General features: G+C 34.0%; 1 protein-coding gene and 2 pseudogenes across 1 annotated transcript; all 3 read right to left on the bottom strand.

Annotated features, from left to right (window-relative positions):
- Positions 1-21,756: 21,756 nt before the first annotated feature.
- Positions 21,757-23,087, bottom strand: LOC145976359 (uncharacterized; annotated as a pseudogene).
- Positions 23,088-39,764: 16,677 nt separating this feature from the next.
- LOC145976358 (uncharacterized) lies at positions 39,765-44,192 on the bottom strand. The gene is made up of 3 exons (XM_083107421.1): positions 44,072-44,192; positions 40,926-41,125; positions 39,765-40,613 (listed from the first exon to the last, which is right to left on the bottom strand). The coding sequence occupies exons 1-3, from the start codon at positions 44,190-44,192 to the stop codon at positions 39,765-39,767; spliced, it is 1,170 nt and encodes a 389-aa protein (XP_082963547.1).
- Positions 44,193-57,846: 13,654 nt separating this feature from the next.
- LOC145976357 (uncharacterized) lies at positions 57,847-59,966 on the bottom strand (annotated as a pseudogene).
- Positions 59,967-60,240: the final 274 nt, after the last annotated feature.

Here is a 60,240-nt window from a genome sequence, read left to right as displayed (position 1 = left end):
GGTTGTCGTCCAGGAGCCGTGGAAACGGCTATCGTCCAGGAGCCGTGAAAACGGCTATTCGGTCGGGAGCCGTAAAAACGGCTATTCGGTCGGGAGCCGTGAGAACGGCTATTCGTTCTTCGAGGATGAGCCGCGGATAGTTTCGGACGTCGGTTACAACCGACCGAGCACGGTAACGACCGTGCTCTGGACCAGAGGCAAGGATAGGAACTTGGTAGGCTTCGAGTGCCCAGAGTACGCCCTGTGGCTTCGAGCGTCCCGAGAGTCGGGACAAGAATAAGTGCCGGTCTGCCAGAGCGGCCGCCTTATATACCCGGCTGGATACCCCCACGCGCTACACCCACACGGTCATGCGTGTTGAAGTGGGGTAGGTCGCGATTCTCAATTGGCGGCTCTTAATCCGCGGCTCGGCCGAGGTGCTCAATCGGCGGCGCTCAGCGCCAACTTGGCGCGAGCGTATGTTCGTAAACTTGGCTCTAGTAATGGTAGAGCCGTTACAAATTATATTGACAATAATACGCAACACGATAGGATTGAGATTTATATGTTGATCGATGGGATTACAGTTTAAAGATTATAGAGGCAAGTTTTGCGTATTTGAATAAGAAATAAAATATTTTGTTGCGGGACGTAACAGCGGATCTCGTGTGTGAGTTGTTCGGTACATCCCCGGACATCCTTAAATTTCCGGGCGTATCCCGATTGGACACGTAACGATTCGACACCGCTCGATTGGACACGCATTATTGGACACGTTTTATTGGACACCGCTCGATTGGACACCGCACGATTGGACACCGCACGATTCAACACCGCACGATTCGAAACCGCACGATTGTACACCGCACAATTGGACACCGCACGGTTGGACACCGCACGATTCGACACGCAAGATTCAACACTGCACGATTCGAAACCGCACGATTCGACACGCACGATTCGACACCGCACGATTCGACACCGCACATTTGGACATGTATGCACCCCGCCGGTAGGGGTGCCTACGATAGGGTGCAACTTTCTACGCGAAGCGAGGTTCCACTTTGCAACTTTTCACGCGAAGCGAGGGGGACGGGGTGGGTGCGGGCCGAAGGCCCCCCTTGCACCCCCCCGTGTGTGTGTGTGTGTGTGTGTCTGCTCCATGCTCTTTGTGCGGTGTCGAATCGTGCGGTGTCGAATCGTGCGTGTCGAATCGTGCGGTGTCGAATCGTGCGGTGTCGAATCGTGCGGTGTCGAATCGTGCGGTGTCGAATCGTGCGTGTCGAATCGTGCGGTGTCCAATCGTGCGGTGTCCAACCGTGCGGTGTCCAATTGTTCGGTGTCCAATCATGCGGTGTCCAACCGTGCGGTGTCCAACCGTGCGGTGTCGAATCGTGCGGTGTCGAATCGTGCTGTGTCCAATCGTGCGGTGTCCAATGCTGCCGTGTCCAATCGTGCAATGTACGTGTCCAATCGTGCAGTGTCCAATGCTGCCGTGTCCAATCGTGCAATGTGCGTGTCCAATCGTGCAGTGTCGAATCGTGCGGTGTCGAATCGTGCGGTGTCCAATCGAGCGGTGTCCAATAAAACGTGTCCAATAATGCGTGTCCAATCGAGCGGTGTCGAATAGTTACGTGTCGAAAAGGAGGTCACCCAAATTTCCCCATCTCGCGACTGAGAAATTGTTCCAGTTCCTCGCGCTCCTCGGTCGTCTAACTGGCCAACCCTTCGGCCGTGCAGCACCTCTTTGGGCCAGCGGCTGCATTCAACGGGTGTGGTGGTAGCCCTAGTCGCAATTTGGCCTATGCGTCAATCCCAAGAAGAACGTCGCTTTCCATATTTGGCAGTTTCGCGAAGGTGTGCGTGACGGTTCTCGAAGCCACGCGTATGCGCACCGTAACGGTGTCCGGCGCTTTCGCCGGAGTCGCGTCCACTAGCAAAATCTGTCCTTTTCCTCCCGATTGCTCGGTAACTCCCCGGATCCGAAGCCTTCGTAAGGTGCGAGCGTTGATCAAGGAAATTTCGGACCCGCCGTTCACGAGGGCGTTCACCTTCAGCCATTCTAGGTACGCGGTGACGTGTGGTCGCGGTGAGAACTTTATTCGGAGCCCGTGGTGGAGCCCGCCACCGCGGAGGCCCCGGCCTCGGAGGCGTTTTCCGGACGCGGGTGGCACTCGGAGGTGAGCACCCCGTCCTTGCCGCATTGCGAGCAAAATTTTCTCGCTGGCCGGCGACACTGCATTCGGGTATGTCCTCGCTGTTTGCAGCGCCAGCAGCATTCAGTTTTATTATACGCGGCGGCGACGGTAGGTGCAGCGGCAGTCTTCTCTCGTTTCCGCGCGTCCTGTTTCTCTCTTTCGATATCCTCGTATTCCCTGACCCGGGCTTGCAACTCGGCTATGCTTTGCACGTCGTCTATTCGGACGTACATCTTGTAATCCGGATGCATATTATCATATAGCGTCTCCAGTTGCTCTGTGCGCGAGAATCCCCCCGCCCGGCGCATCAATGTCATCATTACCGTCGAGTAATGCGTGAATTGTTCCTCTCGTGCCTGCCGTCGGCTTAAGATCTCGCGTCGGAGCGCGGCCGTGTATCGCCGCGGGAAAAATTGCAGTCGGAACGCGTTTTCAAACTCCTCCCACGTCTGCTAGTCCGCGCAGTGGTTCCGATACCACAGTAAATTATCCCCTTTACCTCGGACAAACCCTTGAGCATCTGGGGCCCCGTAAACCCGTATTCATCCCTGAGCTCTTGTAGGCGCTCTAAAAACGCAGCGGGGTCCCGACCGTCAAAATGGCATCCCCACTTCCGGATTTGGTTTATCACTTTTACGTTCGTGGGAGGTGCTTCCGTGGTTACTTGCGCGAGAGGGGGCGTACGCCCCAGGGAAGGTCACCGGGATTTGTGGAGCGAAACCGGTGCTCGTTTCCTCCCCAAAGGCCTCGAAATCCTCGGGGTGTTCGTTCATAGATTTGCTCATACGTCGGCGGAGGTCGTCCAGCAGTCCGGAATCGTCAATGTCATACGACCGCGCCACGGCTGCTTATTGCGCCTTTGGTAGGGCATAAATCCACCCTTTCATCATTCCGTCTTAACTCTATGCACTCGAAAGAAAAAAACGAAACCGATACTTTCGATATTTCGCGATCCCTGTTCGGGCGCCAATGTAACGTGCGGTTTTCCGTGTCCGCGAAATGTACGGATAGCCGTCGGAATTGGGCGTCGGGTTCTAACAATTGACGCGTGATTTAAGATAACAAAAAAAAAACCTTTATTGTAAGTCAAGTACTTTACATAGAGTATATATATTCGCGCGGCGCGGATGGAATCGCCGCGTTGGAATTCGCCGCGATGTATTTTAGTCGCTTGGTGTTCGCGCGGTGGAGTGCGTTTTTTACGATTTAACGTGATGCGATGTAGTGCGCTACAATTATTAATCCCGCTAATTTATTTCTTCGGATGATCGCTCGACTGAATATCGATTATAATAGCCTGGCGCGCGGCGTATTTCACCGAAGCCGCGCGTCGCAGTTTTTGCCGCGGTTTTTGTGCGCGTCTATGTCACGCCTTGGTTTCCAGCGATTTAAATCGCTTGGTTCGAATTGCGATATAACTGTGCGATATAAATGTGCAGTATAATTGCTAGCCCCCCCCCCTCAAATAGGGAAGGACGGGTTGCGGAGGCGTCGTGACACTAGCGAGCGTCGGAGGCGGCTCGTGTTCCACCTCGAGACAATCGACGCCGATGCGATAGGTGTTTTAATGTCGGCACTTGGAGGCGTCGATATCAATCGACAGAGGCAGCGTTCTCACTACCCTCGGCCTTCGTGTGCTCAATATCCCACTGTATCTTCCGTTCGCCTTCTGACGAGCAGCTGGATCAAGAGGATCTGCCTCGAAATGTGCCGAGACCGTCTTTTTATACCGCGCTAATTAGCCCGCGTCGGCGTATTTTGGAATTACCCCTACCGAGCGGGGGTAACGGAGTCGGTCGGTTCGGGTCCGCTCGGAGGGGTTCGGGGCCGCCGAACGCAGGCCGGCGCGCTCTGTCTGTTCGGGCCCGGTCGACGGTCTTCGGCGGCAGTCGAATCTTTAAAGCTGGGCCGTTACGCGGCCCAGACTTTTCGCACGAATTTATCAGCTTTAAAATGTGGACGCACCGCGCCCCTGCCTCTGCCCGGCGGGTGTTCTGCTGGGCGCCAGCTTCCGGCTGTTATTTGGCCGGGAAAACGATGCATTCGGGGTTCATCGTTACACATTTATTGTAAGAACTAATAGTTCCTATTAGTTGTAAGAACTGTAATGGCTGAGATTCTGTCTATAACAAGAGTACTTATATTTCAATAAAAATTATAATAAAAATATAATAAAATAAAGACAATACAAGAAAAATAAATATAATATATCCATATAATAAAATATACATATAAATGTAAGTAAAAAAGAATTTCATTATATTAATTATTGTTGAATATAAGAATAAATATCATCATGACACATTTTGATATGATTATAACTTAAACTTAATGAACTTTAAAACAAAATCTAAATATATATCATTAAAAATAATAGATTAGTATAAAGAGATTCTTATGATAAAAATCGCAAATCAAAAGTAAAGGCAACAGAACCAGAAACGCTGAACGTATTGCGTAGAAAGAATTCTTAAATTATATTACATAATTATTGGAGCACATTACTCATACAAAATAAAAATCGCAAACAATATGAAAGAAATTCTGTCGACAGACGTTTCGACCTTATTCCAAGTCCTTTTCAATGTCAAAACCATACACACACATGACTGATTTATATTAAAAAATACTTAAAATTATAGTCATCACACAAAAGTCAAAGTAATAAGAAAAGAGAAAGAAATTCCTTATATTTCACTCGAATTTATAACAGTTTTGAAATTGAAAGAGATGCATAAAAAACATACAAGAGTAAAATGAAATTACAGAATCAGTAATGTAATAACAAAAAGCGAGCAACGGCTCGACGCAAAAATAGGAAGCTCACCTTGCCAATGTCCTTTGCTGTAAAACGGTTATGAACCACACAATCACATACTCTCAAGAATTTATTGCGTATAGCACAAAGCAGAAATGATATGCCTCGAAGCCAAAGTAAATCGTACGTGGTATGCAAACACTCGCTAATACAGGAGAGAAAGGGCACTTACAGGAGATCAAATATCTGAAATTATAAAGAACAAGCAGAGCGACCACATCTTACGCCGAAAGCACATGCTCACGAAAATAATATAATTACAATGAAAATTATATAGGAAGAACCATAGTAGAAATATGATTTTCATACTCTCACTCAATAAAAGTAGTAGCACATAAAGTTAAAGGTGCACAATGCAAAGAAAAAACACAGTTAAATTACGCAGCAAAGATACCGGCAATGTGCGTGGTAACGCAATGAGAGCCGACGGCATGGCGGGTAGGGAAGGAGGGGGGAGAGGGGAAAGAGGGAGGACGGGTGGGAAGCATGAGAACGGCGTTCGGGAATGTGGTGAGCTCGGGAATCACCGGAAGAAGCACCGGCGAGCAGATGGCGTGTGGGACGCGAGGGCGGGAAGCTTTGAATGATATATAACTCCAATCACTGGCATTTATTGAGTACCGAAAGATATGCTTTATCTAATTTCTCCGTGTCACTTTGAATGTTGAGACCAAATTTTTGTTGTGTGATATGTAACATTTCAGAAATGATTCTCTTCACAAATAGTAATATTCCAGAAACCTCTTCTCAAGCTACCACCTTTCCGTTTCTTTCGTTTTTCACTATACCATACATAAAAAACTTCGGAAAAATTTTTCACTTTAGCAAAAGGCTTAGATAAAACTTTGGCATTCACAGTAAAGAATAAATTGAATACAGTGGTTAAATTACACAAGGATTCTCTTACTAAGATGCAACAATCCAATATTGTCTACAAGTTAAGCTGCAGTAAATGTGAAGCCTCATATGTAGGCCAAACGAAACGACAGCTAAAAACTCGTATTAATGAACACGAAAAAAATATTAATCAAAGAAATGAAGAGCTTAATGTCATCTCCATTCATAGATTACAGGGTCACGACATTAATTGGAGTGATGCTATAATTTTAGACAAGGAACCCTCCTACAAAAAGAGAATTATTTCTGAAATGTTACATATCACACAACAAAAATTTGGTCTTAACATTCAAAGTGACACGGAGAAATTAGATAAAGCATATCTTTCGGTACTCAATAAATGCCAGTGATTTGAGTTATATATCATTCAAAGCTTCCCGCCCTCGCGTCCCACACGCCATCTGCTCGCCGGTGCTTCTTCCGGTGATTCCCGAGCTCACCACATTCCCGAACGCCGTTCTCATGCTTCTCACCCTTCCTCCCTCTTTCCCCTCTCCCCCCTCCTTCCCTACCCGCCATACCGTCGGCTCTCATTGCGTTACCACGCACATTGCCGGTATCTTTGCTGCGTAATTTAACTGTGCTTTTTCTTTGTATTGTGCACCTTTAACTTTATGTGCTACTACTTTTATTGAGTGAGAGTATGAAAATCATATTTCTACTATGGTTCTTCCTATATAATTTTCATTGTAATTATATTATTTGCGTGAGCATGTGCTTTCGGCGTAAGATGTGGTCGCTCTGCTTGTTCTTTATAATTTCAGATATTTGATCTCCTGCAAGTGCCCTTTCTCTCCTGTATTAGCGAGTGCATGCATACCACGTACGATTTACTTTGGCTTCGAGGCATATCATTTCTGCTTTGTGCTATACGCAATAAATTCTTGAGAGTATGTGATTGTGTGGTTCATAACCGTTTTACAGCAAAGGATTGGCAAGGTGAGCTTCCTATTTTTGCGTCGAGCCGTTGCTCGCTTTTTGTTATTACATTACTGATTCTGTAATTTCATTTGACTCTTGTATGTTTTTTATGCATCTCTTTCAATTTCAAAACTGTGTTATAAATTCGAGTGAAATATAAGGAATTTCTTTCTCTTTTCTTATTACTTTGACTTTTGTGTGATGACTATAATTTTAAGTATTTTTTAATATAAATCAGTCATGTGTGTGTATGGTTTTGACATTGAAAAGGACCTGGAGTAAGGTCGAAACGTCTGTCGACAGAATTTCTTTCATATTGTTTGCGATATTTATTTTGTATGAGTAATATGCTCCAATAATTATGCAATATAATTTAAGAATTCTTTCTACGCAATACGTTCAGCGTTTCTGGTTCTGTTGCCTTTACTTTTGATTTGCGATATATCATTAACTTACATCTCAAATATTATAAGTAATTCCGTAACTTGTTTTTAAGTTGTAAATTTTTATCTTACATTTATATGAATTTTTCTATCATGTTAAAACATTTGCAAAAATATAAATTTAATGGTTAAAAAAAAAATATTTTATATTTTTCTCCAACATATTTATACTTTAAATTAAATATAAAAAATTTTAATATACCTGCATTATTTGAAGTTTGTTATGCCTAGAAATATTTGGAGCATGTAATGTAACATTAGTTTAATGTAATCCATTTATGCTATTAATATGGAATGTATGAATTTGCACTGGTAGTCAATGTTCATTTGTTTACTGTCAATCGATCATTTGTATCATCATTTGTAATGGAACCATAGTATGGTACATAGTCTATATAGATGAGATACAATATACGTGCAATTTTTTTGTTTAATTACTAATATAACAGTTTATTGCACTTTTAATGATCCTCATAAATATTTATGGTAATGAATATGTATAAAGCATAATATTGTTACAGATTCTTGCAAAATTTTCATTTAATTTATATATAAATTAAAATAATATTATATAAAAAATATTTTTAATAAATCATAAAAACAAGAAAATAGCACAAGAAAGACAAAAAGAGAATGAGATTTTCTAAATATATACATATATATATATATATATATATATAAAATCTCATTCTCTTTTTGTCTTTCTTGTACTATTTTCTTGTTTTTGTTTTTTTTTAAATATTTTTTATATAATTTTGCAAAATTTATATTTTGTATATTGTGAAATCTATTATAATGTGTTAATCTAGAATATAACAATATACACAACAATTTTATAATAACGCAAAAAAAGTGATAATGAAATTCAGAAGAAGAGATACTATATTTATTGTGTCTATCTTTGCCATAAAGTTTTATAGATACATATAGATATATACATAAATGCATATGTTGAATACAGAACTGTGAAACTAAATTTTGTAATACAAATTAATGATTTAATGAAAAATATTTTTTCTTTCACAGCACTTTGATAAAGGAAAATTTATACAAGGTAAAGTCTAAAATATATATGTTCAAAGTCAAAGTATGTTCTTGATCAACTATTATTAAACTTTTTATAATCTTCTATAATCCAGTTATATTTGTAATTAATTTCACACATATGACAATTCACACACTTAACTTTGATTATAAGTTGTTATATTGGTTATAAGTTTTTAAAGTTTAGTTTTCAGATATTTTTTTTAATTGAAATTGATATGAGATATAAAATGTGTTATTGTTTTTATTTTCTCTTTTATTATACATTCTTTATTTTCTCTTTCATTATATGTAAATACTTGCGTGTTCTATCATAACCTCTTGAAAAAAACAAGAAAATAATTTTGCAAATAATAACATTATTGTTAAAATATTATGTAAATAGATTACATATTATAATATACTAACATATGCAACATATTATGTAAATCATATTAGTAAATTATTTAGTACAGTACATATTATAACAATCTTATATAAAATACATACTACATAAAATACATGTCTTTGAATAAAACATTACCACAATAGTACAGACCATTGTTGTTATACTGCAGCAATAATGCTGTAATGTAATAACAATGGTCTGTGGTGTACAGATAATTTATTTTGTATATATACAGGGTGTCGCAGACCACCCGTGTCAGCCGAATATCTCAAAAACTGAGCGCGGCAGACAAAAATATTTCAGACAATATTTGTAAGGTTTTCAAGTAACGCATTACATGGCGATATCAGTATGACCTTGAAGAGTGTTGTCAAGGTCACGTAAAGGTCATCTTGAATTCTGTAAATGGAAAATTCCAATTTTTTATTGTATATTCTTGTAGCTTGTCTCGAGAACTTTCCAAAACACTAGAATAAAATATTTTTCCTTTAAGTACTTATTGAGTTATAAGGCTTGGTCATTTCTTAATTTTACATAAACCGTAAAATATCTTGTAAAATATTCACTTTTCGATTATCTTACCTTAATACTTTTATGCACAAAATAATGAGAGGAATCAATTGATGTAAAGAAAACACATAGTTGTTTCGAAGAAAAAATATGTAATTTGCAATTAACAATTACATATTTTTTCTTAAAAATAACTGTTTTTTTTACACCAGTTGATTCCTCTCATTATTTTGTACATAAAAATATTAAGTTAAGATAATCGAAAAATGAATATTTTACAAGATATTTTACGGTTTATGTAAAATTAAGAAATGATTTCAAGGCTTATAACTCAATAAATACTTAAGGGAAAAATATTTTGTTATAGTGTTTTGGAAAGCTCTCAAGATAAGCTACAAGAATATGCAATAAAAAATTGGGGTTTCCATTTACAGAATTCAAGGTGACCTTTACGTGACCTTGACAACACTCTTCAAGGTCATACTAATATCGCCATGTAATGCGTTACTTGAAACTTAACAACTTTTGTCTGAAATATTTTTGTCTGCCGCGCTCAGTTTTTGAGATATTCGGCTGATACTGGTGGTCTGCGACACCCTGTATACTACTGTTACTATACTATTACTATTATACTATACTATTTTTATATTATTTTGTGTTACTTTTAAAATAGAATATTATAAACGAAATTAAAACACTCAGGTTGCAATATTATCTGGATCACATAATTTTTTATCTTCATAATTTTTTATTACTTGCTCGACAAATGTGTTAATAACGTGTATATACCCATATATATAAAAGATATAAAATGTTTTCTTGTTCACCGTGTGTACATGTACAACGATATGAGAGCGAGACTAAAGATCAAACAGAAATGGAAATTCGCATCGTGTGTAAACGAGAAATGAATAGAAATATCGATTTTACCTGTTCTCAATCACCATGTTGTAGTCGAATTTGTCCTTTTAGAAAATTTATAAGAAAACTTCTCTTTATTCTCGAATTTTCCAATTATTAATGTGCACAATCGGAAATACGAGGCGGCGTTTAATTCTCGCCGGATTTCTTAACAACGACTTTATGTAGCGTACGCACAATATGTCGATGACAAGTGTCTTTGTGTCAAATGATTCGTTACACGCTCGTTATTATTAACGGAAATCGCGACATCAATAAAAAGTGAAGAATGTTCAAATTTTCAAATGTTTAAAACCGTAATCACACTACAGGTTGCGGACTCGGTTGTGATTGGAATTGACCAATCGGGGCAAAGCAATTTGCCGGCCGGCTACTCTGATTAGTCAATTCCAACCGCAACCTAGCCCGCAACACGTAATGTGATTACGGCTTAACGCGGGATAATAGACGATTTTAGACCGGTATTCATAGGCCGATATTCACAGTCCGTTCTTATATTTAAGATCATTTTAAGTAAGGTTTTAAAATGTTATACAGCTATTTCATTGGCTGAACAGAATCTTAAGATGACCTAAGACCAGACACAATTAAATTTACAATTACATATTTTTTTCTTAAAAATAACTATGTGTTTTCTTTACACCAATTGATTCCTCTCATTATTTTGTACGTAAAAGTATTAAGGTAAGATAATCGAAAAATGAATATTTTACTAGATATTTTATGGTTTATGTAAAATTAAGAAATGATTTCAAGCCTCATAACTCGGAAAGTACTTAATGAAAACTAACTTAATTATAGTGTTTTGGAAAGCTCTCGAGATAAGCTACAAGAATATGCAAAAGCATATAGGGTGTCCCATTTAAAAAGTTGGAGGTGACCTTCACATAACCTTGACAACGCTATTCGAGGTCATAATAATGTTGCTGTGTAATGCGCCACATAAAACCATATAACTTTTGTATGAAACATTTTTTTTTTAAATGCGTATTTTTCGAAATATTAAGGGGTTTCCACACTTTTGCTAAACCCTGTATATACACTCACCCGCAAAAAAAGCGGTACACCTAAAATTTGAGAAAATTTCATCAAATTTTAAATGATCATAACTTGGTAAATAATGATGATAAAAATATGTTTAAAAAAACAAAATGAAGGCTGTAATGTCCACTTTAAGAATATTTAAGTGGCAATTATGCTCAGCCATTGTTTTCAAAATGGCGGATAAGGAAGTGAAAGGATGTAAAATTGATTATTAAAGGATCGAGTTTGGGACGGTGCACGGCGTAAATCAGGTAACGCAGCCCAATGAGACCAAATGCTCGTGAAAGTGTGGAGTGTTATCTTTAAAATGTTTTTTTACCGAGCTCGATACGATGATTTTTCGCTGAGTTATTCCGAATTTAATTAAAAACGCTCTTTTTTCTTCTTCAATTTGCAGCTCAGCGAATAATTATCGTATCGAGCTCGGTAAAAAAGCATTGTAAAGGTGATACTCCACACTTTCACATGCATTTCGTCCCATTGGGCTGCGATACCTGATTCACGCCACGCACTGGAGCAAAGCGGGAACCTTTATTTATCGGTTTTGTATGCTTTCATTTATCCGCTATTTTGAAAAAAAATGGTTGCACATAATTTCAATTTAATTTAGGTGTGTGTGTGTGTGTGTGTGTGTGTGTGTGTGTGTGCTCGTTTGTATACCACAAGGATAAGGACCCCGTGGTTCGTCAGCTCCACAGTATTTAAAGACTCCAAACCCTCCTTGTGGCGTGTGTGTGTGTGTGTGTGTGTGTGTGCTCGTTTGTATACCATAAGGATAAGGACCCCGTGGTTCGTCAGCTCCACAGTATTTAAAGACTCCAAACCCTCCTTGTGGCGTGTGTGTGTGTGTGTGTGTGTGTGTGTGTGTGTGTGTGTGTGCTCGTTTGTATACCACAAGGATAAGGACCCCGTGGTTCGTCAGCTCCACAGTATTTAAAGACTCCAAACCCTCCTTGTGGCGTGTGTGTGTGTGTGTGTGTGTGTGTGTGTGCTCGTTTGTATACCACAAGGATAAGGACCCCGTGGTTCGTCAGCTCCACAGTATTTAAAGACTCCAAACCCTCCTTGTGGCGTGTGTGTGTGTGTGTGTGTGTGCTCGTTTGTATACCACAAGGATAAGGACCCCCGTGGTTCGTCAGCTCCACAGTATTTAAAGACTCCAAACCCTCCTTGTGGCGTGTGTGTGTGTGTGTGTGTGTGTGTGTGTGTGTGTGTGTGTGTGTGTGTGTACGGGCGCACGCATGTGTGTATTAATAGTGGGTATGACCTCCTCGTGCGCGTATTACCTCATTCATACGATCAGGCATACTCTGTATTAGTCTTTTTATTTCATCCTGCGTAATTGCATCCCATGCATTTTGAAGAACTCTTTGAAGTTCTTGCAGTGACTGAGGTGCAGGTACGTGATTTCGTACTTTCTTGCCGAGATTGTCCCACAAATGCTCAATGGGATTTAAATCCGGACTACTTGCTGGCCAAACAAGTCGATTTATGCCAACTTCATCGAGGAAATCAAACACTCTTCTCGCAGTGTGTGGTCGAGCATTGTCTTGCATAAACAAGAAGTTCTCTCCGATAAAGGGTGCATACGGAACAACATACGGAAGGAGTATGTCTTCCACGTATACATCTGCGTTCATGTTCCTGTCAAAAAAGTGCAAATCTGTATGAGCGTCCGCTGAAATACCTGCCCAAACCATCACAGAGCCTCCATTGTAGCTGTACCTTTCACTTACAGTACAATCTGCAAATCGTTCTCCACGACGACGATAAACTCGTTCTCGTCCATCTAGAGAATAGAGACAAAAACGAGATTCATCGCTAAAGAGTACTTTGCCCCAGTCTGCGTAATTCCAGTCTCTATGCGCAACTGCAAAATTGAGTCGAACTACGCGATGACGACCTGTAAGAAAAGGTACAGCCGCTGGCCTGCGCGAAAACAGATTTTGTTCCGCTAATCTTCTCCGAACGGTGTCAACGGATACATTGCAATTGTAGACATCCCTTAAATTGTTTCGAATTTGAACAGCTGTTCGATGTCTGTCTCTTAATGAATTTAAAACAATAAATCGGTCATCGTTTTCATTGGTACGTCGAGGGCGCCCAGAACCAGGCCTCCTCTTGAAAAAATTGGTGTCTAAGTACCTGGCATAAGCACGTTGCACAGTTGACACTGACAGATCAAGTGCCTCAGCAACGTATCTTCGACTTCTGCCATCTTCAATTAAAGCAACAACTTGAGCAGCTTTTTCTGGAGTTATCGTTGCCATAATCGAGAAGTAATTTCGAGAAGAAGTAATTAATTATGGTTTCAATAGATGAAGTCGCAAGGAGCAACGCGTCTAGAGAGCTAGCAAATCAATCGCATAACTTGTACTATAGTCTTTCAATGTTTTTTCCGTTTGAGACGTGCTTATGCCAGGTACTTAGACACCAATTTTTTCAAGAGGAGGCCTGGTTCTGGGCGCCCTCGACGTACCAATGAAAACGATGACCGATTTATTGTTTTAAATTCATTAAGAGACAGACATCGAACAGCTGTTCAAATTCGAAACAATTTAAGGGATGTCTACAATTGCAATGTATCCGTTGACACCGTTCGGAGAAGATTAGCGGAACAAAATCTGTTTTCGCGCAGGCCAGCGGCTGTACCTTTTCTTACAGATCGTCATCGCGTAGCTCGACTCAATTTTGCAGTTGCGCATAGAGACTGGAATTACGCAGACTGGGGCAAAGTACTCTTTAGCGATGAATCTCGTTTTTGTCTCTATTCTCCAGATGGACGAGAACGAGTTTATCGTCGTCGTGGAGAACGATTTGCAGATTGTACTGTAAGTGAAAGGTACAGCTACAATGGAGGCTCTGTGATGGTTTGGGCAGGTATTTCAGCGGACGCTCATACAGATTTGCACTTTTTTGACAGGAACATGAACGCAGATGTATACGTGGAAGACATACTCCTTCCGTATGTTGTTCCGTATGCACCCTTTATCGGAGAGAACTTCTTGTTTATGCAAGACAATGCTCGACCACACACTGCGAGAAGAGTGTTTAATTTCCTCGATGAAGTTGGCATAAATCGACTTGTTTGGCCAGCAAGTAGTCCGGATTTAAATCCCATTGAGCATTTGTGGGACAATCTCGGCAAGAAAGTACGAAATCACGTACCTGCACCTCAGTCACTGCAAGAACTTCAAAGAGTTCTTCAAAATGCATGGGATGCAATTACGCAGGATGAAATAAAAAGACTAATACAGAGTATGCCTGATCGTATGAATGAGGTAATACGCGCACGAGGAGGTCATACCCACTATTAATACACACATGCGTGCGCCCGTACACACACACACACACACACACACACACACACACACGCCACAAGGAGGGTTTGGAGTCTTTAAATACTGTGGAGCTGACGAACCACGGGGGTCCTTATCCTTGTGGTATACAAACGAGCACACACACACACACACACACACACACACGCCACAAGGAGGGTTTGGAGTCTTTAAATACTGTGGAGCTGACGAACCACGGGGTCCTTATCCTTGTGGTATACAAACGAGCACACACACACACACACACACACACACACACACACACACGCCACAAGGAGGGTTTGGAGTCTTTAAATACTGTGGAGCTGACGAACCACGGGGTCCTTATCCTTGTGGTATACAAACGAGCACACACACACACACACACACACACACACACACACACACACACGCCACAAGGAGGGTTTGGAGTCTTTAAATACTGTGGAGCTGACGAACCACGGGGTCCTTATCCTTATGGTATACAAACGAGCACACACACACACACACACACACACACACGCCACAAGGAGGGTTTGGAGTCTTTAAATACTGTGGAGCTGACGAACCACGGGGTCCTTATCCTTGTGGTATACAAACGAGCACACACACACACACACACACACACCTAAATTAAATTGAAATTATGTGCAACCATTTTTTTTCAAAATAGCGGATAAATGAAAGCATACAAAACCGATAAATAAAGGTTCCCGCTTTGCTCCAGTGCGTGGCGTGAATCAGGTATCGCAGCCCAATGGGACGAAATGCATGTGAAAGTGTGGAGTATCACCTTTACAATGCTTTTTTACCGAGCTCGATACGATAATTATTCGCTGAGCTGCAAATTGAAGAAGAAAAAAGAGCGTTTTTAATTAAATTCGGAATAACTCAGCGAAAAATCATCGTATCAAGCTCGGTAAAAAAACATTTTAAAGATAACACTCCACACTTTCACGAGCATTTGGTCTCATTGGGCTGCGTTACCTGATTTACGCCGTGCACCGTCCCAAACTCGATCCTTTAATAATCAATTTTACATCCTTTCACTTCCTTATCCGCCATTTTGAAAACAATGGCTGAGCATAATTGCCACTTAAATATTCTTAAAGTGGACATTACAGCCTTCATTTTGTTTTTTTAAACATATTTTTATCATCATTATTTACCAAGTTATGATCATTTAAAATTTGATGAAATTTTCTCAAATTTTAGGTGTACCGCTTTTTTTGCGGGTGAGTGTATATACAGGGTGACCCATTTTAACTTAGGCAGCCAAATAACTCGAAAAATAAGCAAGATAGAGAAAAATGTTTTAGACAAAAGTTGTATGGTTTCGAGGGGGCCATAAGATGGTATCATTGGTTTGACCTTGAAGAGTCATTTGAAGGTCACGTGAAGGTCACTTCAATTTTTTTAAATGGAACATCCTATATATTTTTGTACACTCTTGTAGCTCATCTCGAGAGCTTTCCAAAACACTATAATTAAGTACATTTTCGTTAAGTACTTTTTGAGTTATGAGGCTTGAAATAATTTCTTAATTTTACATAAACCGTAAAATATCTTGTAAAATATTCATTTTTCGATTACCTTACCTTAATAGTTTTATGTACAAAATAATGAGAGGAATCAATTGGTGTAAAGAAAACACATAGTTGTTTCGAAGAAAAAATATGTAATTTGCAATTAACAATTCCGTATTTTTTCTTAAAAACAACTATGTGTTTTCTTTACACCAATTGATTCCTCTCATTATTTTGTACATAAAAGTATTAAGGTAAGATAATCGAAAAATGAATATTTTACAAGATATTTTACGGTTTATGTAAAATTAAGAAATTATTTCAAGCCTCATAACTCAAAAAGTACTTAACGAAAAGGTACTTAATTATAGTGTTTTGGAAAGCTCTCGAGATGAGCTACGAGAATGTACAAAAATATATAGGATGTTCCATTTAAAAAAATTGAAGTGACCTTCACGTGACCTTCAAATGACTCTTCAAGGTCAAACCAATGATACCATCTTATGGCCCCCTCGAAACCATACAACTTTTGTCTAAAACATTTTTCTCTATCTTGCTTATTTTTCGAGTTATTTGGCTGCCTAAGTTAAAATGGGTCACCCTGTATATATATATATATATATATATATATATATATATATATATATATATATAACATATTATAAAATATAACAATTATGAAATATATCAAAATACATATATATATATATATATATATATATATATATATATACAGGGTGACCCATTTTAACTTAGGCAGCCAAATAACTCGAAAAATAAGCAAGATAGAGAAAAATGTTTTAGACAAAAGTTGTATGGTTTCGAGGGGGCCATAAGATGGTATCATTGGTTTGACCTTGAAGAGTCATTTGAAGGTCACGTGAAGGTCACTTCAATTTTTTTAAATGGAACATCCTATATATTTTTGTACACTCTTGTAGCTCATCTCGAGAGCTTTCCAAAACACTATAATTAAGTACCTTTCCGTTAAGTACTTTTTGAGTTATGATGCTTGAAATAATTTCTTAATTTTACATAAACCGTAAAATATCTTGTAAAATATTCATTTTTCGATTATCTTACCTTAATACTTTTATGTACAAAATAATGAGAGGAATCAATTGGTGTAAAGAAAACACATAGTTGTTTTTAAGAAAAAATATGGAATTGTTAATTGCAAATTACATATTTTTTCTTCGAAACAACTATGTGTTTTCTTTACACCAATTGATTCCTCTCATTATTTTGTACATAAAACTATTAAGGTAAGGTAATCGAAAAATGAATATTTTACAAGATATTTTACGGTTTATGTAAAATTAAGAAATTATTTCAAGCCTCATAACTCAAAAAGTACTTAACGAAAATGTACTTAATTATAGTGTTTTGGAAAGCTCTCGAGATGAGCTACGAGAATGTACAAAAATATATAGGATGTTCCATTTAAAAAAATTGAAGTGACCTTCACGTGACCTTCAAATGACTCTTCAAGGTCAAACCAATGATACCATCTTATGGCCCCCTCGAAACCATACAACTTTTGTCTAAAACATTTTTCTCTATCTTGCTTATTTTTCGAGTTATTTGGCTGCCTAAGTTAAAATGGGTCACCCTGTATATATATATATATATATATATATATATATATATATATATATAAAATATAAAGTTATATCATATATTAAATGCACATTGCGAAAACCGAGTGTAATTCCCGTAGGATCAATATAAAGGCATTAAAAAGTGCCGATTGGTCTCCTCGGAGACAGAATGGCATTGAAAAATGCCGATATGAAATGCACATTGGGAAAACTGAGTATAATTCCCGTAAGATAAAAAAATGGCACTAAAAATTGCCGATTGGTCTCACTAAAACTGTACGAGAAAGTCTCAGTTTCGAACTAAATACTATAATACATAGATTCATAATCATTCTGTAATTTAAACAAACTATTACTAAAAATCGATTTATGTATCGAGATCTCGAGACTAAATATTTTCTCATACAGTTTTAGCATCCACTAGACCAGATTTGCATTAAAAGATGCAGATTGATTTTTTCTCCGTTCTTTGGTGTCTTATGTTCTCCTCCATCGTCCTTTGTCATTCTCCTTCGTTTTCCGTCGTCCTCCGTCCTCCTTTTTCCATGTATTGTTCTCCTTCATAGTTATACGTAATCGTTGTCCTGTAAATGCACCTGTAATTACATAAAAATATCATTATCATTAAAACATTTTATATATGTGTATGTCTGCATGCATAATAATCACTATTTTGTTATTATACATTAATTACCATTAATCATGTATCATTTTCTTCCGATTCTTGTTCATCTTGTTGTTCATCATTCCAAATATCACGATTTCCCGGGTTAGACACTCGCGCACGTGGACCACGCAGTTTGTTTCTCGCTCTTTCCTTTGCCGTCCGGAGAGTCTTTTTAGCCTGAACTTGAAATTCCGAACCAGTCGGATTTGGAAAATTTTTATTATCACACATGGCCTCTGCAAAATAATTGACATATGTTTTATACAGGGTGAGCCATTTTAATTAACGCACGCAATTATTTCGGAAACAAAGCATTTTAGAGAAAAATGTTTCAGACAAAAGTTTTATGGTTTCGAGGGGGCCATAAGATGGTATCATTGGTTTGACACTGAAGAGTCATTTGAAGGTCACGTGAAGGTCACTTCAATTTTTTTAAATGGAACACCCTATATATTTTTGCACACTCTTGTAGCTTATCTCGAGAGCTTTCCAAAACACTATAATTAAGTACCTTTTCGTTAAGTACTTTTTGAGTTGTGAGGCTTGAAATAATTTCTTAATTTTACATAAACCGTAAAATATCTTGTAAAATATTCATTTTTCGATTATCTTACCTTAATACTTTTACGTACAAAATAATGAGAGGAATCAATTGGTGTAAAGAAAACACATAGTTGTTTTTAAGAAAAAATATGGAATTGTTAATTGCAAATTACATATTTTTTCATCAAAACAACTATATGTTTTCTTTAGACCAATTGATTCCTCTCATTATTTTGTACGTAAAAGTATTAAGGTAAGATAATCGAAAAATGAATATTTTACAAGATATTTTACGGTTTATGTAAAATTAAGAAATTATTTCAAGCCTCATAACTCAAATAGTACTTAACGAAAAGGTACTTAATTATAGTGTTTTGGAAAGCTCTCGAGATAAGCTACAAGAGTGTGCAAAAATATATAGGGTGTTCCATTTAAAAAAATTGAAGTGACCTTCACGTGACCTTCAAATGACTCTTCAGTGTCAAACCAATGATACTATCTTATGGCCCCCTCGAAACCATAAAACTTTTGTCTGAAACATTTTTCTCTAAAATGCTTTGTTTCCGAAATAATTGCGTGCGTTAATTAAAATGGCTCACCCTGTATATATAATTGATACAATATGATAATGTTTATAAAAAAGTAAAAATATGAAAAATATCGTACCGTAAGTAGCAAAAATTATACGTGCGTTATACAATGGTTTCGATCCTCCTTCGCAGCCCTACCATGTAAGTGATATTGTTAAAGAATCTTTAACAGACATCATTAGGCCATGATCGCTTGAAGCAAAGATTTATTTGTTTTCTTCAAATTAAAGCCGCCTATAAAGTGTAAATAGTTCGCCTAAACAAAGAAGGTAAGTACCGATCAGATAATGTAACATGTAAAATTGAATGAAAAACGCCTGATTTTTTCGACGGTTTAACTTTAACATCAGTTTAACTATATCTTCGTTAACTATATCTCTTTTTCTCACACTTATCTGAAAAAGACAGAGATATAGTTAAATTGAGATTAAAGTTAAACTGTGTCGGAGAAATCGGACGTAAGAATGATCTTTTATGGATTTTAAGACTTTTTCAAGTACGGTATTCATCCTCTTGTAAATAAAATGCGAAATTAATATTGCGAAGGTATGTCATACATTTAATAATTCGTAATGCATATGATATACATGTATATACTTACTTCAATTCTGCCTCAATGTCATTTACGCTTTTTTGCAAAAAATTTATAGATCTGCGAACATATCAACTGATATTTAATACTATTTGTACGATACATATACTTATATTACAAATATTTTTCTCTGAAAATAAGTTTCTCTGAAAATGTGTAATGTTAATGCTATTAATAGATTTAGCTATATGTGTATGTGTCAGAATAGGTGTAAATGAATTATTAGAATTATAATTATTATGAGAGAATGTGTGTAAAGTGGTAGGCAGTGTTGTGTACGTAGACTGATACATGTGTGGTGTATATGTGGTTTGTGCTGTATGCGTAGTATGTGGTGTTTATGCGATGTGTGTAGTGTATACATAGTATTGTGGTGTATGTGTTGTGTGTAGTGCATATATGATATGTGGTGCATATGTGATGTGTGATGTATATGATGTGTAATGTGTATGTAATGCATGGTGTGTATATGTGTGGTGGTAATGGTGATAGTGGTGATAGTGGTAACGGTGATGGTGTGCTTTTAGATATTTGTGAATATTGAGAATAATCTTATGATTGCGAAATATTAGTCTTTTTCTGTATTTATAGATTCTTCTAAAGTCCCTCGTAGATCATTGATATTTTCGTCAATCTCCGTCGTTGTTGATGGATTGCAAGAGTTTTTCCTTGGATTTTTGGGACCTTTTTCATCTGAAGATGTCATTTGATAACGCGGTAGCTTCGTGATGACACGCTTTTGAGAAAAAATATGTAATTATTAATTGCAAATTACATATTTTTTTTAGAAACTATTATGTGTTTTCTTTACACCAATTGATTCTTCACATTGTTCTGTGCATAAAAGTATTAAGGTAAGATAATGGAAAAATGAATATTTTACTAGATATTTTATGGTTTCTGTAAAATTAAGAAATTATTTCAAGCCTCATAACTCGAAAAGTACTTAATGAAAAAAATACTTAATTATAGTGTTTTGGAAAGCTCTCGAGATAAGCTACAAGAATATCCAAAAATATATAGGATGTTCCATTTAAGAAATTCAAGGTGACCTTCATGTGACCCAAATAACTCTTCAAAGTCAAATCAATGGCACCATCTTATGTCCCCCTTCGAACCAAACAACTTTTGTTTGAAACATTTTTTCTTTAAATGCTTTCCTAAAGAGATAATCTAGTGGAACTTTTAATATGGGACACCCTGTATATGCTGCATTTATATTAATTATTTCATAACAATAATCTGTATATAACTTTGCGCACAAAAGAGAAAATAGAAAATATGAATAAAATATGTATGTGTGCATAATAGAGAAAATATTAGAAATAAAAAATATTAATTTTTAGAAAAAAATATTATGTAGTAAAAGAAAAAAAACAATATTCCAAGAGATCTCTTTTTCTTATATTTAATATATTTAATTCCTAATATATTTTTCTTTCTTTGTGTGCATGGTCTAAAATTTCTTAAAAATTATAATTTATTAGTTATATGCGATAATTGTTTATTTCATTTTAATTTTTTTTATTATATTACCTTAATCTTTTCTCCATGAATTTACGAGCACCAACTTTTGCGAAAATGAAGTTGCGATAGTCTCTTTTTTCTGAACATCAGTCTTTTTTTAAAAAGCCACTAAATAAACTTTACAAAATGAAGAAAGTAAAATACGTTAATAATACATGAATATTAATAAATTATTAAAACCTATTTACATGACATTGAATTTGAGCGCTACTGAAAATATTGAAAAACTTTTATTGCTTCTCATTATGTATGAGAGCAGCGACAACATATGTAGATGTTTCTAAATCTTCTTCTTCGTCACTATCGTTATCTTCCATCGAATTCCAAAAAGGTATCCTATAACATTTTGCAAAGACTTCATCCAGACAAACATAAAATATTTCGTTATTTAATGTGGAACATTTATATATTTGGACAGCTGAAGACAACATACCGATATCATAAAAATCCTCTACCTGAGAAAATCTTTTGACTGCTAAACGATAGGAGTTAATATCCATGATAATATTGAAAATGATACAAATAGAACCATCATGTAAAATGCAACAGTTGTCATGTGTTTCTATACTTAACGTTAGTTCATTACATCGAATCTTACGATATTGATGACAATTATCACTATTACGTAATGAGATTGCGTGAGTAGATGAATCTATATTATGATTATTGCCTGTTCCATGAATATCTGTCTCAATCATTCTATTGAAAATTTGTTGAAGAGGTAGACCTGGCTTTCGACAATATTTCCTAAAAATTGACATGTTGCTTTCATAAGGAAAGGCAGAAAAGGAATCTAAATTACCGAAACGTCTCACATCATCGGTAAGATGGAGAAGACCATGTACATTATAAGAATTAAAAGTTGGACCATATAAATTTGGACTTCGAAGAACAAATTTTTGCAATGCAAGTTCTGCAAAATTTAAATATTTCCTTGAAAACGAGTTGGATACCAAAATTCTTATTGCTACATGCAAGAATAAAAAATGTTTATATAATCGTTCATCTAATATACCGTACATTATAACTGGTCCTGTATAAAGTAAAAACTGCCGAAATTCAGTTGCTTTAAATTTAGAAAGTATATCGAGGGATCTAGGACGTCTTGCAAACTCTAATGGACAATACTTTTTAAGAATATTTAGCCTCGAATTTAAAACAGAAATAGATCTTCCAGATAATTTTGAAAAACGTGAGTATTTACCATATACCCACGCACATAAAAGTTTTTTGTAACGCCTAAGCATACAAGATGCATATATTCAAAAGGAACTTGTGAAACCATACCTATTGGTAACATTGATAATGGACTATTACCTTTATGATGATCTTCATCTAAACATCTACTATACTCCTCGTCAGTTCTAAGAGAATTGTTTGTACCATTGAAAACATAACGACCTTCGTTACGTATACCTGAAACTTTACACTTGGAACAGGGATGACAAGCTACATGACCATGATGATTTAAAATAAAGGCTCGAGCTGGTGCATCAGCTATAAAACATCTTAATCGTATTGGCACCTTATTGCCATAAAAATTAATACCTCCTTTACACATGATTCTTTGGATATCTGCGATAAATTTTTGAAGAAAAATATTTGAATCAAGTGGTTTTGTGCACCTTTATAAACTCCTACTATTATTGGTCTTGTATGTTGCACATTTGCAATTTTACATTGAATAGGCCAGAGTTGAATGTTACTTGATTTATCTAAGGCGCATCCATCTATATTAAAATCTAATTCTAATTGATTAACAATAATGGTAGTATTACACAGATTTTGAATTATCCCTACTTCGAGATCAAAATGAACATATTCTCCTGGTTCTACATTAAATGTAGTAACACGTGCACGCGGTGTATCTAAAAGTGTTCTAATATCTTTCGGTAATTTATTAAAACAAGAATGTGTACGGAGAAGATTCAATATATTATTGCCTTGTACGTGCGTTAAATTATTCTCTACGCAATAAGATGCCAAACGATCGCGGAAGGATGGTTCAATCTGAATTGTTTCACAGAATGAAGCATTAGACAAAGAAGATGACGAAGAAAACGAAGATGACGAAGAAGAAGAAGACAAATTATCATCGTCATGTCCATAATCGTCAATGTCATTTACATTATCCACATACACATAAATAGAATATATCCACACATTTTCATTCTTATTCATTCAATTTTAGATGTTACATTATTTAATCAGTACTTACCTTCTTTGTGTAGGTGAACTATTTACACTTTATAGGCGGCTTTAATTTGAAAGAAGCAATAAATCATTGCTTCAAGGAATCTTTAAAAGATTCTTTAACGACATCATTTACATGGTGGGGCCGCGAAGGAGGACCGAAACCATTATATAACACACGTATAATGTTTGCTATTTACGGTATGATATTTTTCAGATCTTCACTTTTTTATGACTATTATTATCATATATCAATTATATATAAAACATTTATTTTGCAGAGGCCGTGTGTAATAATAAACATTTTCCGAAACCGACTCGTTCGGAATATCAAGTTCAGGCTAAGGAGGCTCTCCGGACGGCAAAGGAAAGAGCGAGGAGCAAACTGCGTGGTCCACGCGCGCGACTACCTAATCCGAGAAATCGTAATGTTTGGAATGATGAACAACAAGATGAACAAGATGAACAAGAATTGGAAGAAAATGATACATAATTAATGGTAATTAATGTATAATAAAAAAATAGTGATTATTATGCATGCAGACATACACATATATAAAATGTTTTAATGATAATGATATTTTTATGTAATTACAGATGCATTTACAGGACAACGATTACGTATAACTATGAAGGAGAACAACACATGCAAAAAGGAGGACAGAGGACGATGGAGGAAAACGAAGGAGAATGAGGACGATGGAGGAGAACAAAAGACACCAAAGAACGGAGAAAAAATCAATCTGCATTTTTTAATGCAAATCTGGTCTAGTGGATACTAAAACTGTATGAGAAAGTATTTAGTCTTGAGATCTCGATACATAAATCGATTTTTAGTAATAGTTGGTTATAAATTACAGAATGATTATGAATGTATGTATTATAGTATTTAGTTCGAAATTGAGACTTTCTCGTACAGTTTTAGTGAGACCAATCGGCACTTTTTAGTGCCATTTTTTTTATCTTACGGGAATTATACTCAGTTTTCCCAATGTGCATTTCATATCGGCATTTTTCAATGCCATTCTGTCTCCGAGGAGACCAATCGGCACTTTTCAGTGCCTTTTTTATTGATCCTACGGGAATTACACTCGGTTTTCGCAATGTGCAGATAATAAATTTATATTTTGTATATTTTTATATATATTTTATAATTATTTTATATCATATATATTTATATGTATATATACAGGGTGACCCATTTTAACTTAGGCAGCCAAATAACTCGAAAAATAAGCAAGATAGAGAAAAATGTTTTAGACAAAAGTTGTATGGTTTCGAGGGGGCCATAAGATGGTATCATTGGTTTGACCTTGAAGAGTCATTTGAAGGTCACGTGAAGGTCACTTTAATTTTTTTAAATGGAATACCCTATATATTTTTGTACATTCTTGTAGCTTATTTCGAGAGCTTTCCAAAACACTATAATTAAGTACCTTTCCGTTAAGTACTTTTTGAGTTATGATGCTTGAAATAATTTCTTAATTTTACATAAACCGTAAAATATCTTGTAAAATATTCATTTTTCGATTATCTTACCTTAATACTTTTATGTACAAAATAATGAGAGGAATCAATTGGTGTAAAGAAAACACATAGTTGTTTTTAAGAAAAAATATGGAATTGTTAATTGCAAATTACATATTTTTTCTTCGAAACAACTATGTGTTTTCTTTACACCAATTGATTCCTCTCATTATTTTGTACATAAAACTATTAAGGTAAGGTAATCGAAAAATGAATATTTTACAAGATATTTTACGGTTTATGTAAAATTAAGAAATTATTTCAAGCCTCATAACTCAAAAAGTACTTAACGAAAATGTACTTAATTATAGTGTTTTGGAAAGCTCTCGAAATAAGCTACAAGAATGTACAAAAATATATAGGATGTTCCATTTAAAAAAATTGAAGTGACCTTCACGTGACCTTCAAATGACTCTTCAAGGTCAAACCAATGATACCATCTTATGGCCCCCTCGAAACCATACAACTTTTGTCTAAAACATTTTTCTCTATCTTGCTTATTTTTCGAGTTATTTGGCTGCCTAAGTTAAAATGGGTCACCCTGTATATATTTTGTATAAAAAAAAGATTTTATTTATTTTGTAATAAAAAATTATCGTCAGTAAAATCTTTCCATTAAAACAAAATTTTAATAAAAAAGAGTAAATATATGATGAATGTAATGAATGTCATTTGGACATGACGTCACGATTTGAATGTTAGTATAAGGAACGATGTCTGTTGCATTCTGCTGCTAATCTGCCAACAGGTTATTATATATGCAACTGCTCGATTTCTGCTAACAGTCTGACATCAAGTTATGTTAACACTGATAGCAGATTCTGCTAAGTTTCTGCTGCCAATCTGATATCCGATTCTGTGAGCAGGTTCTGCTAGCAGATTATAAGCTGAATGACGGCGCAATTGATGTCATTCTGCTGACATTATTTCATCAAATCTGTTGTGTCTGCCGACATACTGCTTACATTTTGCTTATTGGGACGATTTAAATGCTAGCAAGCAACAGAGTCTGCTGCATTTCTGCTGTTAATTTGCTGACAGATTATATACGCAGACTCTGCTCGATTTCTGCTAACAATCTAACGTTAAGTCATATTAACAGATCCTGCTTGGTTTCTGCCACCAATCTGTTGACTGATAATATTAGCAAACTTTGTTATATTTCTGTTGATATTCTGCTGACAGCGTTATAATATATCAGAACCGGTTATAAAACTGTAATCTTTCTGTTGCCAAAATTTGTCAACAGATTATTCGACAAGATCTGCTTTAACAGACTTGGCTATTGGGGAAGTAATAGTTACTTAGTAGTTGCTTGATATATATTCTCTATTACAATACATAATTTAAATATATATAACATACGTTCATGCATATTTAATTATTTACGAACATATATACATATATATATATATATATATATATATATATATATATATCTAATTATTTTTATTATTGCAATAATATTATTTTAAATCCAGTAGATAAAATTGTATTATGTGCATATTTTTATTATTTACATTACATATATTATTTACATTTATTATTTACATTTATTATTTACATTACATTTATTATTTACATACACATAAACATATGTTACATATTGGAAAATTTCTTTTTTCTGTCCCACATTGTTATGTTGTATTATTTATTATAATTATGCTGCAAATATATAAATTATTACATCCCTATGTAAAAGTTTACATATTTGCTGCATAGCCAAAAATACAGGACTATGTAGTTTATATATTCGCTGCGTAGCCATAAGTACATGACTATGTAGTTTATATATTTGCTGCGTAGGTATAAATACATAAATAAATAATAAAGTAACATAATGTGAGAAAGAATAATCTGCGTAGCCATAGTTATGTAGAAGTTTATATATTTGAATTTAGATATTATTATATTTTTGCTGCATAATTAAAATGTATGAAAATATAACGATATCTAAATTCAAATATATAAACTTCTGCATGACTATGGCTACGCAGAAGATTATTCTTTCTCACATTATGTTACTGTATTATTTGTTGTTATGACTATGCAGCAAATATATAAACTTTTACATAGTGATGTAGAAGTTTATATATTTGCAGTATAATTATAATAAAATAATGCAACATAACATAATGTGGCAATTTTGTTAGAATTCAATACAGAAGTTATATAGAAGATACATATAGAATTGTGGATGTTGAATTATTAAAGCTCTATTTCTTTATTACAGCTCTATTAATAATAATTCTAAACTTGGAGAGGGCGAGGAAGAAGAAGTAGAAATGTATGTATACGTGTAATTTCAAATTTTTTTATTTATTTCTAAATTTCATTATTTATTTCAGATTATTAGGCCAATATGTACAATCTACCGAAAATGCAGAGAAGGCTCAGCAACAGTTGCGAAATTGTCGATCTCGCGACCGACGATCCCGAGATCGCACTTCTCGTGATCGTCGATCGGGAGATCGCACTTCTCGTGATCGTCGATCGAGAGATCGCACTTCTCGCGATCGTCGATCGCCTGATAGTTATTTAGGCGATTGCGCTTATTATTGTCGCTCACGAAATCACACTTCTCGCGATGGTCGATCGCCTGCTGGTTATTCAGATGATCGAGGTTATTATCGTCGCTCGCGAGATCGCACTTCTCAGGATCGTCGCTCGCGAGATCGCACTTCTCAAGATCGTCGCTCGCGAGATCGCACTTCTCAAGATCGTCGCTCGCGAGGTCGCACTTCTCGGGATCGTCGCTCGCGGGATCGCACTTCTCAGGATCGTCGCTCGCGAGGTCACACTTCTCGGGATCGTCGCTCGCGGGATCGCACTTCTCATCGCTCGCGAGATCGCACTTCTCGCCATTCGCGAGATCGCACTTCTCGTCGCTCGCGAGATCGCTCTCAGGACCATCATTTTGGACAATCCATGAGACATAGAGGCTTAAGATTTTGTAAGTAGTAAATAATACATACATAGATATATATACATACATACATACATGCAAACAAACACTCACACACACACATACACACACACACACATACATTTTTTTATTATTTATTAATACATTATATGCTTGTTACGCAGATATACGCGGCACACGTGCGGGACGATGGATCCAGCAACGCAAGGAGCGAGGGCTAAAACATGTAGTTAATGTTTTAAGCAGATAGGTATGTACATATATATCTTATAAACTATTATACCAAATATAATATAACTATTATACCAAATATAATATAACTATTATATCAAATATATTTTATCAAATTATTATATCAAATATAATTTGTAATAACTATGTCACTATTAAATGTATATTTGTTTCAGAGAAAGAAAAAGCGCTACAATTTAACCAAAAATTCCATCCAATGAAGAAGAATAAGAATGATAAGGATTATTTATAAACAATTTCAAACTTTTAGTCAAAGTAAATTTAAGAAGTTATTTTTTTTTGTTTATAGATTTATTTTTTATTATAGATGGTTTTTATTTATAGTTTATTTTTTGTTTATTTGTTTATAAGTGCTTATCTCTTTTTGTTTCGAATATAAAATGTGTATCAGTTTTATTAGATTGTTAAGTAATATATTTAATACAGGCCTGGCCACGCAGAGCACGCGGAGAGGAGAACGTGCCACCTCTCCGCGCCGCTGTCTCTTCCCGTCTTTCCTCTCTGGCCCTTTGAGCCCTATCGAGAGGCCAGAGAGGCAAGGCTACCAGATTGCACACGCTGCGTCCAGCGGCGGCACGATTTGTATCCCCACCACTTTCGCGCACTAAGGCATAAGCTCTCATCCGTGTACGCGCGACGTTCGGTCATCTTCGGTTTACAGAGGAAGACGGATAGATTAGCTTTTGTCCCCTTCTCTCCTGAGAGGTCTATTGTATCTTATCTATCTCTCTGAATACAATAGCTATGTGATCCTCGAAATCTCGAGCTGGCGAGTTGGCGATGCAAGTTGCATCGTTGCAAGTATCGCAGCGATACTTATCACACATAATATTTTCCTATTGATTTTTTTTATAAAAGTTTATATGTTGTTTAAAAAAGAGAATATAACATATACAAAAACAAATTTTACATATTTTTATCTAAATTTTTATCTAACATATTTTTATCTCAATTTTTATCTAAATTTCTCCACTCTTGGCCAATATGTACGCTTTTTTATTAAAAAAAAATTTCTTTAAAAAAATAATTGTAATAAAATAATATTTAAATTTATTTTAATAGAATTGTATTTTGTTATTATTATTTTGTATTAATGTATGACGTACATCTTGTTGCTCAACGGAAACCGCGAGAAGGTGGTGGTCTCTTCCGTTAAAAAGGAAATGTAAAAAATTTAACAAATGAACAATAATAAAAATAAAATTAAAATAAAATAATAAAATAATGATAAATAATAAATAAAAATAAAAAATAAAATTATAATAAAATAATAAAATATAATCAATTTTCTAATTGATAAAAGGTCAAAAGATTATTTCACATTTCCTTACATACATACATACATACATACATACATATATATATATATATATATATATATATATATGTGTGTGTGTGTGTGTGTGTGTGTGTGTGTGTGTGTGTGTGTGTGTGTGTGTATATATCTTTACACACTTATTTCTTAAGTGTATATAAAAATTTTTACACACTTAAAAATCTTTACACACTTATTTTTTAAGTGTATATAAAAATTTATTTTAAAATTATTTATCGCAGGAAGGGCCTGCTACGTCAGCATCCGCATGGACATTTAAATTGTTTTTATTGGCGGCATATAATTTATCCGCCGACATAAGAGATAAATGCTCTTCATTAATGAGCATATTTAAAGCTGTTTCTCCTCTAGTTTTTAATGCAGACTTAAACACACAAATAGCATTAACGGAAACCGTTGAAAAGCTATTACGTGTTTTCGTTTTCAAATTGTTCAAAAGAGAAAACATTCTCTCAGGATCGGCATTAGAATTCGGAAGCGTTTGAATAGTATTTATAATATTCGTTAAATTGGAATATTTAGGAACATTATTCATGTGCCGACGTTGTAAAATTGCTTTCCACATATTGTCAAAATTTAATTTAGAAAAATTTTGTTTTTCTTCCACTGTAAGGTCTGATGCTAATGCAATCCATTCTTTTTTTAAAGCATCTTCATCAAAACCGCCGAGAGTTTTAGCTACGAAAGAAACATCATCAAATGATGTTTGTCTATTATTATCGAATAAACTTACAGATGGTTGAAAAACTTGTAACTTTAATAAAAATTCATTATTTATAGGTAACCTTTTACAAATTTCTTCTGCATCACTCACATAAAATGTTAAACAGTTCTCTCGAACAATTTTAACTATGTTTATGTGATCTTTCAACGTTAATTCGTTCAGATATTCCTCACAATCTGATCCCAAAATAATTTCATTAATAGGTTTTTGATTTTCTTTTAATGAGAATATAATATTTGAAGAAAATGGTTTTAAATATTCTTCTTTTATAAAATTTCGACAGATTTGGAAAAGAAAGTTTTTAGATTTTGGCTGCAATAAATGGATTCTCGTTTCTGACGCTTGAAAGAATGCATTAAATGCGTTAAAAAAATTTAAAACATATTTTAAAAAAGGAAAATAAGCTTTTATCTCTATGTTGTTCACCATAGATAATAAATATTTTCCAGAATTTGTTTTTTCACTCGCAACCATTTCAGTAAGAAAATATTTAATTGTATCCCAAGATTCAAGAAGTCGTTCGATGCATAAATAATGAGAAAGCCAGCGTGTGTCACATAATTTTAATATTTTGTGATTTGTTTCTTGGAAACATTCACAAAATTCGCGGAAAATAGCTGTTCGTTTTGGACTGCTATTTAAATATTTTGCAATTTTTTTTTAAAATTCATCGCAATATGCAGGCATTTTGGAACAAGCAGCATGCGCTGCTAATGCGGAGGAATGGCACGCGCATGAAAATGTTAAAACATGTGGGCATATTTCTTCCAATTTTTTTTTAAACGATAAATGTTTCCCTGTCATGACGGAAGCATTGTCGCATGATAGGGCAACAATATTTAAAAATGGTATCTGTAATTTCCACATTTCACTTTTAAATGCATTGAACAACTTTTCTGCGCTTGAATCTTTGGCATCAATATTTATTAATTTAACTAATTGCGAGCGAACATCTAATGTCTCCGGATCAACGTATCGGACAAAAAAAGTCATCCATTTATTATTAGTGAGATCAGATGTTTCATCGATAAATATCGAAAATTTTGTGTTTTGAATAATATTGACAACACGATTAGTCTCAACCGGGCATACAACGTTTGTAATAATATTTGTACATTTTGTTCGGCCCATACTCATACTATTCAACACATTAGGATCTTTTCCTATATGTTGGAAAAAATTAAGAATTTCTTTTGCCGTTTGATAAGGAATATTTTTCTCGGCAATTAATGCGGCATATCTGATTTCCGCTGATTTCTTACGCTCATCAAAAGATAAAAGTGATTCATTAATTTGTATATTTCAATCCTCATTCGAAACTCTTGTTTCAATATAATTTTTTTCTTTATTTATATGAACATTAGATTCTGCGTGACGATAGATTTGCCATAAACCGCCAGCGATAGATTTATCACAAATCGAACAAAAAATAAGCTTGCATCATGTGGCACTTCACGTAACCAACATTTAGATTGCTGAATTTCTAACCATTTTTGTTGAAATTTTGATTTACGCAATTTTTTTATTGGCGAATCAACATTATTATTATTATCAGTTAGCGTATTTACCTTAATATTATTTTTGTGACACGCAGAATCCGCATGTCTTGATAGTGTTGAATTGCACGAATAATTATTATTGCATATACTACAATAATAAAGACTATCGTCGGATGGTACTTTGCGTATCCAAGATTTATATCGATCATCACTAAGCCAAGCTTCTAAAAAATTTCGCTTACGTTTTTGGTTAATTGATCACACATTTTGATTATCTATTCTTAACTTAATTTATTTTCTCGTCGGCACAATATCACCAATCTTTTGTCGATTGCTTTGAACTATCTTTTGACTGGGTCACGAACGTGTTCGCAAGACAAGCACAGTCAACAGTCAACAATCAACAATTAGTCGATAACAGTCGACATGAGTCGAGAAAAAAACAATGTCAAACACATATAATATTTTAAATATATATTTGGATATACAGAGTGTCCCAGATCACCCGTACATCCCTTTTAAAATGAAAATAAATGGCTTTTATCAAAAATCGCGAACAATTTTTAAGTAAATCGGGTACGCTCTATCAAATGGTGATATTTTCAACTTCTGATTCCGACCGGAAATACGCCATCCGCATCGGAAGTCGAATTTTTTTAGAGGTACATGGTACTTTTTATTACAGATTCGAATTGTACATGAAAAAATAAGAAACTTTTGTATCAAACGTTTTTCTGAAACGTATTTTTTTTTTAAATGTTTTAAATTTTTTTAACGCATTTAATGCATTCTTTCAAGCGTCAGAAACGAGAATCCATTTATTGCAGCCAAAATCTAAAAACTTTCTTTTCCAAATCTGTGGAAATTTTATAAAAGAAGAATATTTAAAACCATTTTCTTCAAATATTATATTCTCATTAAAAGAAAATCAAAAACCTATTAATGAAATTATTTTGGGATCAGAATGTGAGGAATATCTGAACGAATTAACGTTGAAAGATCACATAAACATAGTTAAAATTGTTCGAGAGAACTGTTTAACATTTTATGTGACTGCTGCAGAAGAAATTTGTAAAAGGTTACCTATAAATAATGAATTTTTATTAAAGTTACAAGTTTTTCAACTATCTGTAAGTTTATTCGATAATAATAGACAAACATCATTTGATGATGTTTCTTTCGTAGCTAAAACTCTCGGCGGTTTTGATGAAGATGATTTTAAAAAAAGAATGGATTGCATTAGCATCAGACAGTGGAAGAAAAACAAAATTTTTCTAAATTAAATTTTGACAATATGTGGAAAGCAATTTTACAACGTCGGCACACGAATAATGTTTCTAAATATTCCAATTTAACGAATATTATAAATACTATTCGGACGCTTCCGAATTCTAATGCCGATCCTGAGAGAATGTTTTCTCTTTTGAACAATTTAAAAACGAAAACACGTAATAGCTTTACAACGGTTTCCGTTAATGCTATTTGTGTGTTTAAGTCCGCATTAAAAACTAGAGGAGAAACAGCTTTAAATATGCTCATTAATGAAGAGCATTTATATCTTATGTCGGCGGATAAATTATATGCCGCTAATAAAAACAATTTAAAAGTCCATGCGGATGCTGACGTAGCAGGCCCTTCCTGCGATAAATAATTTTAAAATAAATTTTTATATATATCACTTAAAAAATAAGTGTGTAAAGATATATATATATATATATATATATATATACAGGGTGAGTCAAAAGTATGTTTTAAAAATTTGTGAGCGTGTTCCTGGATAAAAAGGAAGAACAAATGTTCATATGAACATATGGTCGCAAATGCTTTGTTGTCGAGATAATGGACATAAATCAGCAGTATCAAATAATGCTTTATTTGAACGTTTACAATTTTGTTATTGTTGTTTGGTTTTTTTTTGTTTTTTTTTGTTTTTTTTTTTTGGTTGGTAGTGTGGTTTGGTTTGGTTTTGGTCATGCGGACGTCGTGCTCAAGCATGTGTTGAAAATGATGGAGGACATGTAGAACATCTCTTATAAACAACAATAACAAAATTGTAAACGTTCAAATAAAGCATCATTTGATACTGCTGATTTATGTCCATTATCTCGACAACAAAGCATTTGCGACCATATGTTCATATGAACATTTGTTCTTCCTTTTTATCCAGGAACACGCTCACAAATTTTTAAAACATACTTTTGACTCACCCTGTATATATATATACATATATATATATATATATATATATATATATATATATATATATGTATGTATGTATGTAAGGAAATGTGAAATAATATTTTGACCTTTTATCAATTAGAAAATTGATTATATTTTATTATTTTATTATAATTTTACTTTTTATTTTTATTTATTATTTATCATTATTTTATTATTTTATTTTAATTTTATTTTTATTATTATTCATTTATTAAATTTTTTACATTTCCTTTTTAACGGAAGAGACCATCACCTTCTCGCGGTTTCCGTTGAGCAACAAGATGTACGTCATACATTAATACAAAATAATAATAAAAAATACAATTCTATTAAAATAAATTTAAATATTTTATTACAATTATTTTTTTAAAGAAATTTTTTTTAATAAAAAAGCGTACATATTGGCCGAGTGGAAAAATTTAGATAAAAATTGAGATAAAAATATGTTAGATAAAAATTTAGATAAAAATATGTAAAATTTGTTTTTGTATATGTTATATTCTTTTTTTTAAACAACATATAAACTTTTATAAAAAAGAAATCAATAGGGAAATATTATGTGTGATAATAAGTATCGCTGCGATACTTGCAACGATGCAACTTGCATCGCCAACTCGCCAGCTCGAGATTTCGAGGATCACATAGCTATTGTATTCAGAGAGATAGGTAAGATACACTAGACCTCTCAGGAGAGAAGGGGATAGAAGCTAATATATCCGTCTTACTCTGTAAACCGAAGATGACCGAATGTCGAGCGTACACGGATGAGAGCTTATGCCTTAGTGTGCGAAAGTGGTGGGGATAAAAATCGTGCCGCCGCTGGACGCAGCGTGTGCAATCTGGTAGCCTTGCAGAGAGGAGAGACAGGAAGAGGCAGCCGCGCGGAGAGGTGGCACGTTCTCCTCTCCGCGTGCTCTGCGTGGCCAGGCCTGATTTAATATATAAGTAATATAATTATTAGTATTATTACTAAAATTGTCATAAATTTTAATAATAAATTTTAATAATTTATTTATATTATAAATAAATTAATATAAGAAAGAGAGAGACAGAAAGAAAGACAATTATATGAGTCATTATAAATGTCAATGTAATACGTTTAATAAATCGAAAATTAATAAGAATACAATTATCTCACCCATTTAAACCCATTTATATTATACAGGGTTTAGCAAAAGTGTGGAAACCCCTTAATATTTCGAAAAATACGCATTTTAAAGAAAAATGTTTCATACAAAAGTTATAGGGTTTTATGTGGCGCATTACACAGCAACATTATTATGACCTCGAATAGCGTTGTCAAGGTTATGTGAAGGTCACCTCCAACTTTTTAAATGGGACACCCTATATGCTTTTGCATATTCTTGTAGCTTATCTCAAGAGCTTTCCAAAACACTAATTAAGTTAGTTTTCATTAAGTACTTTCCGAGTTATGAGGCTTGAAATCATTTCTTAATTTTACATAAACCATAAAATATCTTGTAAAATATTCATTTTTCGATTATCTTACCTTAATACTTTTATGTACAAAATAATGAGAGGAATCAATTGGTGTAAAGAAAACACATAATTGTTTCGAAGAAAAAATATGTAATTTGCAATTAACAATTACATATTTTTTCTTAAAAACAACTGTGTTTTCTTTACACCAATTGATTTCTCTCATTATTTTGTACGTAAAAGTATTAAGGTAAGATAATCGAAAAATGAATATTTTACAAGATATTTTACGGTTTATGTAAAATTAAGAAATTATTTCAAGCCTTATAACTCAAAAAGTACTTAACGAAAAGGTACTTAATTATAGTGTTTTGGAAAGCTCTCGAGATAAGCTACAAGAGTGTGCAAAAATATATAGGGTGTTCTATTTAAAAAAATTGAAGTGACCTTCACGTGACCTTCAAATGACTCTTCAGTGTCAAACCAATGATACCATCTTATGGCCCCCTCGAAACCATAAAACTTTTGTCTGAAACATTTTTCTCTAAAATGCTTTGTTTCCGAAATAATTGCGTGCGTTAATTAAAATGGCTCACCCTGTATATACAGGGTGATTCAAAATAACCCCTGTGTCCCTGTAATGACATATTCTTGAATCAATTCTAAGACGATTTTTCATTCGGCAAAATTTCGTCCGAAGCTTAGTTTTTGAATTATTAAAGGAAGTAGTTAACGTATGACGGGTCGAATACAAGAGGCAGGCAAGGGTGGCGCTATTGACCGTCAGACGCGGGAGCTTACGCGGGGCGCCTGCTGCGATCAGCTGATCGCTGTACACATACAGACACACATGCGAACACATACATTCTCTCTCTGTCTGTCTGTCTGTCTGTCTCTCTCTCTCTCTCTCTCTCTCTCTCTCTCTCTCTCTCTCTCTCTCTCTCTCTCTCATTCGCTCACTCACCTGTAAATTTTTTTTTTTTTTTTTACGTGAGAGGGGAAAATGCATTTTATGCATACCCACCGGTCGATCCAGTGAGTTATGTGGGACTCGAGTACCAAGTCGAATTACCAACTCGGTACTCCCTACCCACTAAAAACCCCTGTCTTTTCACGAATTTCCTTTAACACACTGTCCCTCTGACTTCCCGAGATCTGTTCTCACATAACGTCAAAAAATAGTTATTATTACCTTGTTCGATGACTTTTGATATATTGCTGTAATTGCTTGAAGGAGAAATGAATTTTCCGATAGATCGTACGTTCTCAAATTTAACGTAGATATCACGTTGCAAAAGACAAGAAATCCACACTAAATTATTAACTGAAAGTTTTTCTTCTTTCATGAACTGTATTCTTTTATAAACTTTAACGTAATCACATTTATTTACTCACTCGATGAGACGAGAAATTTACTAATGACTCTATCACTAATCACTATTAATCACTGTCGAATAATAACTGTTGGCGATTAAAAATCACTTGATGAGAGAAACACGCGCGGACACGTTACTACACGACACGACGACGCGACAATGCGACGATAATTACTCGGCGACTGCAAGCAGTTTTTTGTCATGGTAGGTTGCGGTAGGTTAAGGTACTACTGGCGCTATCGAACGCGATCATGTGTTCGATTGAAGAATGCGGTAAACATAATAAACATTTAACATATTAATATTATTATTATCATGAATGTGTGTGATATCCATACATCGTATGATATCTATTTAAAAATTAATTAGATTAAATAAGTGTTTTTAAAATATTTATTACTTTTACTATTATCATATAAAATATTAATATTAAATATTTATTTAAGATAATAGTAAAAGTAATAAATATTTTAAAAACACTTATTTAATCTAATTAATTTTTAAATAGATATCATACGATGTATGGATATCACACACATTCATGATAATAATAATATTAATATGTTAAATGTTTATTATGTTTATCGCATTCTTCAATCGAACACATAATCGCGTTCGATAGCGCCAGTAGTACCTTAACCTACCGCAACCTACCATGACAAAAAACTGCTTGCAGTCGCCGAGTAATTATCGTCGCATTGTCGCGTCGTCGTGTCGTGTAGTAACGTGTCCGCGCGTGTTTCTTTCATCGAGTGATTTTTAATCGCCAACAGTTATTATTCGACAGTGATTAATAGTGATTAGTGATAGAGTCATTAGTAAATTTCTCGTCTCATCGAGTGAGTAAATAAATGTGATTACGTTAAAGTTTATAAAAGAATACAGTTCATGAAAGAAGAAAAACTTTCAGTTAATAATTTAGTGTGGATTTCTTGTCTTTTGCAACGTGATATCTACGTTAAATTTGAGAACGTACGATCTATCGGAAAATTCATTTCTCCTTCAAGCAATTACAGCAATATATCAAAAGTCATCGAACAAGGTAATAATAACTATTTTTTGACGTTATGTGAGAACAGATCTCGGGAAGTCAGAGGGACAGTGTGTTAAAGGAAATTCGTGAAAAGACAGGGGTTTTTAGTGGGTAGGGAGTACCGAGTTGGTAATTCGACTTGGTACTCGAGTCCCACATAACTCACTGGATCGACCGGTGGGTATGCATAAAATGCATTTTCCCCTCTCACGTAAAAAAAAAAAAAATTTACAGGTGAGTGAGCGAATGAGAGAGAGAGAGAGAGAGAGAGAGAGAGAGAGAGAGAGAGAGAGAGAGAGAGAGAGAGAGACAGACAGGCAGACAGACAGACTGACAGACAGACAGACAGACAGACAGACAGAGAGAGAATGTATGTGTTCGCATGTGTGTCTGTATGTGTATAGCGACCAGCTGATCGCAGCAGGCGCCCCGCGTAAGCACCCGCGTCTGACGGTGAATCGCGCCACCCTTGCCTGCCTCTTGTATTCGACCCGTTATACGTTAACTACTTCCTTTAATAATTCAAAAACTAAGCTTCAGACGAAATTTTGCCGAAGGAAAAATCGTCTTAGAATTGATTCAAGAATATGTCATTTCAGGGACACAGGGGTTATTTTGAATCACCCTGTATATATATATATATATATTATAATAATAAATAATTTAAGAATACACATAGTAACAAATATATATATATATATATATATATATATATATATGATAAAATAAGTGTACTTACCAATGCATATTCTGATGAATACATATACAGGGTGACCCATTTTAACTTAGGCAGCCAAATAACTCGAAAAATAAGCAAGATAGAGAAAAATGTTTTAGACAAAAGTTGTATGGTTTCGAGGGGGCCATAAGATGGTATCATTGGTTTGACCTTGAAGAGTCATTTGAAGGTCACGTGAAGATCACTTCAATTTTTTTAAATGGAACATCCTATATATTTTTGTATATTCTTGTAGCTCATCTCGAGAGCTTTCCAAAACACTATAATTAAGTACATTTTCGTTAAGTACTTTTTGAGTTATGAGGCTTGAAATAATTTCTTAATTTTACATAAACCGTAAAATATCTTGTAAAATATTCATTTTTCGATTACCTTACCTTAATAGTTTTATGTACAAAATAATGAGAGGAATCAATTGGTGTAAAGAAAACACATAGTTGTTTCGAAGAAAAAATATGTAATTTGCAATTAACAATTCCATATTTTTTCTTAAAAACAACTATGTGTTTTCTTTAGACCAATTGATTCCTCTCATTATTTTGTACATAAAAGTATTAAGGTAAGATAATCGAAAAATGAATATTTTACAAGATATTTTACGGTTTATGTAAAATTAAGAAATTATTTCAAGCATCATAACTCAAAAAGTACTTAACGGAATGGTACTTAATTATAGTGTTTTGGAAAGCTCTCGAAATAAGCTACAAGAATGTACAAAAATATATAGGGTATTCCATTTAAAAAAATTGAAGTGACCTTCACGTGACCTTCAAATGACTCTTCAAGGTCAAACCAATGATACCATCTTATGGCCCCCTCGAAACCATACAACTTTTGTCTAAAACATTTTTCTCTATCTTGCTTATTTTTCGAGTTATTTGGCTGCCTAAGTTAAAATGGGTCACCCTGTATAAAGAATCACTGACTCATCAATATAGATAAATACATCTTTTTTAAATTCTTCACACATCTATTATACAGGTTGTGTATGAATAGATCGTAATCGTTGTAATTCTGCTAAAGCACTTTCATCACATGGATGTTGAAACAATCTTTTTTGCTCTATTTCAGGAATTGCTAATCCTTGTAAAGATCTTACGCGACTAAGTGCTACGTATGCTTGTCCTTTAGCAAATATCTTCTTACCTAAATATATTACAGCTTTATCAACTGTTGTACCCTGCAATTTATGAACTGTCACTGCCCAACTTAAAATAATTGGAAGCATTGTTCTTTCCACATTTCCATATCCTTTATTACCTTGATATACGATATTAATTGGTGAAATGTCAACGTAACCGTTAGATTCTTTTAAGCTGTTTCCTATTGTAGGATCATCAAATTGAACAAATATATTCTTAGGTAATTCACCATCTTCTAACTGATCTTTTCGTAAAGCCGGCCATTGAAATTCACGTACAATACCCATACTTCCATTTACTAAACCTTCATTATCTTTTAAATTAGATCGTAACATTACACGAGAACTTATTGCGAGTTTAATTGTGTGTAACAAACCACCTGTATTATTAGGATCAGTAGGAATAGCAGCGTCAGGTGGTTTTTGACCATAAGTTGCAGGTTCTCTTGATTCATCTCGAGCATTTATAATATAAGTTCTTTGTGTCTTTGCCAATTCTCCCATCATTTTGTTATTATAAAAATTAACTAATTTTATAGTAGGAAATATACGAATAGCCTCACCATCAGCAAATTCATTAATTAAGGGAACATATGTCCTATTTAATAGCATTTCATATTGTGCAACATTAATTTGTCCAACTCGCAAATTATTTAACAAATCAACGAATTCTGTATCATTCTGTTGACGCATATTGGTTTTTAGTTCACATAAACCAAAGTATTGCCATAAATGTGGCTCGCCTTGAAAACATACAGGTTGCTTAAAACACCAACTTCCTTTTACAGGTGGTAATTGCATAATATCTCCAAATAGCAATATATTAACACCACCAAATAATTCATTATTATTTTTAAATTCTTGAAAACGAAGATGAATTGATCTTAACATTTCATACGATACCATCGATATTTCATCAATAATTAACCACTTAATATGTCGCCACTTACGTCTTGCATCTTCGAGACGTTGCCCCGTTAACTATCTATATACCGTAGGCTTTCCTTTTTCTATTGCTAAGAAGAACGCATTGTGTAAGGTACGTCCATTAATTAATCTAGCTGCGATACCAGTTAGAGCAGTCACTTCAACGAATGTCGGTTTTAACAAGCGATCTATAGTAGGAGCATAAAATCGCTTAATTTGTTGTTCTATCATTTTTAAAAGAAACGTTTTTCCACATCCTGCTCCTCCTGTAATAAACAATCGTAAAGGTTCAATAATTTGACCTTGAATATCTTGTTTAATATGATTAGTAATTGTATTAAATAAATTGGATTGTTCTATATTCATATTTCTAACATTTTGCTCAAATTCTTCAGCAGATATAACGCGATGTGCTTCATTGGGTTCATCATGTAAATCCAAATCGATATTATTATTATTATATTCATCCATTATCAAGAGACACGGTAGTGTCTTAGCTAAGTCCCAGCGTAAGCAAAGATGCGCTCCGTGTCTTATTACGCGAGTCGGATTGAGAGTATAACTCGATATTTTTATTTTCTCATATAACCGCTCAACGGATCGAGTTCTTAGTAGAATTAATCGATAGCTTGGGTTTAAATTATATAATAAAAGTGTTTTTATTTTTGCGCTACGTGCTCTGTAAACGGAGATATCATGATGCAAAGTCTGAACTGTGAAAATTTCGATTAAGAAACGTCGTCATGGTCATCGTCAACTCCTCTTAACATAACAAAGAAATATACAGAAATACGTTTCCAACGTCTGCCACAAGAATGCGCTAGCAATGATTCACGACGCAGCGTTAGTAGCGCTCTGTGATACTAACGGCGTTTAGTGATATTAAGGGCGCTTTGTAGCTAATTGGTCTATGATGAATTGTCGATCGATATCGAGCTTGAAATAATAGATGATGCAACTATATATATATCTATTACATGTACTTATTGTGTGATGCACTAATTATCACACATATCTTTTGATTTAAAATAAGAGCTATCGCACAAATTGAAATAAGCTGCATATGCGTACATAAAACCGCTGGCTCAATGAACATCAAGCATTGATCAATATGGCGACTTAATACTCGATGCTTATTGATCCAGCGGTTTTATGTTATATATACAGCTTATGGGCCCGAGCACACTCTTGCATAACGCATAATATATATGCATAAGAAAACTGATTGGTCTATAAGCACATAAGGAATGCCTTATCTCTGCGTTCGAATTTCACTGCCAGTAAACTGCCAGTATTAAAAATCTATAGTTTACGTACACTATAAATTTTTTAGTACTGGCAGTTACTGGCAGTGAAATTCGAACAGAGTATGTCAATTTGTGTGCGATAGCTCTAAGAACTCACATTCTTGTATATAACGCATATGCAAGGAATTTGATTGGTCAGGACAATATAATAATTTAAAACATAGTAATATATTTAATTAATAATATATTTATTAATATTTATATATATATATATATATATATATATATATTATAAATCAACATTTATATATTATATAAATTTCACATATTTCATTTTATTTTATTCTTTCTATATTTTATATATGTTATATGTTATATGATATACACTTTCTATATGTTATATGATATACACACGCACATACACGCACACGTATACGCACGCACGCATACGCGCACACGCACATATTTTTATATCATCATAACATAGAATATTAAAATTTTCAAAATTAAAAGTAGCTTATGCTTTGCAAAAGATAATTAAAAATAAAAAGTAGTTTATGCAAAGCATAGAAAGAAAAAACACATTTATAAAAAAAATATTCTATGTTATGATGATGTATATACACACACACATACACACACACACACACACCAACATATTTTTATATCATCATAACATAGAATATTGAAATTCAAAATTTCAAAATTAAAAATAATTTATGCTTTGCGAAAGAAAATTAAAAATGAAAAGTAGTTTATGCAAAAGCATAGAAAGAAAAAATAAATACTTTATGCTATGATGATATTACATACACACACGCACACGCATGTACACATACACAAACATATTTTTATATCATCATAACGTAGAATATTTAAATTTTCAAAATTAAAAGTAGCTTATGCTTTGCAAAAGAAAATTAAAAATAAAAAGTAGTTTATGCAAAGCATAGAAAGAAAAAACGAAAAAACACATTTATAAAAAAAAATATTCTATGTTATAATGATGTATACACACACACACACACACACAAACATATTTTTATATCATCATAACATAGAATATTGAAATTCAAAATTTCAAAATTAAAAATAACTTATGCTTTGCGAAAGAAAATTAAAAATGAAAAAAATGAAAAGTAGTTTATGCAAAAGCATAGAAAGAAAAAATAAATACTCTATGCTATGATGATATACATACACACACGCACACGCATGCACACACATACAAACATCTTTTTATATCATCATAACATAGAATATTTAAATTTTCAAAATTAAAAATAGCTTATGCTTTGCAAAAGGAAATGAAAAATAAAAAGTAGTTTATGCAAAGCATAGAAAGAAAAAACAAAAAGACACATTTATAAAAAATATTCTGTTATGATGATACACACACACACACACACACACACACGCACGCACACACACACACGCACACGCATACACATTTAAATATTAATAAAAATTAAAAATATTATTTCTATAACGGGCTGAGGTTCTTGGATTGGAACTTCGGCCTCGGGTTCGTCCTCTCAACCGTCCCGCTCTAGCCCATCGTGCACGCGGTTGTTCTACAATAAAAGAAATATTTTAATGTTATTTTATTTGAATATAATATTTAAAGAAGAACTGCACGGATTAACTATATCGAAAGTTAATAAATCTAATTCTAATATATGTACATTCAGATTCATGAATTTAACATTACGCAAAGTACTTTTAGCCTTTTAAAATATAAAAATAATTATTTGTGAATTAAAAATTTCTTTTGTAAAATATAATTTATACGACACAAAAATTCATGAAAATAAAAATTTTAATTCTATAGAAGGCTAAAAGTACTTTGGGCAATGTTAAATTCATAAATCTGAAAATGTAATAGATTTATTAACTTTTAACATAGCTGATTCATGTAGTTCCTTTATAATTAACGTGCTAATTATATAATTCCAAATTATTTACCTCTTATTTGCCCCGCTGTCGTTATCGGTGACGACGGCGGCGGTGGCAGCGGTGACGACGCTGACGGCGATAGCAGCGGTGACGACGCTGACGGCGGCGGTGGCGGTGGTAGTGATGCCATCGTTGGTGGCGGCGATTCTTTTTGTATTTCCATTAATTTTTGTATTTTTTTTTAAGTATTATATTTTCTTTTAAAGCCGCTTCAGCCTCAACACGTAAAAAGGACGACAATTCAATTTCTGGCTCCATTTCTTCCATATTGTAGGTTCTGAAAGAATGGAAACATATAAAATATATATTATAAAATATGTTTAGAAATGATAGTAGAAATGATAGATAATAAATGATTAATCTTTTATTGTAATGCATATATGTATTGTGTGTGCAACACAAATATGAATTACAATAAAAAATAAGTAATTACAATAAGTGAATTACAATAAAAATAGTAAAATAAATTTTTATTCCCTTGTTATCTATCATTTCTTACGCATATGTATTAATAATATAATGTGTTACACTTACTTTTTACGATTTTCTTCATTTTCCTTTTCGTTAGATCTGAAAATAGAAATGTATAAAATATATTGAACAATATAAAATATTTTTATAGAAATAATAGATAACACACACATTGGTTAATTTCATTTTTATTTTATTCTTTTATTGCAATGCGAATGTATCGCATGCACAACACATACAGGGTGAGCCATTTTAATTAACGCACGCAATTATTTCGGAAACAAAGCATTTTAAAGAAAAATATTTCAGACAAAAGTTGTTTGGTTTCGAGGGGGCCATAAGATGGTATCATTGGTTTGACCTTGAAGAGTTATTTGAAGGTCACATGAAGGTCACCTTCAATTTCTTAAATGGAACCTACTATTTGTCATTGCATATTCTTGTAGCTTATCTCGAGAGCTTTCCAAAACACTATAATTAAGTACCTTTTCGTTAAGTAAGAAAAAATATGGAATTGTTAATTGCAAATTATATATTTTTTCTTCAAAACAACTATATGTTTTCTTTACACCAGTTGATTCCTCTCATTATTTTGTACGTAAAAGTATTAAGGTAAGATAATCGAAAAATGAATATTTTACAAGATATTTTACGATTTATGTAAAATTAAGAAATTATTTCAAGCCTCATAACTCAAAAAGTACTTAACGAAAAGGTACTTAATTATAGTGTTTTGGAAAGCTCTCGAGATAAGCTACAAGAATATGCAATGACAAATAGTAGGTTCCATTTAAGAAATTGAAGGTGACCTTCATGTGACCTTCAAATAACTCTTCAAGGTCAAACCAATGATACCATCTTATGGCACCCTCGAAACCATAAAACTTTTGTCTGAAACATTTTTCTCTAAAATGCTTTGTTTCCGAAATAATTGCGTGCGTTAATTAAAATGGCTCACCCTGTATACAGGGTGTCCCATTTTAATGTCCCACCCCAAATAACTTTCTTATTTTTAATTTTAGAAAAAGATGTTTCAGACAAAAGTTGTATGGTTTCAAGGGGGACATAAGGTGATGTCATTAATTTGACCTTGAATAGTTGCTTCAAGGTCACCTTCAATTTTTTAAATGAAACCCCTTACTTTCTATTGCATATTCTTGTAGCTTATTTCGAGAGCTTTCCAAAACACTATAATTAAGTACCTTTTCGTTAAGTACTTTTTGAGTTATGAGGCTTGAAATAATTTCTTAATTATACGTAAACCGTAAAATATCTTGTAAAATATTCATTTTTCGATTATCTTACCTTAATACTTTTATGTACAAAATAATGAGAGGAATCAATTGGTGTAAAGAAAACACATAGTTGTTTTGAAGAAGAAATATGTAATTTGCAATTAACAATTCCATATTTTTTCTTAAAAACAACTATGTGTTTTCTTTACACCAATTGATTCCTCTCATTATTTTGTACATAGAAGTATTAAGGTAAGATAGTCGAAAAATGAATATTTTACAAGATATTTTACGGTTTATGTAAAATTAAGAAATTATTTCAAGCCTCATAACTCAAAAAGTACTTAACGAAAAGGTACTTAATTATAGTGTTTTGGAAAGCTCTCGAAATAATCTACAAGAATATGCAATAGAAAGTAAGGGGTTTCATTAAAAAAATTGAAGGTGACCTTTACGTGACCTTAAAGCAACTATTCAAGGTCAAACTAATGACACCACCTTATGTCCCCCTTGAAACCATACAACTTTTGTCTGAATCATCTTTTTCTAAAATTAAAAATAAGAAAGTTATTTGGGGTGGGACATTAAAATGGGACACCCTGTATATTATGTATTACAATAAAAGATTAAAATAAAAATTAATTCTTTGTCATCTATTTTTATTATATATTTCTATATTTTTATTATACAGGGTGACCCATTTTAACTTAGGCAGCCAAATAACTCGAAAAATAAGCAAGATAGAGAAAAATGTTTTAGACAAAAGTTGTATGGTTTCGAGGGGGCCATAAGATGGTATCATTGGTTTGACCTTGAAGAGTCATTTGAAGGTCACGTGAAGGTCACTTCAATTTTTTTAAATGGAATACCCTATATATTTTTGTACATTCTTGTAGCTCATCTCGAGAGCTTTCCAAAACACTATAATTAAGTACATTTTCGTTAAGTACTTTTTGAGTTATGAGGCTTGAAATAATTTCTTAATTTTACATAAACCGTAAAATATCTTGTAAAATATTCATTTTTCGATTACCTTACCTTAATAGTTTTATGTACAAAATAATGAGAGGAATCAATTGGTGTAAAGAAAACACATAGTTGTTTCGAAGAAAAAATATGTAATTTGCAATTAACAATTCCATATTTTTTCTTAAAAACAACTATGTGTTTTCTTTACACCAATTGATTCCTCTCATTATTTTGTACATAAAAGTATTAAGGTAAGATAATCGAAAAATGAATATTTTACAAGATATTTTACGGTTTATGTAAAATTAAGAAATTATTTCAAGCATCATAACTCAAAAAGTACTTAACGGAAAGGTACTTAATTATAGTGTTTTGGAAAGCTCTCGAAATAAGCTACAAGAATGTACAAAAATATATAGGGTATTCCATTTAAAAAAATTGAAGTGACCTTCACGTGACCTTCAAATGACTCTTCAAGGTCAAACCAATGATACCATCTTATGGCCCCCTCGAAACCATACAACTTTTGTCTAAAACATTTTTCTCTATCTTGCTTATTTTTCGAGTTATTTGGCTGCCTAAGTTAAAATGGGTCACCCTGTATATGAATTATAATAAGACATTTAAATAAAAGTTAAACAGTATCATGCGTGAAACATATATAATAGAAGATTATAATAAAAGATTGAAATAAAATATATAAAATAATAAATTATATTATAAAATATCTTTATAGATATTATTAATAATCATTGCTTACCTTTTGTGAGTTTCATTATGATTAATTGTTGGTGGTTCTTTTTCGTTTCCGCGCGCGCGCGGAACTGTAAATGTATAATATAAGTTATAAAATATTTGTATAAAAATGATAGAAAACGTATTGGTTTATCTTTATTTTATTTTTTTATTGTAATACATATGTATTGCGTGCACAACATATACATATTACAATAACGAATTAAAATAAAGATAAACTATTTGTTATCTATCATTTCTATAAAGATCTTTTATAATATTTTATTATTTTATATATTTTTAATCTTTTATTGTGCATATTTGTTGCGTGCACAATATTTAGTTAACTTTTATTGTAATGCATTTATATTGCTATATGTTGCGTGCACAACACAAATGTATTATCCCAGTAAGCAAATTGTTAACAAATTGCGCGCAAATTGGCAGCAAATTTGATCAAAATTCCACACCAAATCCATAGCCATCTGTGTCCGCATTAAGCTTGTGTTTTGCTGGCAAATCTTGCTGACATAACTTGACAGCAAATTGGTGACAAAACTCGAGCAAAGCTTGGTGACACGACTTTACGCCAAATTGTCGGCAAAAACTGAGCAAGACCTGCGCACACAATTTGATAGCAAATTGTCAGCAAAAACCGAACAAACTTTGACATTCCGAAGCTATTTAAATTTGACGTATATATCGATATTGATTTTTTCAATTTATATTTTATTTTTTAAATAAATGAGACAAAATATACATAAAATTTGGTTTTATATTTTAATACAATATCTTTATATAATACAATAACGTTTAATATTATTACACAAAAAGTAAATATAATATTATTAAAATAATTTACATTAAACTAATAAAAATTTCGCAATTACAATTTAAATATACACAAATATATATAAGAAATAATAAAACGAAATATAAAATACAAAATATAAAATAAATATATAATAAAATAAATTATATAATAAATTTTGCATAAAAAAATGTAATACAAGTTTTGTTACACATTTCGCGCATCGCAGTATTTATAAATATAGTAAAACACAAATTATGCTTACATAATTATAGCAATACACAATAAAGTAGAAATATTTTAACATACAGGTACAATATAATATAATTTAACATACAAAATCTTTAAATTAAATGCATGTATATTTCGTGGTTGTGTTAGATCAATATTTTAGTACGACAAAAAACCCATTTTTTTTTTACACGGATGAGAGGAGAAAATGCATTATGCATATCCTTGGCCCAGCCTCAAGGATTATGTAGGACTCTCACCTACTAAAAACTCCTCTCTGGTGGCAACTACCTTATGGCCTGTGTTACGTCCCCAGTTCCTCAGGACTGGTCTGGAAGTCTTACTTTCCCAGTTGGACGCAATTAATCTCTCAATTTGTTTTAGGGCAACCTGCTAGGCCGGCTATACCCTGGGACGCCGAGAGATTGAAGGTCTGTTGTGCTCGTAGAGAGAGGATTCAGGAGGGAATGCGAATAAATAAATGGTTTATATAGATTTAAGATTTCTTTATTTATTTCACCTTTTGTTTCTTTTCTTTTATAACTTGAATAACTGTAAATTTATTCCTCCGGAGAGTAACCGTATATTTCTGGGAGAATATATGGATATTCGTTATCGATATTTGCAATAAGTATCGCGGTTTCTATTTGGGGAATCTCTAAGGGTGTCGAAGGGGAATCGAAAGGGTCTAGATCCTCGTAGATTACTGGTGAATAGCTTGGGGGAGGATAGAAATCGTCTTCTTCCGGCGAATAATTATATTGTTCTGGGTTTGACGCTGTCTCAGCGTTTCGCTCTTCGGCTTCCAAGATAAAGTCGTTCAGTTCTTCAGGTAGTTCCTCTGTTGTTTCAAAGGGGGTGTAGTTATTTCCCGTAGGTGGTGTCGTTGAAGCGAAAGTATTTATTTGAGTGTCGAGGGGTTCTTGGATTTCTGTATTTCCTTCAGTTAGAGGGGGAGACAGATCTTTTGACGTTGAAACATTTATTTCTGCGATCTCTGGGATGGATGGAGAAGATTGATTTATCGTAGATGGGGTTGGCTCTATAAGTTCGTTTAGGAATGAGACGCGATTAAGCAGTAATCGTCGGGTGCGTCTATTCTGTCGTATATGGCGAGAAGCTATGCGAATGGAAAGCTCACGTCGAGTACCCGGGGTTGAGCGTCGAGCGCGGACCATCTATTAATTATATAGTTTGGTAACAATTTATTTAATTAAGTGAAGATGGAATAATATTGTATAGGGATTCGATGTTACTTACGTTGACCAACACCTGTTAAATAAAAAGAAAAGGTCTCGCGTGACTATCCGTTCAATAAAAATAATTATTAACCGAAAAGTAAAGAGAGGAATAGTCAGATCTAGTCATTGAAGCTTCATGAGGGTTTAGATCGCGGCTAGAATATAGTCGGAGAAGAATAAATTATAATAGCAATAATGAATTACCGACCCGGGGTAATTATCGACTCACGAAAATTACCGACCGATGGTAATGCAGGTTTCTGTTTAACCGACCGATGGTAACTTTAGTTTACCGACCGTCGGTAATGTAGATTTCGGTTTTACCGACCGATGGTGATGTAGATTTCTGTTTTACCGACCGATGGTAATGTAGATTTCTGTTTCACCGACCGATGGTAATGTAGATTTCGGGTTTACCGACCGATGGTAACTTTAGTTTTACCGACCGATGGTAACTTATACAGGGTGACCCATTTTAACTTAGGCAGCCAAATAACTCGAAAAATAAGCAAGATAGAGAAAAATGTTTTAGACAAAAGTTGTATGGTTTCGAGGGGGCCATAAGATGGTATCATTGGTTTGACCTTGAAGAGTCATTTGAAGGTCACGTGAAGGTCACTTTAATTTTTTTAAATGGAATACCCTATATATTTTTGTACATTCTTGTAGCTTATTTCGAGAGCTTTCCAAAACACTATAATTAAGTACCTTTCCGTTAAGTACTTTTTGAGTTATGATGCTTGAAATAATTTCTTAATTTTACATAAACCGTAAAATATCTTGTAAAATATTCATTTTTCGATTATCTTACCTTAATACTTTTATGTACAAAATAATGAGAGGAATCAATTGGTGTAAAGAAAACACATAGTTGTTTTTAAGAAAAAATATGGAATTGTTAATTGCAAATTACATATTTTTTCTTCGAAACAACTATGTGTTTTCTTTACACCAATTGATTCCTCTCATTATTTTGTACATAAAACTATTAAGGTAAGGTAATCGAAAAATGAATATTTTACAAGATATTTTACGGTTTATGTAAAATTAAGAAATTATTTCAAGCCTCATAACTCAAAAAGTACTTAACGAAAATGTACTTAATTATAGTGTTTTGGAAAGCTCTCGAGATGAGCTACAAGAATGTACAAAAATATATAGGATGTTCCATTTAAAAAAATTGAAGTGACCTTCACGTGACCTTCAAATGACTCTTCAAGGTCAAACCAATGATACCATCTTATGGCCCCCTCGAAACCATACAACTTTTGTCTAAAACATTTTTCTCTATCTTGCTTATTTTTCGAGTTATTTGGCTGCCTAAGTTAAAATGGGTCACCCTGTATAATTTTGTTAAATTATTAGGTTAGTTTTGTTTTTAAAATTGCGATTTGAATATCTAAAGTCGGTTTACTGAAAATCGAAGAGGCTTGAGGAGGAATAACGAGATTAGATACTTTAACAATGTATCCACCTGTCAAACGTCTGGCTTAGTATTAACCTTATAATGTCAGGTTATAATAAATGAAATGTACTAAAATAATAATTGAAATTATCAAAAGCTAAGCCAGTGCATCATCACTAATTTCTGGGATGTATCTCGTGTCTTGAAATCAAGGCAAGATTCAATCTGACGGTTGCGTCAACCAGCTCCAAAATTAAAAGACAATCTCATGAAAATTGCCAATTAACCGGGCCGAAATTGTATCTTTGCCTAATCAAACGTCAATTGACAGGACACTCTAGTTCCGTTTTCCAGGAATGGTCAACAGCTCCAAGAAAAAAAGGAAATTTCTCTGAGGATAATTGCCCTTTTCACTGCGCCGCGCCTTGGGCAATGTTCTGCCGAAGCAGCCTCGCCTTATTCACTGTCAATCGCGTCGTCTTATCAAAGAGATAAGTCCCAGTAAAAGTCTTCCAATTTGAAGTAATATTTAAATAAATTGAGTGTATGGATGAGGGAATATGGATAGTTGAAGGTATAGATTCCCGAATTAAACTATCATGCAGTTTAATTTGATTAATATTAGTAGTAAGTTGAAATGAAATTGAATTAAGAATTTAGATGAATAACATTCATCTAAGTATTTACCAAGAGCTGCTGTATTTTAATATGTGGATGCTGCTTCCTTCCACTGGACGCCGTCTACCTCGATGATGGCTCAGGAAGAGGGTTGCAGTCAAGCAATGAAGTCTCTCGGTGTGTAAGGATGATTCCTCTCTGCTGGAGACCGACTGCCTCGGCGAGGTCCCTGAAGAGAGGTCTGGAGCCGTTGGAGAATAAGTGGCAGGAGACCCAGATTATAAGCTCGAAGACACTTTATTTTAAAGTATACTTGAATATAATAGAATATAATATTTGACGGCTCTGATGTATGGAGATGTCTTCTTGAGAGCGCCGAGTCAAATGCGAGGAGGACTGCTCTGCACGGGTTTATATAGTCGTTGATCCCAGTTTTGCACACGGGCCCAATGGTGGAGGATGCGCTTCGATGTGGAGGGAGTTGAGCTGTGATTGGTTCCCTCCTTTGTTTCTGGATGCGCGCGCCTCGAAAGATGCGCGCGCCTCGAGAGACGTGCCGCGTTGTCAATAGGCGATTGGTTTCCTCTGACGTGCTGGCGAATTATGATTGGCTCTCTCTGACGTGCCGGATGCGCGCGCCTCGGAAGATGCGCGCGCCTCAGGCATGGGTGGCGCGATCGCTCATTGGTTCCCTTCTCCGGGCTGTGATGCGCGCGCCGCTGGGCGTTGCCGCAGGGAGTGGGCGCAGTTTGCGTTCTAGATGGCGCGACTCTTCTGATTTAGAGTGGAGGTGACGGAGCGGTCAGTACATAATCGGCTATACTGATTACATTGTCTTTTGACATATAATTTTTATAATAATTATTTGACTATCAGAATTTCTTTGCAGTTCACATGCATATGTTTTCTAATGTAGAATTTTAAGCTCTAACTGTAGAAATGTCAACGGAGTTTCTAGCATGCTCCGTTCAAAAGTTCATTCTTTTCTTTTATGTATTATTATATAAAAATGCTTTTAAATATGATTAATAAATTCTGATATCATAATTATTATAATTACAATTCTTTTAACATCTGAAAATATATATATATTTATGATTACGCAGTGGGATATAGATATACCCACTCCATATGTATATATATATATATAGATATATCTATATGAATATAATTATTGTTAACAAATTCTTGTTTTAGCGTGCAACAATTTATTTTATGTCGCGGTGGGATATAATTAAAAGAGTAATATTAATTAATTTCATTTCATGGCGCAATAGAGTATTGCGGCTATTTTATATATGAATATAATTAATTCATGGTGGAATAAAATAATGTAAATTAATTGTTTTTAATAAATTATTGCAGCTATTTCACGCGGTGGAATATAAATAATATAATTTTAATTTACGACGGAATAAAGACTATTGATTAACTATTTCAACATGTTACGCAACAATTTTTATTCTTTGATTTTACTTTTTAATATTTATAACCGTTAAGTTTTTGAATTAATAAATTAATAAAAATTATTGTATATGCTTAATATTAATATTTAACAATAAATTCGTTTGTTTCTTAATAATAATTAATTATTTCATCATGTTGCGCAATAATATTCGAACGGAATATTCTTTGGATTTAACTTTTAATAATTATAACCATTAGGTTTTTTGAATTAATAAATTAATAAAAATTATTGCATATGCTTAATATTAACATTTAACAATAATTTCGTTTGTCTCTTAATAATAATTAATTATTTCATCATGTTGCGCAATAATATTCGAACGGAATATTCCGTAGTCTTAGAGCTTAGAATGCGACGAGCTCGGCGTTTCTGAGAATTGCGATCGATCGGCGCTTCCGAGAAATGCATTACATTTAACCTTGAGCACCTTTTAGCGACTTATAATATTGCGTACGTAAAATCATATTTAAAACTTTACTTATAAAATTAGTAATATTGAAGTTCTTATAATTATGCATATATGTATCGACTCAGCTTTTTGTGCTCTTTAAGTAAAAATTATAACGAGATTTATATCTATATTATTTTTTGAGTTAATAAGGAATCAAAGATTTTTGATATAGTCTATGCCTTAAAATGAGATATATGTATAGTCGGTGCTGAGACGTGTACAAATATATATATATATATGTATATATAACTTAATAAAAATCCTTTGAATTTTAGTTTTTAACTTTTTTAGTATCAGAATAATATACCAATAAAAGAGGTATACTCTTATATGTCGGTAAGGTTAGCAACATTATTATTCTCAGTCGGTAAAGTAGGAAGTAGCTTTATCCTCAGTCGGTAAAGTAGGAAATGATATTATCTTCAGTCGGTAACGTCGGTAACTGTGTTATCATGTGTCGGTAACTTTTGTGTCGGTAACTTTTACTCCGTCGGTAAAGTAGGAAATTACTTTATCTTTCGTCGGTAACTTTTACTCCGTCAGTAAGGTAGGAAATTACTTTATCGTCCGTCGGTAACTTTTGTATGGGTGACTTTACCTACTGTCGGTAACGTAGGAAATTACTTTACCATCTGTTGGTAACTTTTGTGCGGGTGACTTTACCTACTGTCGGTAAAGTAGGAAATTATTGTCGGCAATTTTTATACGGACGATATTATACATGGGTAAATACTTAAAATTATTTCTATCATTCTTAAGTGAGGTTATTTTATGTATAGCTAGCTTCTTAACAAAGAAAGATTATTTTCGGAGACATTGACAATAGTATATCGCGCGGCGGAACGATATTGATGTATTATAAGTATTGGTGATAATACATTGCGCGTTGAGATTTTATAATAAGAAATATTGGTGATAATAGATGGCGCGGTGGAATTTTAATTAACAATATTAATTATATTAACAATAATATGCTATGCGGTGGGATTAAGATTTATATGTTCGTCGGTGGAATTACAGTTTAAAGATTATAGAGGCAATTTTTGCGTGTTTAAATAAGAAATAAAAATTTTGTTGCGGGACGTAACACCTGTCTACCGGGGATCTGGGAAGTCTTGCTGTCACAGAACTTCTCGGGACCCGGTAGCCTATGCGCGTAGTGCCCATTCAATAACCCCCTCCCCCCTTTTCCCCAATTCATTCTATCTCTAACCATCCGATTTTTTCTTTCTTCTTTCCGTTGCGGCCCTTGCATCCTTCGCATGCAGATTTCCTGGAAATTAAAACGTTTTTATACATTAATTGCAGCATTTTAATTGGAAGGTGTAATTATATTTAAAGGAAGTGTTCCGTTAGCATGCATCTCGAAAGGATATCAGCACTCATATCGACCGGTGCTTAGAAATTTTCATTGTCATTAACAAATCAGGGAGGTTGTGTTCAATCGGGACATAAACAGAACAAAATAGAATAAATGCACATACACAAAACCATGCATTTCAGTATCTATTAACTAACCTGTAAAAATGTTCACGTATATCCTCGTTAATCTCCGTTCGTATTTTCTCTGGTTTCCTCTGGCCGCTCATCGCTCCATAAGTCACGGTCGATTCTTCTTCCTTCGCGATTCATTGTCCGGGTGTGTGAATTACGCATCCTGTGTCTCAACCTCTCTTTTGCCGTCCGGAGAGCTTCCCGAAACTGTACTTGGAATTCCGACCGAGTGGGTTTTTGAAAATGCTGGTTGGAACATACAGCTTCTAAAAAAAAAAAAACCGCAAGCAAAACATTATTAGTACCAAGACACGCAATAATAATTACAACAGTTATGTGTAAGAAAATGAAAAAGATTTTACCATAAATACCCATAGTAAGGCGAGCGTTATATAAAGGTCGTTGTCCTTCTTCCCGACCCAACCAAGTAAACGACGGTGTTAAGGCATCTTCAATAGCTTCCTTGAAGCAAAGATTTATTGCTTCCTTTAAATTGAAGCCACCGATATATATTAAATAATTGACCTAAAACAAAATAAGTCGAAATTATAAATAAAATATCATATAAATATTATGAAGAGCGTTTTTCGTTTCACTTACAGCGTCAGAATAATCTTTCTCGTCGATCCTTCAAATCTATCCATCTCTGTTAATGTTGATATTGGAAAAATATCTGGCTTCTGTGATGGGTAACGGCGATTCTGCACGCATTTCAAAATTCTTTCCAGTAAAGTATTCATTCTTCTACAAATAAAAGATAAATCAATTATCAGTATTGTCGGAAATGTTATAACAGAGATGTCACATGTATTAATAAGTACGATACACATCTGACACTTACTTCAGTTCTGCCTCCACACGTTCACAATTGTGCGTCCTTCTGCAAAGACATGTACTGAGGTAAGTATTACTGTATTTTTATTATTACGTAAAATCTCTCTCTCTCTCTCTCTCTCTCTCTCTCTCTCTGTCAACAATTCTTAAATGTATTTATGCTCTTATTAAAAATGTATAATTATTTATTTTATGCAAACTTATATAAATTTACCCATTGTCTATTGTGTCTGCGTGTATATGTTGACCACGAGCTGATCTTCGATGATTTTGTAGGATGTCATCCTGGCGAGACAATGTTCTCGTATTGTCCTGAAACTCAGATAATATATCATTACTATATATTGTTTTTCCAGTTTTTATATGTGATATATAATATTGTGTGTAGGATTTATATTGGACGTCTGCGAAATTTTTGGGACAGAAATGTTATGGCGTGGACATGTTTTAATTGCGATTGGTGTAAAATTTGTGTGTGTTAGATTGTTTGTGTCGTATGATTGAACGTTTGTGTGTGAATGTAGTTGAATGTCTGTGTTTGTTTGACTATACATGTCGTGTTCAATATCTGTGTGCGATTGAATAGCTGTATATGCTGGACTATTTATTTCACTGTATACTTTAAAATTTTTTTGTGGTTGAAGATTTGTGTATGTTTTATCATTCATGTTCATATCGTATGCTTCCATGTGTGTGTACGATTCAGTATCTGTATGTGTTTGATTCCTAATTTCGCTGTATAATTGATTATTGTTTGGTGGTTGAATGACTGTGTGTAGTTCAACGTTTGTGAATTGGTCATTTGTATGTTTTGGAATGTGTGTGTGTGTATAAGATGTTTGATTTTGTTTGAGTGTATGTGATTGAGAAGAAAAATAATTTGTTTCATTATCCATATTCTGCGCAGCCCTCCTCAAATCGTTGATGTCCTTATCGATGTCTTCGGCAGTTGCTGATGCGGTCCTCCTTCGTTTCGGACTTTCGTCGGAAGAAGTCGTCTGGTAGCGCAATGGTTTCGAAATGATGCGCTTCGGTCGCTTTTCCATCTCCAAGTTTCTATAAATTAAACTTATTAGTAAGTCATAAATTTTTTATAATACATAACGGATGTATCTTGTACTAACTCTAGTCAAATATATGAAAAAGAAGTTTCTCAATGAATTCATTAAAATGTAATTTTCGTAATAAAGTTAAATATTTGTTAATTATTTCCTATGAGGTTTAAAAGACAAGTAATATTATACAGTATTCATTATTCTTATTTCCTTTTCTCAAAAGGTAGCTTATAAATGCATTTTCTTTTATTTCACTATACATTGCAATATTGGCAAAAAAAGTATAAATATATTAAAATAGAAATTTTATGCAATAATTCTTACCGTTCCACAAAAATATTTTATGCATTAACTCCATCGTTCACTTTTTTTTTGCAAATGTTTCTGTATTTTTATTACTTCAACCTGTAATCAACTTGCAATCTATCAGAAAAGTACTTCTCAATATCAAGAGCAATTTTACAAAGTATGTGTAAGAGATTACAAGATTTAAAGAAAAGAAAAAATATAATCGAATATCAAAGTGAATTATTAAGCAGATTATGTAAAATATACAATATAGGTAAATATAATATAACGAGATATAGATAAATTTGTATTATCTATGTGAATACAACATAAAGGAAAAGTAATAGAAAAAAAGCATGTAAGAACGACGTAATTAAAAAGCAAATGAGAGAAAAATATAAAAGGAAGATGTAAGAAAAAGAGAACACACGTTCTGTGATACTGTAAAAATAAGAATTAAGTTTATAGCATAGACCAATTACATCTTCTCGCTATGTATAATAACAGCGACAATATATTGCGATGTTTCTGAATTATTTTCTCTATCACTGTCGCTATCGTCCATCGATGTGCTGTTGAAAAAAGGCATTCTGTAACATTTTGCATGGACTTCATCTGGATGAACATAAAAAATTTCGCTGTTTAGCGTAGCACATTTATATATTTGAAAAATAGAAGATACCAAGCCAATATCATAAAAATCATGAATATCTAAAAATTTTTTCACACCCAAACGAAAGGAGTTATTATCCACAACAATGTTGAAGACGATGCAGATCGAGCCATCACGTAAGACACAACAATTGTCACGCACATCTATACCTAATAATATATTTTTAAATTGAATTTTACGGTATTGAAGACAATTGCTATCATTATTATACGGCATAGATACACGAATCGACGAATCAACATCGTGATTATTGCTTATTCCATGAACTTCTATCTCTGCTATTCTATTGAAAAACTGTTGGAGAGGTAGACCTGGTTTCCTAAAATATTTTCTGAAAATTGACATGTTATTTTCATAAGGAAATGCGGAAAACGAATCTAAACAACCAAAACGTTTTACATCGTTGGTAAGATGAAGAAGACCATGAACATTGTAAGTATTGAATGTTGGACGATATAGATTTTCAGTTCTATAAACAAATTTTTGTAGCGCAAGTTCTGCAAAGTTTATGTGTTGTCTTGACGATGAATTGGAGATCAAAACTCTTATTGCTGCGTGTAAGAATAAAAAATGTTTGTATAATCGATCATCTAGTACACCGAACATTACAACTGGGCCTGTATAAAGTAAAAATTGGCGAAATTCCGTTGCTTTATACTTGGAACATATATCAAGAGATCTGGGACGTCTTGCAAAATCCGAAGGACAATATTCTCTAAGATTATTTAGTCTTGCACAAATAATATGGATGGATCTTCCTAACAATTTTGAGAGACGTGAATATTTATCATATATCCATGCAGACAAGAGTTTCTTCATAACGCCCAAGCATACAAGGTGCATGTACTCAAAAGGCACTTGCGAAACCATACCTATAGGAAGCATTGATAGAGGACTTCTACCTTCTTTATGATGATCCTCATCCAAACATCTGATATATTCTTCATCTGTACGAAGAGAATGATTAATGCCATTGTAAACATAACGATTTTCATGACGTATCCCAGAAACTTTACACTTGGAACAAGGCTGATAAGCCACATGGCTGCGATGATTCAGTATAAAAGCTCGAGCTGGTGCATCAGCTATGAAACATCTTAATCGTATTGGAATTTTATTACCATGAAAATTAATACCTCCATTATATATAATTTTTCTAATATCCGCAACAAATTTTTCCAGGAAAATATTGGAATCGCATGGCTTTTGCACACCTTTATAAATTCCAACTACTATTGGCTTTGCGTGCTGTATATTTGCATTCTACATTGGATGGGCCAGATCTGAATGCTACCAGACTTATCCAAACTACATCCGTCTACATTAAAATCTAATTCCAATTCATTAACAATAGGTGTGATGGAAATATGTGACAGATTTTGAATAATCTTTGTTTCTACATCAAAATGGATATATTCTCCTGGTTCTACATTAGACACGACAACACGTGTACGTGGTGTGTGAAGAAGTGTTCTAGCGTCTTTTGGCAATGTATTAAAACAAGGATGAGTTCGAAGAACAGATAATATACTGTTACCTTGCGTATGTGTAAGGTTATGATTTACAAAGCAAGACGCTAAACTTTCGCTGAAAGATGATTCCATGGAGCGAATTGAAAGGGATGGTGAAACTACATCACTGACATCAGAGGCAGAAGAAGAAACCTCATCATCTTCTATAAAATCACGCCTAAAATCGCAAGTATCATTGTTTATATTTGAAGAGCTATAAAATTCGGAAATTGACGGACTAGGAACATCTTGAATATCACGATTATTATTGGACTTTGTAACTGCAGATTTGCATTTTAAACGATACTGTAAACGTAAATTTTGTCTAATTTCACACATAATTTTACTTCGTTGCCTTGTGGATAAATTGGACAGCGATTTTCGCGACATAGTAAATTTTAAGTTTGTTTCCATATTTACGTGTTTTTTCGATGACTGCAAACGACGTAGTCACTTTGCTAAGTATCCTTGAATATAACAATCTGTAATCTTTTTAAAATATTCTTCGTTCACTACTGTCTCGCTCGTTACTGCACAACACTGCAACGACTGAACTCAGAATGATCGAGGATAGTGCTGTGTACAAAAACAAAAGATTACGACCAATCACGAACTCGAGCAACATGGCGCAGCCTATGGCAGCGCAGCCTGGCTTATCAGCCTTGTTCCAAGTGTAAAGTTTCTGGGA

Source organism: Camponotus vicinus, unplaced genomic scaffold (assembly GCF_025532165.1).
Source record: "Camponotus vicinus isolate PSW18456_S1 unplaced genomic scaffold, iyCamVici1.0 SCAF_8, whole genome shotgun sequence".
NCBI classification, from domain to species: domain Eukaryota; kingdom Metazoa; phylum Arthropoda; class Insecta; order Hymenoptera; family Formicidae; genus Camponotus; species Camponotus vicinus.
Note: the sequence above shows the minus strand (reverse complement) of the source record. Positions and strands in the feature narration are given on the sequence as shown.

Coding starts and splice junctions, on each gene's coding strand:
- LOC145976358 (XM_083107421.1), bottom strand. CDS start 44,192: ATGGCATCACTACCACCGCCACCGCCGCCGTCAGCGTCGTCACCGCTG. Junction 41,126..44,071: donor GACAGCGGGGCAAATAAGAG/GTAAATAATTTG, acceptor TGTTTATTACAG/GAGGAGCAGGATGTGGAAAA. Junction 40,614..40,925: donor TAGAAAAAGGAAAGCCTACG/GTATATAGATAG, acceptor ATGCGTCAACAG/AATGATACAGAATTCGTTGA.